We start from the raw sequence: 71,513 nt of genomic DNA on the forward strand, positions 1-71,513 counted from the left end.
CTTGGAAATATCCTAATCAACAGCTATTCGCTTCATGACCCAATAGACACCCTCTTCGCAGCAACACGTGTAGAAAATGATAATTAAAATCAACAAAGTCAACTGTGAAAAAAAAATCACTAAAATCAACAAAGTCAAGTCTAGAACGACACAAATGTCGAAGCCTATAACGACCCAATGACCCAATAGACATCCTCTTCGCAGCAACACGTGTAAAAAATGATAATTAAAATCAACAAGGTTTATAGTTACAAGATCTTCCACTCCTGAGGTTAACATGATGAAAAACAGCAATGAAAACAGTGAAAGCAAACGGGATCCCGATCCAAATCACACCACCCACCATTTGCACACCCTGCACCCACTTCATTTCTTAATTTTCCTGTAAAGCCCAAAGCCCACGAATTTAAGAAACGTAAAGCCCACAAATTTAAAAAACTTAAAGCAATCAGGGTAGAAAAGGAAGGACATAGACGATAAGTTGAAGAAACAAATTCAAGAATTAGAAAAATCAATAGAGAAATTTCCTTAACAGGCTTGATGATCATGATGTTATGCGATTCGAACTCGAGCTCACAAGAATGATAATAAATGGAAACGTAATAAAACATAAAGATTTGTAGCAAGTTCAAAAATTTACAGCTTTTGCCTCCATGAACCAACATACATCCTCATTGCTGCAACACGACTAGAAGACAATCAACATAAACAGAGTCAACAGTCGAACACGTGTCAAAGCCTCTCACTTATATAAGGCGTATTTATAACATATCTCACTCAACAAGTTTATATCAAGAACAACGACAAAGAAAATAATAAATGCAAAGATAATGAGACCTAAGGTTTCACCCACCTCCATATTTATAACATCCTCATCCTCATTGCTGCAACACGACTAGAAGACAATCAACATAAAATAAGTCAACAGTCTAACAACACACATGTCAAAGCCTTTCACTCATATAGTACATATTTATAACATATCCCACTCCACAAGTTTATATCAAGAACACCGACAAAGAAAATAATGAATGCAAAGATAATGAGACCTAAGGTTTAACCCCATCTCCATTCCGTGAAAAACCCATGAATTCAAGAAAAATAAAATCAATATGGATGGAAGATGCAGGACCTAGAGATTAAGATGGATAAACCAAATGAAGAATTAAGAAACCAATGGTAAAATGCCCATTATAACATTTCTCGAAGAAAAAGGTTTTCCAACTCAACTGAAATAAACAAATTCTCCAAAACTCCATTATTACTATTGTAAGAAACACATCATTACCAGACCAATTCAAACAAATACAGAGGTCTTGAAAAATTATTAAAAGAGTCCAAGATCTCAATTACAAGAAGTTATCCAGAGAAGGCGTCAAAATTGAGTAAAACTTTTCAAAGCAAGAAGAAAACCATACCAACAAACCAGAGAGTAAATTCCAACCGCACTTGTCCCAAATGCTCATTCTAAGTGCCTCTTTTGAACCATAAACCATCAATAGAAGCATGATGATATCATACAAAACAAGTCCACCCATTAAGAAAATAAATCAGAATACACATCCGTGAACTGGTAATAAAACATTGAGATACAAAGATCAAAGCCAGATACAAAGATCACAGAATTTCCACCCTCCATTTGCACACCCTGCACCCCCTTCAATTCTTAGTTTCCCTGCAAAGCTCGTGAATTCAAGAAGACTAAAACCAATCTGGGAAGAAGTTGAAAGACCTAGAAGATAAGATGAATAAACAAATACAATAATTGAAAAACCAATAGAGAAGTCTCATAACAGTCTGGATGATTCACCGATTAAGTATTTCCCTTCCATAGACAATCACCATCACTGAAAAATGTACCTTCTTACAAACAATAAGAGAGACTACCTTGAGCACGTAAGAAAAATAGTAAATGGAAACTCAATAAAACATAAAACATTCTTGTAAGAAAAATAATATACACCTGCCTCCACGATCTAATGGAAATTCTTGCGATAAGACAACTGATAGTCTCTCTTGGCCCATCGATTGATAGTTAAACACCATATAATTCAATCCAACACTATTCAATCCGACAAAAGCACATCGATTAATAGTTAAACACCATATAATTCAATCCAACACTATTCACTCCGACAAAAGCATAGTTAAACACCATATAATTCAATCCAACAAAAAGCACACCATATAATTCAATCCGACAAGTCCACATCGATCAATCTTTAAACACCATATAATTCAAACCAACAAAAGTACATTTATCGATCCTTAAAGACCGTATAGTTCAATCCCGCAAGCACACCATACAGTTCAAAATCATCGATCGTGTTAAAAGTTAAATTGATTCTGTACAATCACAAAGACCAAACGCACGTCAAGTCTGAAACTAAGCAATAAATATTTTACAACCCTAGAAATTTATATGGAAAAAAAACGTGAAATAGAATCAGTACTAGTATAATGCAAACATATAAAGTCAAAAATTATGCTATCATACCATGAAATGAATGCAGGGAATCAGCAGTAAAATGAGAAAAGATGTATATACACTCATCCAAAATAAACAGTTGAAAGAGCATACAAATACGGCAAAGACAAGGAAATGCAGAATACAAGACCAAGAAAAAAAGAAGCGCACCTGGACAAAAATGACAGCAAGGAAAGGGCAGGGAAGAAGATGAAAGGAGCAAAAATCTAAAGAGGATTGCAAAAAACAGAGAAGCGAAGAAGAAACATTTTAGAGAATATTTGAAAATGAGAGAGAATAATAACCAAAGTTGAATCTCAACCGTTCAGAAAGCGCAAAGCGTGGATGAAGGACGCGTGTCATGAAGCTGTACGCTGAGAAAAATTGTCACAATGAGCCTAGGAGATGTTGCAGAAGACAACGATACTTTAATAATTAATTTTGAATTTTAATAAACAAAATGATTGATCAAACAACCTAGACAATGTAAAAATGAAAAACATATTTGTGACACCCTAAGCATCTATTACAAATCACAAACGAAAAAATAATTTGAAAAAAATTGAATAAAAAATAAAGCAGAGTCCATAAGAAAAGAACTATTGCAGAACTAACTGTAAAATACATCTTTGAAAATGACTACGAAAAAAAATGCCATAGAATTATTACAATAATGAGAATCATCGACAAGGATCTTCAGTGTAATAACTATTAAAAGCAATCCATCAATCAAAATTTTATAGACGACAATTGTTATAATCAAAAAGATCATATTAACATAACACCAACGTAATTTAAAGCAAGAATAAAACTACCTATTAAAATACATTACATACATTGAAAATGTCTCACAAGCACATCACATATTTCAAACTTGTACAACAAAACATTACATACGTTGTTTCATTATATCCAACTCCAGAAACATTATTCTTCGTAAGAAAACAAGGAAATCTGATACTGCCCGGCTTACCAACCAACTAAATCAAAACTCAAGGAAGATGATCCCATAAAACCAAGGTAGCCTTAGTCACTCTAAATAACAAGCTAAGACCGGTCATCAGGTGCTGTTTTAAACCGTTCTAATAAAAAAGAAAGAGAAGTGTCAGACTCCTTGGTGTGTGCTGAAAATAAATTCAAACAAAGAATTATGTTATCTAAATTTGTTAGTCGACTTAATTTGTCATACCATTTCAAGAAACTTATCCTGAAAATAACAAATTCTTCTCCGAAACTCCAGTATTAGGTATGCATAGAAATACATCAATTCCTATCTAAAATCCAACAATAATGAAAACAATGAATGGAAAGGATTTGAGCATACCATCAAATCAAAGAGTAAAGCCTAACAGAACTTGTCAACCACGCTCATCCCACAATGCCTTTTGTAAACCCAGAACACAAAAATGTAGCAGACAAACCCACCTCAGATGTCAGTTTGTAACAGTACTCTTGTATTGAAAGTTACAACCAAGATCAGAATCAAACAGACAAAGTTTAGCCAGTTAAAAATTAATCCAGAAAACACTGTACCGGTAAATAAAAACCATTAGCCTCACAGTCCACATAATTTCCAAGCACCATTTGCACGTCTATACCATAACAGTATTGCTCCTGACACCATAACAGTATTGCTCCTGATTGATACATGTACCTTCCGACAACCAATTCGAGAGACTACAGCCATTCCAAATAGACCACATAAGAACAATAGTGAATGGAAACGTAATAAAAGGAGAGAGACTACAACCAATGAGAGACTTCTGTGTCATTCCAAACAATAATCTCCCGTCATTGCACGCAAAAAGAAAATAATGAATGAAAAGATAATAGAACCTAAAGTTTCTCTGGAACTACATCCACTGCTTCCAAAATCCGTCGCACACATATCAACTAGCAAAATAAAAAGATTTTGAGATTGAAAAAAACCAGTAAGGGACTAAGATTGATCAATATAGCCAACAAAAGATAGCAGCTGCCTCAACATCCTATCACAAATAGTGAGAACACAACCCAAAAGGGGCTGTGATGTTTAGCAAACCCCAATCGCAGCACATATTTCAAACTAGTACGTACACTAATTCAAAAAACCCATAAGACTTCTGACTCTTCTCAGAACTTCTGCCAAAACAATTGAGAATTGAGGAAACCATCAAATCAAACGAGATCTACGGGGTTCTACATATACTTGACATTGCTCCATCAAAAAAGTCTTTTGGTCAAACAATAGAGATTCATTGGATTATCAAGCGAAATCATATGTACAAATATATACCAAGAAAACAAGTAAATACTCTCTTTTTTTGCCGAATCGCTCTTTTCGATTTTGGAACAAATATCTTTATCAACATAAGCCCAACAAAACTTGTCAATAATACTCATCCCACAATTCCATTCAAAAAAACATAGCAAACAAATCCTCCTCAAATGTCAGTTTGAGGTGCCCGTGACCAACTCCCACACTGTCGACATACCACCATCAACACAACCGAGATCAGAATCAAACTAACAAGATTGGCAAGGTAAAAATTGAATCAGAAGAGCACAGCAAAGTGATGGTAAATAAAACCTTTAGCTTCACATATCACAGAACTTCGACGCATAATTTGCACATCTACACCACACTTCATTGTGCTTGATGATCATAATGTTTAGAGATCAAGTACCTTCCTACAACCAATAAGAGAGGCTACAACCATTCCAGATCAAGCGCATAAGAAAATTAGTGAATGGAAACGCAACAATACGAGACACACAATCATACACCTTCCCACTATTCAACCATTAAGAGAGATTAGTTGTTCCAAACCAAAATCTACCTCTATTGAAGTCTAGTCATCACTGAAAACGAGTTAAAGGCCAAAAAATACAAATGCCAATGCCTCTTGTACTCATATAGTGCCTGTCACCACTTCACCAAAGTAGACAGAAGAATAACTTCAGAGAAAATAATGAACACAAAGATAATTTAAAACCTAAAGTTTGCCTGGATCTTCATTCACAGCTTCCAAAACCTGTGCCCACACATGTATTAGCAAAAGTTTTCAGATTCAACATAATCAGCAAGGGACTAAGATTGAGTAAAATAGTCTGCAACAAGATAGCATCTGGTTCCCACATCCTATCACAAATTGTGAGACCCCAACCTCAAGGAAGTAAATAGAGCTGTGATCTTGGAGTACCGAAGAGTGCAAATAATATGCAAGAATAAGAATGCGAGTCGTACTAAACTCTCTTTAACAATAAAATCTGACCATATCAATTGAATGACCACACCATTTACTTCACCCAAATCAATACAAAATCACCAAACCATTTTATAGGATAGCTAATTTCTTCCACAAACGACCACACTTGAGTTCACTGTGAGAACCAAACCAAGCACAAAAAAAGGTGAAATGAGCTCATCGTAGACCAAGGAAAAGTAAAAACAGAAGATGACCAGTTCTTCAACAACAAACCCCACTTCAATTGCATAATAGAAACACCTCTGTAGAGAAACAAATGGTAGTTGAATGCCAATGTTTGTGATCAAATGCCGACATTTCAAAAGCTAAGAAATTAGGTTATTACGAGTTCATAGCCATTCCTAACACTTTGTTGTTCAATCCTCACATGCTTAAAAGTCATGCAGTTCGGTAATTCAAAAACCAAGGGAGACATAATTGCTAAATATAGGCTAACAGTACAAGAAACAAATCCAAAATACCAATGTAGAGAAATAATATAGAGAGCAAACTCAGATATTAGGTTCCATGTCGTAAACCATTCCTAACTGAAGATTTTTGATACGCAATCAGCAAAAGAAATCTTAAAGGCTAAGTAGCGTATGCTAAAAGGGGATGAATGCAATCGTTTCAACCAACTCTTGGATTTATAAGAAACAAGGTAACCCATTAAGTCCAATAATCTGCCGTCATAGTGTCAATGACCCGACATACATTCACAGTAAGTCTTCTCTACAAAACAGAATAGCAGATAATCAAATCAAAAGAGTCAAAAGTCTAAACAACACAATAGACTATAAATGGAAATATAATCAAACATAAAGCTTTGTAGCAAGTTCAAAAATTTACAGCTTTTGCCTCCAAGATCCAACAGACATCCTCATTGCTGCAACACGACTAGAAGAAGACAATCAACATAAAATAAGTGAACAGCGGAAGAACACACATGTCAAAGTCTCTCACTCATATAGTTCATATTTATAACATATCCCTCTCCCCAAGTTTATATCAAGAACAACAACAAAGAAAATAATGAATGCAAAGATAATGAGACCTAAGGTTTCACCGGATCTCCATCCACAGTTTCCAAAATCTGACAATCACCCACTCTTTGCACACCTTGCACCCATTTTATTTCTTAGTTTCTCTGAAAAACCCATGAATTCAAGAAAAATATAATCAATCTGAGTAGAAAATGAAGGAACTAGACAATAAGATGGATAAACAAAATCAAGAATTAAGAAACCATTGGAAAAATTCCGATAACAGGATAACAGGCTCGATGATCACAATATTTAAAGTCACAAATACAGACCAGCAAAACTTTTGATCAAGAAGGGAACCACGATCTTAATTTATCGTAAATTCACAAAACCTCGGTAAAACTTTGATCAAGAAGGGAACCACAATCTTGATCGATCGCAAAACCCCAGAAGGGAACCACAATCTTGATCGATCGTAAATTCGCAAAATCCCGACAAAACTTTGATCAAGAAGGGAACCACAATCTTGATCGATCATAAATTCGCAAAATCCTGACAAAACTTTGATCAAACTTTGATCAAGAAGGGAACCACAATATTGATCGATCGTAAATTCGCAGAACCCCGACTAAACTTTAATCAAGGAGGGAACCACAATCTTGATCGATCGCAAAACCCGACAAAACTTTGATCATAGGAACCACAATCTCTCGATCGTAAATTCGCAAAACTCCGACAAAACTTTGATCAAGAAGGGAACCACAATTTTGATGGATCGTAAATTCGCAAAACCCGACAAAACTTTGATCAAAAAGGAAACCACAAGTTTGATGGATCCTAAAACCCGACAAAACTTTGATCAAAAAGGAAACCACGTCAGACAGAAAACGCGAGAAAGAAATTTGGCACTGGAATAGCCACGAACGCAGTGGGATATATATATATAGATAGAAAGGGAGAGTCGAGATTGACCGCTGAATTACGCGGTGGAAGGAAAATTACACGGTTATGATAACATTTTCGTTCTTATCTTATCTTTTGGGGTTAATAAATAGCTGTTAACCGATTTATAAAAGGAGCAAAACATTTTAATTTTTTTTATCAGCGAAAAATAATATTTTACTTATTATTTTAAAAATATTTATGATATTTAAAAACTTCTTATAAATATTAACATGATTTTATTGAGATAATTCGTTATCTTTTCTAGCGAAAACAATTGAAATTTTAAGATTGCTTTAATCTTGAATTCGATTTCTAACATTTTAAATTGTACGCATTATATACAATTTTAATATATTTTTATGTAAATAAATATTTTCGTAATAATATTATCAAATTTTAAAAAATATATTTCTTTAATTATTATCTTTTTAAATATTTTTCACGATATTAGTTTTATTATCAAATTTTAAAAAATATATTTCTTTAATTATTATCTTTTTAAATATTTTTCACGATATTAGTTTTATTATCAAATTTTAAAATATATATTTCTTTAATTATTATCTTTTAAAATATTTTTCACGATATTAGTTTTATTATCAAATTTTAAAAAATATATTTCTTTAATTATTATCTTTTTAAATATTTTTCACGATATTAGTTTTATTATCAAATTTTAAAAAATATATTTCTTTAATTATTATCTTTTTAAATATTTTTCACGATATTAGTTTTATTATAATAAGACGCCCGTGTGATTCTTATTTTTAGAATATATGACTTTTTATTGCTATTTCATATTTTAGAGTAATATTTTTATGATTAATCTTATTTTGATTTCCTAAATGGTTTTCTTAGAATTTCTTACCAATTTTACTAAAAAGGTACTTTAAAATCTCTAAGGGGAAATAAGTTTTTCCTAAGTATTTATTCAAATATGAAATCGGAGTCAACAAATTCTTAATTAACTATTTCTTAAATCTCTACAATTAACTAAAAAAAACATTTGACTCATTTAATTTTATTAACTGAGCATTGATCAATATTTACTTTTATTGTGATTTTCTTAATAAAACTTTTTTCCCGTAAAATATATTTGTAATTTTTAAATTAAATAATAAATTTTTTTTTTTATACCTTTCTATATGTGTTTATTTTAATAATAGAGTTAGTAAAAATAATTGTCTGTTAGCGTAACGATTTTTATTTTTTTAGTAGAATATCACAATGTTATAAACACCACTCATGAGTGTACTACATTACCATAAAATTTAACTATTATTATATTAAAACAAGAAAAGAAAATTTAGAGAGTAAAAAAAAAAAAAGGAGAGGAGAGTGTTCCAGGGTGATAATTTGAGGGAGAGAGAGATAATTAATTTGGGTTGATTAGAAGGTGATATTTATGTTGTTCTTTTTTATGGATTTGGAGGTGATAGTGGAGTTAATTTAAGAATAATTTTTGTGAAAGTTTGTGAAGGATTTGACTAATGTGACTAAAAAAATTAAATTTAATAAATAAAAATGTAGAACAACCTAATTGTGGTGTTAAAAAGGTATAGTTAAATGATATTTAGATAAATTGCAATTAATTTTTCATATATTATTATCATAAATAAAAATATTATAAATATTTATGAATTGAAAAAAAATATATTAAAATATATTTGAATTAGAAAATTTAATATTTAATTTAGAAAAAAATAAACATTGTATACAAATGTAGTGTGGAATCGGATACAAGTAACATGTATCCGGATATTGAACCATATGTAACCGGATACAAATGTGGTAAGTGGAAAGCTGGAACCGAATACAAATGTGTGCATTAGGAATCTTGTTCGCAGACCTCGAGCCCATGCCTATGAGTGCAGTAGCGACGTGATTTTTTTCACATATAATAACATGGACAATAAGGATACTATGGTAATTTGCCATATTTATCCCTCAAATCTCTTCAAAAAAAAGAGATCGATTTATGTAGTAATCTCGCAATTATTCGCCTTTTCGTCGCTTCCTTTCCCCAAAAAACAATAATTGTTTCTCTCCCTATTCATCGCTCTCCATTCTACTACTACACTATTTCTTCGCATGAGAATATACCTTTAAGAAAGGTTTGATGTTCTTCAAATCCCAACAACTTCGTCTAAGGGACTAAACATAGTTATGATCCTATAGAGTTATTTTAAAAATATATATATTATTATATTATTTATATCCAGTATATATCATGAAAAGTAATATGAAAAATTATATTAACAAGTAAAGTAAAAATAAAATAAAGATTTCGAGACCTTGGTTATTAAGAAAATTATGGTTCCATCTCAATTCATAAAGTTATTTTATTGTAAGTCATGGTTGAATTGTTGAAAGAGTGTGAGGAGAGAAAAAAGTCAAATAGATAAATTAAAAAACTAAGAAATTAAAGTACATATATGGTCTCTTACGGATCAAGAAGTCAATATTCTATCATAATTTATATGTGTTAGATTTATGATATTTATATTACGATTTTTCTTCCAAATAAATTTTTTTCTAAATTAGTATGAATCGTAATTATAATTTTAAGAAATATTTTATGAAATTGGTATAAACTTTAATTATATTTTCCCAAATTAATATGAAATTTATAGATTTTGTGTCTTCGACTGTATGATAAATTTTATAAAGTTTTGAATTTATATAATTTTGCTTATTTAATCAAAGTGGTATGAGTTTTGTTGTAATAGTCCAATAGTTTTGGATTTAGCAGCAATCTTTTAAAAATTCAAACTGTCATTCTTAATTACACTTCTCTACGAAAAATAATCTTTTAAACCAAGTAAATATAGTAGTAATCACGCTTAATAAACCTGGAATAAGAATATAAGAATTGCAATTGTATAATTGGACTGTTGTTCCTTGTTATAAGTTTACACTTTAAGCTAACATCATATTTTATTTCTGCAGTTATGTTGTTGATGTTATATTGACCTTGATGACCTGCAGAGAGCAAAACATCATATCATTTATCTGTGTTTTTAATATTTTCAATTTGTTTGGACTTTGATGATGCTCCTCATTTTTAGGTTACATTAAATCACGGTGCATGGACTATTGTACTAATGCAGACCTTGACTATTATAGTCACTAGTGGTAGATTTATGTTCATGCTTAGTTATTGAATATGAACTTGTTTTAGGAAGATTTGCTTGGCTTCGTGAACACCCCATACCTCATCATCATTGCCTGGACTGAACCAGATATATATTGCAACGTTGTTTGTGTTGTGATCTTTTTTTTTTTTTTTTCCTGTTTAATAGATCATTGTTGTATTCTTCATTGAAGGAGAATTTTTTTTTTTTCGTAATATAACATTGGGACAATGTTCACTGAACTCAATCTGGAATGAAAAAAATTCAAATCTAATTTTGGACCTCAAATTAAACATTTGGGAAAAAACTGGCGGCCCAGCCCGTGGGTCGGATCCAAAAATCCAACCTGTTTTATCCTAGCGGGCCAGTCCGGTCCGATCTGTTTAAAACGGGTCAAAATCAAGCAAGATCAAAACGGGTCAGGCTGACCCGTTTTGACAATCCTAGCTTTATAATGTGACAATTATGATTTCTGAAGATATGTGATAATTTTATATTAAAAAAATAATAATAAAGAGTAATATAATTGATTATATTTTAAAAAGGAAAACTTGTAATAAAAATGAAAAAAATACATTTATCTCAACTATGAGAAATTTCATGACAATCCAATAATTAAAAAAATGAAAAACAACTTATAGAGTTCATGTAATTACATATGATAAATTTGAAAATTCATTAGTTTGAAAAATACATTTATCTCAACTATGAGAAATTTCATTGCAATCCAATAATTAAAAAAATGAAAAACAACTTATAGAGTTCATGTAATTACATATGATAAATTTGAAAATTCATTAGTTTGAAAAAACATCATCGAATCCAATGATACTCACAAAATCAATTAATGAAGCATGATTAATGTCTAGGGTGTCCATGTATGTCCCACTAATTAGTACAGTAGGGAAGCGTGGGAGGGATGTATCCGGACACTTGCACAACGGGAGAGATGTTGTTCAAGTTAAGGTGCAGTTATCAAAGGAAGATAGGGAGAGAAGAGGATAGACCCAGCTTGGTATGGATGGATGTGTATACCCGGCCCAGTGTTCGTGTACACCTCGACCCAGTATCCATGTACACCTCGGCCACTGTGGACAATGTGCGTTCCATGGCCTAACAAGGCAACAGGCACATCCTGGCCTAAAGGGCCGAGTACATCTCGACCTAAGGAGCTTGGTACATCTCGGCCAAAGGGGCCTGGTACATGATGGATTGGCAACACAGAGGGGCAGATCTTTCCAGTAATGGCAGAGATAACATACAGGTCCAGGAATTCAAAGGCTCAACATCAATGGGAATTTGGAAATGTTACCGTTAAGGTCTGGGGCAGTTACGACATTCAATAGATTCCTTATTGCTTAATGAAAGAAGAAAACCGCCTTATAGGTAATAAAGTCGGGGGTGATGCCAGATAATATAAGAGACGATTCAATGACTGAGAGGGGTATCTAATCTTGAACTCATATAGTACATAGAGAATATTGGGTTATTTCTGACTTAAGCATTAGAGTGCTTACAGGTACCTCACTCCCGGCGGTGGATCAGTGTCAATAATAAGAAAAGGAGACATGGAGAAAGAAGGCTGAAGGTTCTTGAGATCGCTTGGTTCCAACCATAGAAAAACAATTAACTTATCACTTATCTAAATTAGGATTTATATCAAATACATCTAAAAAGTTATTCAAAGTGTAGTATTATGATATGACGGTCAATAAATATAAAGTGTTTATATTCGTAGCAAATAAATTTAAAAAGAAAATTATAACCAATATAAAAGTTTATATGATGGGTGTAACGAGTCCATCATACGCCTAGGTAAAGCATAATTTACGAACAAACAACAACTATTACTTCAATTTCGAAAACGATTATATAGTAAAAGACACCAAACACCTGCAACACTTTTAATAATATTTGTTTTATTATTTTATTAGAATAAAAAAATTCAACATGCCTCCGTACATATTAGTCAAGTCTCAGTTGTAGCAAAGAGCGAGCATACAAACATAATATACATAGTGAAAGTATAAACCCAAGATACATGGTTTTGTTTATATGCTCTAAGAAGTTTTGATCCCATTTTCATCGAATTTTTGTTCCTTAAGATTCTTTCAGAGAGTGTAGTGTTGCTGAATGGTATCAATATCAAGACCCTTCAACTTCACCACTGATTCAACATGTCCCTTGAGTGTGTGGAGCTCCTTCAACCTGCAAATTTTGACACCTCAAATTAAGCACATCATATAACACTACACTGCGTATGTATGTTGAAATTCAGAAAAAAGAGGCTATGTTATTTTCCTAGTACATGCCCACGGAATCATTGAGATGCATGCATTAAGTTTGGGAGGAACTGAACCTGGCAGCCTCAGCACGTCTTCTAGCCTGCTCTGCTATTTCAGACTGCTCGTGGTTGACCATGGTTTCTCCTACTTGGAGACCATGAAGTGTGCGCTGAGCCATGGCCCATTGAGCTTCCCTTTCTCCCTTTCCGTAGTCCTTTTTGGTAGTGAAAGCAGTCTGCACCAACACGAGCATTGAAATGAAGAGAGAAACAACAACGAATGAAGTGACAAGTTTGTAAAATGCAAATGTTTCTGGCTAGACCTTGTTCTCAAGCATGTTGTCCCAAGCCTTGCCTGACAGTGCCAAACGAATGATGAACTTAAGGATGTCAAGAGGAATGTAAGTAAAAATGCTGAAGACCCAGATTGCTCCTGCCCATCCCCAACCAATTCCATTGATCCTCGCAAAGTCCCAGTGTGCATACACAGCAATCACAGTTGCCACCTGATTCACCAGTTCCCAGATCACAAATAACTATTTATATAACTTTTAATTAGATACACTATGATGGAACTACTTTTTTCTTATTTCTTCGTTGATGATCGGTTTCTGTTAGAAGTCTCGTATCGACTAGATATATGATCGATTTAAAGTACATAATTGAGTGCAAATTTCACCTCACAAGTCAGACGTTTTGTGAGGTTGAATTAGGTTTAAAGTTCACTTCTTAACATGATATGAAAATCGTAATTTAGAATATCCTAACGAGATTTGTTATTTATTGGACATATTGTTCCATTTATTATTGAACACCTATTAATATATAATCTCACGCACAATATGTATATATCTCGACACGAAGAAAGTATGTAGAGTTGAGAAAAGCTTAGGGTCAGAAAGCTATAACTTACCAATTGAGCAGCAAAGAAGGCTGTGATAAGAAAAATTCCAGGGAGTTCAACATAAGACCAACTCCTTGACCTGGTGACAAAGATGAGTGCTTGACTAATGATACTCACTTGAAGGTAAAGGGCTGAGTTAAGCTGCTCCTCACTGTCTGCAATTGGCTTCACACCGAAGGTTCTCTGAAGGGAAAAAAACATCATGGCATGTCATGTCAGAGCAATATGTGATAAGTTGTCTATTATTTGAATAGAGAATAGCACTTACAGTGAAGAAATCAGTGTCATGAACCAAAAAGAAGAAGACAACAGTGATGACGGCCATGTATGCTCCAAGAACAATACCAGTGGCGAAGATTTCTTTCAGCTTCCATGAGTCAGGAAGAGGAGAAGGCTTCACTCTATCCTTGGAAATGGTCATGATGGTTCCATCGTTCAAGATGGCGATAACAAGGACCATGAAAGGGGAGAAGTCGAATTTCCATATCAGAGCAACGAGCATGAATCCAAACACAATACGGATGGTGATGGAAACAGCGTAGATTGTGTAATTCTTCATCCTCTGGAAGATGGCTCGGCTTGTCAAAACAGCACTCACGATCACACTGAGTCCTGGCTCGGTCAGGACAATGTCTGAGGCACTTCTCGCTGCATCAGTGGCATCAGCAACAGCGATACCAATGTCTGCCTTCTTCAGTGCTGGGGCATCATTCACACCATCACCAGTCATTCCACAGATATGCTTTCTATCTTGCAATCTCTTCACAATCTCATACTTGTGCTCTGCATGACACAAGAAAACCAGTTTGTTGTTGTTTCCTTCTAGTATTTAATTAGAGTTTACTCATGCAACCATACAACAACAAAGGGGAGCTTGGTTACATGGATCACATGACACCATTCCACTTTGTTTCAATGATGTTCTTTATGATGATATTAATCATAGATTTTGTTATTCTGTGGTTTTTGTTAGATTAACATGAACTAGGATGTTAGAGTAACATTACCAGGAAAGACTCCGGCAAATCCATCAGCCTTCTCAATGAGTTCATCAATCGGGATTGATGCAATGGTTGGGTCCTTGCTGTCACCAAGAAGAGAGGACGAAGGGTACATGTTGGTGCCCATTCCAAGCCTGCGACCGGTTTCTTTTCCAATGGCAAGTTGATCACCGGTGATCATCTTGACATTGACTCCAAGGTCAAGAGCACGTCGAATAGTCTCAGCACTATCATGCCTTGGAGGGTCAAAGAGGGGCAAGAGACCCAAGAACTCCCAGGGTTCTCCTTCACTCTCCTTGCTCTTTTCCGAAACAGTCTAAAAACCATGTACAAGAGTTTTTAGGGAATTTCCTAGTGGTTGTTTTAAATGATCATTTTGTTTTTTAACAGTGAATTCATGGCATGTAATATTTTTATGCACTTTATTCACCTGGCGTGAAACACCCAATGAACGCAGACCACGGTTAGCATACTCATCAATGACTTTATGAGCCTTTTGCAAAATCTCTCCCTTGAGTCCACAGAGCTCAATAATCTGACATACATAAATTTGGTCAGTCAAATATCAGTAGGTTCATATATGTTATGTTCTATAAGAAAAGTTATTTCATGGTTCTGAAGCACAAGAAAAGTAATGGTGAATCCCTCACTTGCTCAGGAGCACCCTTGCTGCTTCTGTGCCAACTGCCTTGGGCATCAATGTAAGTGATTGCTGTGCGCTTGTCCACTGGATTGAAGGGCAAGAAATGCACCTCATTGATTCCTGCTCTTGCCTGAGATGCCACAAAAGAGAGCAGTGACAATAATAAGCCAATTTCCATGAATGTTCATAAAAAACATCAATTTGAAACTCAATAAGCACCTCCTTGGGATCACTCAACATTCCAACGATTGAAGCATCAATGGCATCCTGATTTTCAGTCCTAGAAGCCCTGGCAGCATACAAGACAAGGGTATCCTTGTCCATGTCAGTGGGGAACACCTACATTCACAAGCAACCTTAATTAACATAAAATTTGAAGCTTTTGGTGCAAATGCAAGGATTCATTATCACATTGGTCGTTCACCTCAATCAAGTTCTTGTCCACAGTGAGCTTGTTAAGAGTGAGAGTTCCGGTCTTGTCACTGCAGAGAACATCCATGCCAGCCATTTCTTCAATGGCTGTCATCCTCTTGGTGATGGCTCCTTGCTCAGACAAACGGTGAGAGCCGATAGCCATGGTGACAGACAAGACCGTTGGCATGGCAATTGGGATACCTCCGATGAGAAGAACCAACAAATTATCAATGCCATCTCTGTAAGCCCTTTCCTGGATGGGAAACATCACAATAATCTCAATCAACATTCCCACAGCAATTGAGCAGATACAGAAGTTTCCAATGGCAGTCAACACCTGGTAGAAGCCAATCCAATATCCATACATTAGTCCAAAGTTGTCAAACAAAGAAATCAATTAAGAAACAAGAACTTAGTAATTTGTAAAAAAAACATATACCTTCTGGAAGTGACCAACATTGTTGGTGCTGTCCACAAGATGTGCAGCCTTGCCGAAGAAGGTGTGAACACCGGTGGCAATGACAACAGCTTCTATCTCACCTTGTTTGCAGGTGGAACCAGAGAAGACCTCACTACCAGGGTTCTTGGTGACGGGCAAGGACTCACCGGTGAGGGCAGATTGGTCAATCTTAAGGGGATCTCCCTCCAAAAGACGGGCATCTGCTGGGACAATATCCCCCAACTTGATGCTGATCAAATCTCCTGGCACCAATATTGCAGCTTCCTCTTCACTCCATTTTCCATCCCTCAACACCTGTGTACAAAATGCTTCCTTCCTTTAGGTTCTGAATGTGAAATTTATATGAGAGTTGTCATAGTAACGCGATTGAATGAGATTGGTCACACCAAGAGAGAAAGAGAGAGGTTTTCAATGATTGTTCCAAAATCCTTAATTCTTTAGAATAAACTCTGTGCATGAAAATGGATGAACAAATGCTGTCACCTTTGTTTTGGGTGCAAGACCAGCCATTAAAGCTGCTGCAGCATTGCCTGCGTTGTTCTCCTCAATGAAACTAATGGTTGAATTGATGAGCAGCAACACCACAATACCAACGAAATCTTGCCAATCCGGTGGCTTGTCCTGGTGAGTTCACAAAGAAACTGCCAAAAATGAACACAAGAACAGAGACAAAAAGATACAAAAGGTTTGTGTTGTGATTACCCCTCCATTGGCCAATGCAATGGCCATGACAGCAGCAGCTTCCATGACCCATGAAAGTGGATTCCACATAAAACCCAAGAACTTAAGAAACTTGCTATCTGTTTTCTCCTCTAGCTTGTTGGGACCAAATATTTGAAGCCTTTTTTCTCCTTCAGCAGATGTGAGACCATCTTTGGTACATTTCAGTAGCTTGAAGACCTCTTCAACAGGAATGTGTTCCTGCATGCACACGCATACACAAAAGTCATCTCACAGAAAAGGATCATATCTGAGATTCAAAGCATCATGGTCACAGTTTTTGTTTCTTACAAGATCCACATTCTCGTTTTTGAGGTCTTCAAACGAAATGTCGGAGGACATGTTGTAATAAAGATGAACGTGTCCCTTTCCTACCTAATTAATGTTTTTTTTATTAATTTTTAGGTTTTAATGGTTTATTATCTCCTCTAATATAGGAGCTCCTAGAGCTCACTCCCTTTAGGCCTGGAATACCATGCCAAAAGGGTGTAAAAATGAGAAGAAAATTATTGTGGAAAGGGACAGTTAGGTTGTTCAAGGTTTTCCCAGGCTTTATAGTGATAAATTTTGCGACAAAATAGGCAATGCATGCTTGCTTTTGTTTTCCACCACAAACTTCCTATTCTTACGGAATGTTTCTCGAATGTGAACTGCATATTTGCTGCAAACTCACACCACTTCAGTTTCTTTGTTACAATATCAGTTTTTTTTTTTTTTGTTAATGTTTTATTATGAGTCTAATTCGGGAAATCAATGAAAAACCATTGAACTTGTGTTGAAGTTCAGTTCGACATTACAGTTATGATTTTCACAGGTTGTACAGTGGTTACAACAATTATGATTATTTGTGTTTTAAAAACGTGGGTCTCTTGAAATAATATTATTAGTTGATTAAAGATACCATTGATTTTGAAACTTAAAACTCTAATAATTTTATTCTTAAAAAATATTTTAAAAAGTTAGACAAGAAGATGTATCCAAAATACTCTTAACTTTGAGTTCTACTTTCCGAATGTATGATATTAACGAACGGTTCGAAATAAAATTTGACTGGTTCGTTCCTGTATATGAAAAAAAAATTACTTGATTAGGGTATAACTTCTTGTAGTGTCACTACTATATTAAAGAGTGGATATTCGTTCTAAAAATAGTTGTAAGCTGTTATACTTTCACTCATTTTTAAGTCAGTATACATATCTTAAAATATTTATTGAAATTTGGAAACTATAAATCTATTTGGATCACACTTTCATACATCTAAAAGGAATCAAAATACAGTCAACCTAAAATACTTTCGATTCGCAATTTTATTTGAATAAATAATTTAACTTTATTAAACTTTTATTTCATTATTTAAAGGAATCTATCAATTACAATTAATTATAAAAAAATTAATTTCAGATCATATTTAATAAATAAAAAATATCGGCTTAATCGAGATTGTTTATTTTTATTTAAGCTTGTCAATATATTTCTAATAATGCTGATTTATTCATTTTCTATCGTTGATATGAATATTCATTAAAGCCATAATGGGTTTGAAATCTCAAGAAAAAACATTGAAAGTTGAATGTATGATCTCAGGATACTGTTAAGGTCAAGGAAAAAACAATCATACATCCAAAGTATTATCCACTTTGGAGCGTGGCTTTGTCATGGTTTTATCTTTAGAAAACATCTTAACAAATGAAAGGAGGAAGGGGTATTTAAACTGCCTTAGGTCACAACTTCTGAACAATGTGAGACTATTGAGTGTGGTAAGAACATTAAGTCCACAATCGAGGTCCAAGAAGAATGAGCGGATCATCCTCAATTGAGGGCTTAAGGAACCAATGGTTCGCATGTAGAACCTCTTTATCGACCTCACGGTGGACGCCAATGTTTCAATTCCATGACATCATTAGGGTCAATCATCCTTCATTTGAAGTATTGTCCCCAATCAATGTCTAAGGAGAATGAGCGGATCATCCCCAATTGAGGGCTTAAGGAACCAATGGTTCACATGTAGAACTTCTTTATCGGCCTCACGATGGATGCCAATATTTCAATCCCATAACATATCATTAGGATCAATCACCCCTCATTTGATGTATTGTCCGCTTTGGAGCATCAATTTCGTCATGGTTTTGTCCTTAAAAGACATCTCAAATGACGAAAGTAAGAAAGAGTATTTAAACCGTTTTAGGAGCACAAAAGGAAAAAGGGATATTTAAATCATTTTAGGTCTCAACTTCTAAAAAATGTGAGACTATTGAGGGGTGGGATAGGAACACAGGAGTTTCACAAAGCATGTGTAAGTTTCATTTTTAAGACTCATTTAATTTGTTAATCATGTGAACTCTTCCAAAGGAATGATAAGCATCAAGTAACAAGGAATGATAAGCATCAAGTAACGTACTTAGAAGGGATTAAAATATTGAAACGTTAAATATTAAATGTTAAAGTTAACATTTTTGTACATAGACTTCTTATATTATTAATTTTGCTTTATGTTACTTTTTCTAATATTTTACCACAATTATTTCAATTCACACTAATCAATATACTTTTTTATATAATTGATAAAAAAAATTTACTTAATATAAAAAAAAATCCTTATATATTTTAATCATTAAAAGTGCAATAAACATTGCCAAAAACCCAATTTTATATTGGTAAAAAAATTAACTTCGATCAACATAAAAAAACATTACAAATGAAGTATTAGTCTGTAAATACAATTAGTTGAAAGGAATACATTTCTCAATTTTTAATATGAACTATAAAACGCTCAAGAAATTTGAGTTAGGTAAATTAGTGTCAATATTCTACATAATTTTGTTTTACAATAATTTTTTAGTAAGTAATGCAATATTTTTCTTTTTCTTTTTAAAGTTATTGTCACCACGGTAAAGAAAATCATTGACTCTTATCAATCTTAATGTTAGAATATGATTAGTAATACTAGTAAGATACCTGTGTTTTTCCCCCTAATGTTTTATTGATATTCTATTATAGATATTCCAGAAAAATGTTGATTTGAGATCTTTGCCGCAATATTTGCTCCCAGATGGATCTACAAGACTAAGTAAAATTAAGATTTTGAAAATCGTATTTGTTGTCTCCTTTAATTAGCTCCGTGATGAATCTATGTATTTTGATTTCATTGAAAAATACTCAAACATAGGAAAACTACGAGAGAGAAATGCTAACAAATTGATTGAAAGTCCAAAAGTGTTTGCACTGATAAAAATGGATTTTTTTTTACAAATTGACAAACAAAGAGAGGCGCAGAAACTGAGCAAAATAGCTTGGTCGGTAAAATAGTAGTTTGATTTTTATTTTTTTTTACATTACGATTCAATTCTTTTAATGTAAAACTAGTCCACTAAACTTATAAATAGGTTGGTTTACGCTTTAAAGCAAATACTTCGGACTTGAAGATCCCATTGAAACATGTTACAACTGTTGTGTTTTCTATGAAATTATGCATAGAAACACTGGCTTGGCAAAGGCGCAATCATGTGGTAGTTTCTTCCTCTAAGAGATTAGACGTCAATTCTAACGATTTCGTGATCCCCCCAAACACATCGTTAGTTCTAGCATTACAACGTAAAGAACAAGATTTGACGTTGTCACTTCTACATTCTCAACCAGTTCACCCTCTAATGCACCCTAAGAAACATGATCCATTGGAGTAGATTTTGTATGTAGAACTTTTTTAACATGAATGTACTAAGTAGAAGTGTTCAAATACCAATACCAGTAGTATCCTGACATTAAAACATAACATTCTACACTAATGTTCAGATATTTATACTAATCTAAAATTTGAAACAGAAAATCTTTAAAAACTGGATTATTCCAATTCCTGATAATCAGACTTGGTTCCCATGTTCTGATGGAAAACCCACGTCCACCTGATGGAAGCAACTTCAGCTTCCATCCCTTTCCTCTTGGAAAAAATGTTACTTTATTTTCAAGTGCATTCCAACAAATTATCAGTGTCCCTAAAGAAAAAAAAAACACTTTATTCCTGTCATCATCAACTATACTCGAATGACTGCATTCCTTAAACAATCAAACACAACGGTTTCTATAAGGTAAGCCGTTTGACCACTCCCCGAATGAATTATTCCAAACCATCTCACCAGTGCTTTCAATACAATCACGCAGTTAACTTTTACAAAAATAATATCCATGGATATCTATTGCTCCATATTCTCCTAAGAAAGAATATATATATATATATATAGAGAGAGAGAGAGTTAACATAACGTAACAAGAAGGGAGAAAGGGAGAGGAATTTAAGAATGCTAATGAGGTGTTTACATTTGTAACAGAGGTGTCATGAATCATTACTTTCACAATAACTCCAACAGACCCTTCAGACAAAATGAACAGCCTCCTAGATTCTGTCATTGTGGCATACAATGAACGATCAATAATCCAACCAATTTTTCATGTTTTTCCTTGAAAAAACAGCGGTAATTGAGGTTTTAACCCTTCACTAGACAACTAAGCAGACCCCTGGCATCAAGCATATTTCAAGATTTTCATGAAACAGGTAACAAGGTTTTCATCACTCGTTTGAATGGCAAGAAATAGAGATGAAGAGAAAAGACGGCAACACATTAAAATCTAAAATATCCATCATAGTTTCACATTAATAGCAAAAATCATAAGTAATTGTAAGATGAGAAATAACCGAGGACAAAACACTCAAAAGCTACAATGTTTCGATATAAAGGATTGCACTAAAAAACCTAGAACGCAAGGTTCATCCATCCACCTTAAAATCCGAGCTTGGTCCGGCGCCAGTGCCTGCGCTTAGCATTATACCTGAAAACACACACAAAAAGGAGAAAAGAATGGCAGGGTGTGAATCCACGGAATCAAGAAACATAATCCTTAAAACCCTAGGATGTTGTTGGAAACTGACCTGATAGTGTTGTCGGTCCTCATTCGGATCCAGTAAGGGATGGGCCTGTTCTGCCTCATCTTCTTGGCAAGCTTCTTCTTGATCCTGAACGTCTTGTGGGAAGGCTACACATCAAATCAATAGCTTCATATCAAAAACGACAAACTTAGAACAATTCACAAACGCAAACGACCATGGATTCAACTCTTACCATTTTCGCTGTGGACGATCCAACGCAAGAACAAGCCGCTGCACTTCTATGAAAACTAAAGAAAACCCTAGCCAGTTCCAGTCTTTTACAGAGTCACCACACGGTCCTGTGGATTGGGCCGGTTCTGCCCTTGTAATACTTATGGGCTATGGCCCATCTGTCAAACTCTTAGGCCCATAAACCTCGTTAGTTTACCTTATTTTTTCCTGTGAGTGAGCTTTTTTTCTCTCAAAAATATATTTCAATTACTCTAAAATACTTTTTTAAAGTTCTTCTATGATAGTAAAACTTATTTAAATTTAATTATAAATTATTATCTATGATATCCTCGTTAATTTCTACTAGCGTACACACGGGTGCGATGTGTGTACGCATTTTTTAAATATATGTTATATTATATTAATATGTGATAATAATATAATGTTTTTAAGTTAATATATAAAATAAAATTATATTAATTAAAAATTAAAAATAAAGTGAAATATATCAAAAAAGATGAGAAAATAACTTTTGGTAAATAGAGAAAAAGATAATAAGTAAAGATAGACAATTTTTTTAAAAAACCTGGTAAAAGTAACCGTCTATTTTTAAAAAATTAATAAATAATTATATTTTAAAGGATAAAATTGGTATTTAGAAATGTGGACACAAAAAAGAAAATCTCTTTATACATTGTTATAAATAATGATTGTTATATAAATTATACTAATTGACATTATGAGGATAAATAATACATGTATTTTCATTTCTTTTAAATGAAAATAATCTTGTAAGGTTTTTTCTTTTATAGTAAAGTTCAACTATTTGTGGGAATGGCATTAGAGATCGGTTCACTTTGTATTTGGCTTGCAAGAAGTTAATTGGGTGAGTTGGCAGGTTACTTTTATTGACTTTCTTAGTACAATGTATGAATTGCAAACTTATTGGCTAATTTGCATAAGCAAAATTTTAAAGAAAAAGTAAATATAAACATCAAAGCAATAGTGTTTTTTTTATGTTTTAAATTTTTTTTACGTCCAATCAGTATATAATTAACCATGCCATGTAAATTAAATAAGTTATATAAACATAATATTAACAACTTCATTAAATAAATATATAACTAATTAGAAAGATATTATTGTCTGATTTACTGAAAAAAATATAGTAATGAGTCTTGACTTCGAAAACGTCACTGTTGTTTTCCTATTTTAATAACATTGAATTCAACTATGGAGTAATTTTTATCCTCCACTTTTTCAGAATTATAATGTTTTCTATTATTATTATTATTATTATATACATTTGAAAAGTAAGAATGACAAAATTTAAAATAAAAACAATGCAATAAAAATATGATAACTTAAAAGGGTTTTATTATTCTCAAAATAATCATATTTTTAAATAAAAAAGTCTAAAAGTACTTTGCACATTTTCAAGCAATAAACAATTATTATATAAACAATTATTATATGATGATTAATGTAAAATGCGCGCAACACAATTAACTTTGAAATACAAGCACAGAGTGAAATAATAACAAATATCAAATTGGAAAGAAAAAAAAGGACAATTGTAGATTAAAATATACTAAATTAATTTGTTACGAGTATGCACACCAACTTTACCTATCCCGATCTCTACAAATTGTGGGTTATACAAGAAAAACTTATATTGTGTTTGTATATATGAGTGAGTACTTTTCAGGCAAATGGATTTGAAGGAAGGTGAGTTGTTTATATTTATTTATTTGATTATAATGACTCTAGAAATGCAAAGAATGGATGAATGGATGCTTTTTTTTCTCTAGTAAGTATAAAGAGATATAATTAACCATGAATGAAAGACAAAATTGTTCTTCTAAACTGATTTTGTTTATGGTGTGTAGAGTTAAACCGAGATGATAATCAATTATATGAAAACAAAATTGATTATGAGTATGAGAATCAATTATGTGTACAAAAGAAACTATTATACACACAAGGAAATCAATTCTTTATTTTTAGATGCATTAGAAGTGAGAATTTATTATATACATGAGATAATCATTGATATTGATTAAAATATATTATATTTTATCAAATATTTCAATTTTTTAAGAATAATACTTTACATGTTTTACACCTGGACAGGTGAAATGATTAAAGAGAATAAAAATGAAAATGACACTAATACAAAATATAATAGATAATTTGAAGATATAAAATAGTTTTAATGAACTTGCATAATCATCAAACTTTTATTATATTTCAAAGCCAACATCTCTTGAAATTTTCACTAACACAGTTGTATATTATTTTTGAAACATGTTACAATTTTGAGTTTTTCTCGTACTTTATAGGGTTTCATACACTATATTACCTTGTCCCTCTTTATGTGCTTGCTATTATTATGACTATAGTCTCGTATTTCACTTCAATTTAGTGATCATATTTTGGTAAAGGTTTTTTTGACCCATACAACATTATCTACTTATATATACTTTATTTTAGAACTTCAATAATGTAATCTAATAACACACATATATATATATATATATATATATATATAATATTAAATATGATTCAACTTATAATTCATATCAATTTTGATCACACTCTTCACCTTTTGTGTTTTTCATAAGATACGAAAAGAAAAAGGGGAATACGAAATCACTATAGTAGATGCATTACATGAGCATGAAGTGATTGATATTATACCTCCAGGACCAAAACTTCTTGTTTCAGAAGACGAATCTATTAAACTTGATCAGCCATTAACAAGTAATCCTAATGTCGGTGGATTTGGTCAGGGGATGCGGAAATAGTACTTCAAGATCCATTACGTGTTCAAGGTCTCTTGTTCTTCTTGGCATCTATTATTTTAGCACAAATCTTTTTAGTTCTTAGGAAGAAACAATTTGAGAAGGTTCAATTGTTCAAAATGAATTTTTAGTTCCGCGTATTTATCAACATATCAAACTTATAAAAATAACTCAATTTTATTCAAATCATTGTTTTTCAACCTATTGATCACATTAACCTATGGACCATATTTACCTATTAGTCACATTTACTAGAAGTTCATTGTCTTTTATAGAATGACAAATTATTATAAATATCTAATGACACTTATTATCTTTTGGAAAAGACATTTCTACTTGAAAATTGACATTTTTAATTTTGAGAGAGTGGATCAATCTTCAAATAGACGGAATGTCTTAAAAAAACAAAAGTACATAGGAAATTATGTTTTATATAAATAAGATTGTTTTAAAAAAGATTTAATTAACTTTTAATTACTTATAGAATATTTTTAATTGAGTTGGTATTAAAATTTTATTTATTATTATTTTTTATCTAAGTAACAATTGAATTTTTTTTTTAAACGTAATTGTGTTATTTTCATCTCCACTTTTCTCACTCATGTATCAACTCGTTCATCTCCCCTTTTAATTTCTCTCAACTCTGGTATCAAGTTTTCATAACCACAACAACAAATTGAAATTAATTAAATAAAATCCAGACCAAAAGACCTTTTTTCCGGTAAGATACTTGGCATACAAATTAAATTCAAGATATAAAGCATTTTTTTATTTATTTCATATATATGTACATTTGTTAACTTTTATAACAATCACTAGAAGAAAAGTTACGACAAAGTGATTTCTAATTAACTCACAATCTAATAATTAAGTTCATACAATTAATTACCAAAGGAAAAAAAAAAAGATTGATGGAAGGAGCACTAATTCCAAAGCTATAAAACCTCGGTTAAACCTTGAATCTGTGCTGGTTTCTCTTGTTCGTCATCATCCTCCGTGAATAGGGTTTACTTTCTCTATTTTTTTTTTCGAATCGATTCCATTGCGTCTCTCAAAGATTTGACAGTGTTTGATTGCACAATTTGTGAAGATGCCTCGTCCCAAAAGAAAAGCGGCCCCACCAATCACTTCTTCTGATGTTGATTCTTCTCTTCGTACCGGTACTTCTATTTCTCGTTTCCGATTGGTTCTACCCCGCGAAAATCGAATCACAATATTCACTAAAAGAACAATGAATATTGAAAATTTTAATTGTTTTTTTTTGGTTGTTTTTTTGTGGGGCAATGAGTTTTTCTGTGGCGAAGTGCCAAAGTTGGCAAATTTAATCGATCTCTGTGCTGATCGAGGTCAAGTATTTGTAATTGGACCATGTTTTCCTGTTGTAAAGTTGTGGGTACGATATTCGATTTAAACGCTTCAAAATTCAAAGCATGAATACACAAGATTTTAAGATTTCAAGATTTTGGTGTTGTGGTTTAATAATTCGGACAGATTTGATCAGATTCAGTGCGGCATATTGGATTATTTGCTTTCATTTTTTTTACGGGTTAATTTGGAGAGAGAGGGTGGTGGTGGTGCTAGGTGTCTATCTTGTTTTTGCAATGCTACCTATCAATTACTCGTTAAGCCTGATTTTTTCGGCTGTTTATGAATCATTTACATGTAATGTTATTTGTGAAATACTCAGGAAATTTGTTATTAGAATGCCCCCTGTGCCCAATTATGATCTATATTATTTGCAATGTGCAGTATACCTTGTTTACTTTTAGTGTGTATCCGGTTACCTTCTGTTATGCAAGCACATAATTTGAATGGTACTTGTCCAGCACATAACTTGAACGGCATCTGTATCTTACATGGTGGTATCTATAAATTCAAAAAAAACACACCTGTGCTGATAAGAGGTTGTATGTTTCGTTATTAAATAGTTAATCATGTCATAGCGGTTTAAAATCCAGAGTACATATCTTCTAGGAGGCTGCTTTTCTGTTATCTGTTGCAGCTTACTACAATAGTATGATGCCAGTTATCAAGACAGCCGGCATGTTTATAGCCAATACAATCTGAGAGCAATTTTAGCTTAATACTTCTACAGTTTATGAGGATTGATTGATCTATTTATGAGGGACATTATTAAAATGCTGAGGTAAAAGCACTACCATTGTGGTGAGACCGAAGATGTTATTAAGAAAGCAACTGCATTCCAGTAGACAAAATAATTAGTGTCCTTTTGGTTAGATTTGTGTAAAAAAAATATAACTATTTGCATTTCAAAATAAATCATTTGGTTTTTGCTGAGCTATTCTTTCGAATAGTATCAGCATGAGAGAGTACTCTGGAAGTATATCACGATGTGTATTGTCCTGAACCGTAAGCCTTAATTATGCATGATTGTTTCTAGTTTTTTCAAATTAATGTCGAAATATTTCCTTTCATCTTTACCTTTTCCATCTAATGCTGACTCTAATTTGCTGAGTTGTTGATAACAATGATTTCATTTCATGTTATTATTTCAGAACCAAAGAAATCAACCACAAAGCAATTTGATCGAATAGATAACCTATTCGAATCGTATGCAAACAAGTCACTGGGTTTGATTGAGTAAGTACGTGCATGTTGAAATTATTGTGGCATGCTTTAATTGTTATTTGATCTGGTTTAGGATTAGAATATATGATGCTTTAGTTAAATTGGAACTTAGCTTATATTTACATAGCATGCGGTTTATTTATTTTTCAATGCACTTTTTAAGTAAGGAATTAGACAGGGCTTAGGTCTCATTTTTTTTATATAAATTTAGTTAACAAACACGTGTTCAACATATTATGCATGTTTAAGTTCAATGCTTCTCTTTTATGTTTTAAGATTGTTTCCCCTCTTCGTTAAAGATTATGTGACTCGTCTTGATGCAATCTCTATACTTTTTGTTTGGTTGGTCAGCCCAGACGGGATTGTGGCATTTTGTAAAGATGTGCATGTGGATCATACAGATGTTAGAATGCTGATACTTGCTTGGTAAGTAATGGACTAGATTAATCTTTCCTTTTCCTGTATATAACTGTTTTTTTGACTTATATGAAAATATGTTTTTATCTTGTCAGGAAAATGAAAGCTGAAAAACAAGGTTATTTTTCCAAGGTTGGTAGAGAGTATTGCTTTACAATCTTAGTTTAGTTACACACTGCTGAAATTAGTGAACGACATTTCGATACTCATGTATTGACCATGGATTTGTTCTCTTGATGTAACCCTTCATTTAATACTTATGTATTGATGTATTTCTACATTTCAATGTTTGATGTATATACTTGCATTTATCCTTTCTCTCTCTCTATATATAGATATGTGTGTGTGTGTGAACTCGCAATGATGAAGAAAGGAACCTCACATTGGGAGAAAAAAGGAACTTCTCACTTAAAGAAAACTCTTATTTGTTTATTTAGTTTGTGTGTAGCTAATAATGGAATCAATACTAGTGAAATAGATAGGTTGGCACTGTCAATTCCAAGTATGCTCTGATGCTGGTCTTTTCTTCGTCTCTTCTCCGCCCTTCAGTCTGGAGTAGGCTTTTTAATTCAATAAGAGCTAAAGGGAGTTAATAGTATGGTATGGCTCTGTAGCTCAACTTTTTTGTATTGAGGTCATGATATAAGAAATATTATTGACAACAGTGGTGTGGGAATTTTGTTCGGGGGTGGGCAGAGGGCGGGATTACTGCAGGATTGATAGATTTTGGTGTATGTGGTGGCAATTGGCTTCTTGATGTCCCATGAAAGATATATTACCCGACGAAACCTGTCTCTAAGGAAATTGCTCAATTTGCGAGGATGTATATATGTGAACTACACAAATGGTCTTGTAGGCCCATGTTTGATTGGAAGTTGGATGATTTTGCTTGTAGAGTTTCTTTTGGTCTTTCTTTTACCTTATCTGTATTTTATCTTCTTTTTCTATTTTTGGTACAATGGAGGTGTGAACACCTGGGTTGAGGAATGAAGCTGGGCTTTTTTGTTTGAGGTTGATGTTTCTTGTGGTGCATTTTTTCATTGGCCTGGTGAAGGACTGAACCTCTGACAACATCATTACATTCAAATCTTCTAGACTTGGGCCCATGCCATTTGGGCTTATCAGCTCGTAGTCAAGGACTTCTCTGGTCTATCTGTTATATTCATGTTGATTACTGAAATACTAAATTCTCCCCAGTAAATGGAATTTTCTTTTATACAAATACTTGGCCGAATCATGGTCTGAGATATGATCCTTTTTGAGTGTCATTCTCAATATAGTTAATAATTTTTCATTTGTTAAATGTTGAAAACCCTGTCACATTTGGGTATATTGCGCCTGAGTGTGTGTGTGTGTGAGAGAGAGAGAGAGAGAGATTGATGGCATCTAAGGTCTTCAAACCAAAATCTTCGTATACTGGTGCTATACACTCTTGTCATCATAAGTATAGGCGGCTTGAATTTCTTCACCATAATGTTAGTTTTTGGACATGTTATCGTCATCATTTTTTTCCTATTCTTGATAGGATGAGTGGCGAAAAGGGCTCAAATGTTTAGGGGCCGACACACTCCCAAAGTTACGAAAGGTCGTTGGTGGACTGAAGAAAGAGGTATTTTATTTTTCTGCTTTAAGTTTCTTAGTGAAGTTTTCTTGTATTCTTATTAAGGTTGTCATTCAAAAAGTATTTTGGTGTATTTATTTCTTGTGTCTTGTTTAGGTGATGGTACCAGAGTGCTTTGAGGATTTTTATTCCTATGCATTTCAATACTGTCTGACAGGTAAAAGGATTTCACTTATTTTAGACTACTTGTTCTACCTTTCGAGTTCTTGTATGTAACTAATGTAAATAATAATACTTTCAGAAGATAAGCAAAGGAGTGTAGATATTGAGACCATCTGTGAGCTGTTGAATGTCGTTCTGAGATCTGAATTCCCTACTCAAGTTAATTTATTAACTGAGTATCTAAAGGTAGTGTAGGTTTTTATATAATAATATGTTGTGATGTTATGCTTATCTGCCCGTTGTGCTTAAACCTTTTCAGTTGCATGTAATAATGACTCTTGATAACAACTTTCAGTGATGTCCAGCAAATATGCTAGATTGTGAAGGATGTTAATACATTATTTTCTTGTACTTAATTAATGTTCCACATTATAACTGTAGCTATTTGATTATATAAAGTTTTGTTTTCTTGTGTTTTCATGATCTAGAAGTAGTGTACATTCTTGAAATATTTCCCATGGAGTGTGTATAATAAAACTATGGTAATTTCCCTTGGTTACTCCTTGTGTATGATACACAATAAAGTTGTGTTGTTTAGGTGGAAGATGTTGAAATGACTTTTAATGCCCGTACACATTAAATTATTTTCTGATAGTTGAAATACTTATTTGACAGGTCCAAAACGACTACAGGGCACTAAACATAGATCACTGGAGAAATTTTTATCGGTTTTTTAAGGAGGTAATGCTGTTTTTATTTTTTTTCTTAGTTTGCCTTTAGGATTTTATATCATACTCATTTTTCACTTCTGGTTAAGTTTACTGTCTGTTTGTGAGGTTAATTTGACTATTGATAAATATTATGAAGCTCTTAGTAAGTTGTAAAAAATAAAAATAGTCAGTTAGCGCTCCGGAGGAAAATTTCTCTTGGAATATTAGTTTACATTTTATGATGATAACAAGGATTTTATCGATCAGTTACTTCCTTCTATCAGTAAACATAACATACACCATTGGAAATCCATTCGCAAAATTCACAAGTCTTTTGATTTTTGAATTGGGTGCACTTCATGCTAGTCATCCTTTTCCCCTTTTAATTGTTAAACAAATTCAAGTTCGTCTTGTTTATACTGGTGTAAACGAGTCAGAGTTAAACCAAATTCTTGAAACTAAAGCTTGTTTTTTGGGTAAAAAGACTGCAGAATCTGGACTTGATTTAAACAATTCATAGTTAAAGCTTAGGGTTGACTAGTTTAAAATATGACATTTGCTTAATTATTTTACACCTTGATTATCTTCTTATCTATTGATCAAATTCAAAGATCTTATTTTTAATTTTTAATTTGGTATTTAATAGACATTTAATAGGAAGAGAAAGAGTGCAAAATATTTGAACATAGAAATCAGGTATTATAACTGGTCTTGCTAGCTAAACCAGTGAACTAAGGAATACTGCACATTGATTAAAAAACTTTATTAAATCAAATAGAAGATAAAAAGCTTTTATTAGAAATGACATTGGTTCAGACGAGGTGTGCCAATTGCTTCACGAGTTTAACTCATCATTCTAGAAAAAGTCAACCCATCTATGCGCATGAGGTCAACTGCTGTAGGGATAATGTCTAATTATCCATGTGTATGAATTGTACACTAGTACATTTGATGGGTGAAATTTGGTGTGCTTCATATTTAAAAGTCGCAAGCAGAAAAATATATCTGATGTTTTTTTGGTGGCAGGTAAGCTTTAGTGATCTTCGAAGTTATGATTCCAGTCAAGCATGGCCCGTGATCCTCGACAATTTTGTTGAATGGTTAAAAGAAAAACCAGAGAAAATATAGTTCTCACCTTTCTCAAGTTTCTGTTCATTTTTAATCTGCCAACTCCGAACGAGAATACTGTTTGAAGCGGATATACAATTGTATATGGCTGATCTGAGTAATCAGTTCGCAGTTTTTCTGCAGAATTAATCCCATGTAACAACAACTTCATACATTGTCAACTGTCAAAGTTATATTCACTTTTCTTCATCTGGATATACTGTTTTCTAACATTCATACGTGGCTTAACCATTTCAGTTACCAAAGTTCCAATTTTGGAAAACAATTGGAAGATTTAAAAGGGTTAATTCAAAGCCTTTCGTGAGAGGAAATGATTCTTTTACACGGGGATTTAAATTGGAACGTTAACAGTGTAGTAAAACAATTTACAAAAGCTCATGAATATTACAGTGGTTTTTGATTATGAAAAAACAATCGAGGAAGGATGATTCATTCTTGATTTTAAGATTCTTAACATTTGCTTTAGGTGGGATAAATATGTAATCTTTTCTAAATGAGAAAGACTAAATGTAGTATTGGTTTTAGGATTGTGATCAATTTTTTAAGAAATTGGATGGATATCCAATCACTTATAAGAGTGGAAACCCAAGTTTTGAATTTTGATTTTTTTTATAGCAAGAAGCCTTGATGAAAGAGTTTGTGATAGTTGAAATATTATAACTGAACAATTTTACTATATAACATGGGGTTATTGATTCCATTGTTTGTTTTAGGGTCCAAAACACTGAGTTGTCAAGTTATACATTCAAAAATCAAGTAGGAGGGCAAATATTTTATTTTTTTAGCACTAATTTATATTTAATATAATAAAATTAACATATTTTTCAAAATACTTTATGTTATGCTGTCTTTTTAAGCAATAAAAAAAGGAATTAATGTTATACAACAAAATCAAAATGTTGAACAAAGATAATCACAAGGCATTTAAGGAATGAAGTGAAAGATCAAAAGTTTCGACTCGAGTAGAGATGACAAATAAATTCATCTTCGTGGGCCTTATCCGAATCTGTCTCTGTTTTGATAGAGAATTCTCACATCGACTGAGTATGAGTATGAAAAATTCCTGACTATTTCAATTGGGTATGAGGATGTACATATCCCGTCATAATACCCGTCCCCGTCATATTTCTAACCTCATTTAAATTATTAAAATATTCACAATTAATTAAGTAACCCTATATATATATATATATATATATATATATATATATATACTTTTTATTTTTTATTTCTTCTAATTATTTGATTTGTCATGAAACTAATTCACATTTCCAATATATTTTTTTCATCTTATCATAACCTTTATGTAATTATGTTAAAATGATATATGTCAATTATTTTTTTTATGTCTCACATTTAAATATTTCTATTATTTTTTAATATTTTTATTTATTATATATTTTCCTTTTACGTGAGAATGTTTAATACTCTCAATTTAAGTGTTTAATAACATAAACCTTTTATTTACTAGGTAATATAAAAAAAATATTATTTACTTATTATTATTCATTTTTATTTCATTTGAAGAACTCTTTTATTTCGCTAAAACAATTTTCGTTATTTCTAAACCATTGAGAATATATGTTGATATTTGAAAAGTTTGCTTAGATCTCTAAGGTATTTTTCATCTTATCATATCCTTAATTATACATTTATTTTTCTTTGTGCGATTTCTTTCGCTAGTCTCTCAAATTGTTTCTAAGACACACATTTATTAATTTTTTAATATTTTTATTTGTTGTTTATTTTCATCATGTATAATACAATTTCAATATATTTTATCTAATTATTTTTTATTTTCTAACTCATTATCAATCATACTGTAATTTTTTTCACTATAATTGTATAAATAACTTTTATTTACTACAATATAAAAAATCAATGTAATTGCCATGAATATTTTTTATCACCATCCAACATGTATTGGAGTTCAAAAGATACAAGATTTATGTCAAAAATTTTATTATTATATTTATTATTTGTTCTTTACGTCATTTCGATCAAGTGATGTATTATAACTTTTATTAATTTATAAAAAAAGAGACTCATTAGATTTAAAAATTGAAGTAAACAAACATTTAAAATATATTTCAATTTTAATATTTGTTTTTCTTTTATATTTTTTTAAAAATATTTTAAAATTTTATCAACTAGGTTTCATTAATGTTTACAAATTTAATAAATGTTTTGGTTCTCATGAAATTTTATTTGCTATTCTAATCTAAAACGTAAACAATTATAATTTATTTCAAAGTATTTTATATCGAAGAAACAATTATCCTTCTAATATTGAATATTTGATAATATTATGTTTCTTTTACCGTAATTTTTTATTATTTTATAAAAATTAATTAAAATTAAAATTAAAGTAAGAAGATGGGTACATGTATGGATACGAGATTATACCCATTACCTAGTGGGGATGAGGATAAGACAAAAATTTGATACTCGTTAGATTTCGGTAGGAGGATGATAATGAAATTTTTTCTACGGGATGAGTATGTAATAGCAAAACTCGTCTTCGTCCCGTTGTCATCCCTAGACTTCGGTTTCTCTAATGAGTTTTTTGGTGATGTCCTCTGAGCATTAAAAACGTACTACTTTGGTACTTTAAAAATATTTTTAATATATTTTAAAAATTTAAAATAAATGGTCATTCGTATATTTTGAAGACACAGTAAATATACGTGTTTGTGTATAACTTCAACACTCCAAGTGTCTAAATTAATCGTTTGATATATTTCAATACAGTGGAAGAAAGAACTTAATAAGGATTTTACACATAGGATATAAGTTAGGTGGTTAAAAACAAATGATCATTTCTCCTCCCAAATACTTAAGGAGCTTAATAGGATTTGTATGTACTAATATATGTCCAAATATTTATTTTATGGAAGTCAATAATGAAATTCAAATGGTTAGTATGTACATAATCCATATAGTTAATATGGACTAAACTAATTAGGTAAAATTTTGTTATAGTATTTATAGGTTTATGAAGTCTTTTATTTTTCTTCTTCTTTATGCCTTTTTTTGCTTAATCCGGTATATATGCTAATTTTTACTAATTTCTGAATTTATATGTTATTTTGAGGTATTTGGTTTTGCATGGAGCAGATCAACAAAACCTTAATTTAGCCAAATTTTATGAGTGTAAAAATATAAGATAAAGATATGCAATTACTGTGTTATAGAGTCTGACCAATTCGCACTATTAATTACTTAGAAATCAACTGAGACATCTCTTACTGTTTTACATAAATAGAAAATGTTTTACATAAAAGCAGGGAAATTTTTCCCTTTCATTTTATGTTGTACATGGAATATAGGTGAAAAATAATTCATTTGCTGAATGAAGGCATTGTGACCTACCTGTGATTCAATGAATTCAATTACTCGATGTTGAAAGACCAATAAAATCGTCCCTGTAAGATACAAAATGATAGCAGAAACACGAAGTGACAGGCTCAAGTTTCAGTTCACACTTCCCCTCTCATTTATGCACAGCATCCATGAATTTAGAGCTGCATTAATGGCAATAGTTTCAGTTCACTCTTCCCCTTTCATTTTATCATTAACGCTGTTACAGAGGAAGAAGAGAAAAAGAATGCTACAAAGAAAACAAATGCAAAATAAAATGATGATTTTGAAAATTTGGAAGTTGCGAGATGAAATTGTGAAGGTGCAGAAAGTAAAAACCTATGAATGCATGTAATTTTGAAGCAATTTCCTTTACCTTGTGTTGAGATTTTCCAATCGTTGGTATCGAGGCCTGCAGCCCAAAAGAAATATCCACCAAGATAAAGAGATTGAGCAAACCCAACCTTAGCCGCAACCGTTACCGGGTCATCGTACCCGACCCAATTACTACCACTGTAAGAATAAACCGACGCCGTTTTCTTGTCATACACCACATTCGCACCCGTTTCGTTATTAAATTCCAACACCTGAAACAACGCCATCGCACCATCAATCCCGGTACCCGCCCCAACAGCCGGAGCTCCGATTCCATGAACACTCGGGTCAAGTAACTGCCATGTCCTCCCATAAAGCGGCAAACCCATCACCACCTTCTTCGGAACAACCCCGCTCCGGATCCAGGACCGTAACCCGTAGGACACACTGGCATTACTTTTCGGGTCAAAGAGCCCAGCAGGAGGCCCAGTGCGGTTACTCCACGGCCCATTAAGATCGTAACTCATGACATTGATCCAATCTAAATTATCGTTAATGGAACGCACCGGGTATCGCAACGACGTCGTGGTGGAAAGAAAGAAATCGACGGAGAAGTACACGGCGGCGGTGAGGAGGAGCGGTTTCCGGGCAGAGGCGGAGGCCTCGGAGGCGATGGCGGCGCGCCACTCTTTGAAGAGCTGGCCGAGGTCCTTCATTTCGTTCGCGGTGCGGGGAAACTCCCAATCAAGGTCAACCCCGTGGAAGCCGAATGCGCGCGCAACGGCGATGGTGGAGTTGATGAAGGCGGCGCGCGCGGCGGCGTTGGATGCAATGGCGGCAAAGAGGTCGGGGTTGGAGTTGGCGCCGCCGATGGATATGAGAGTGGCGACGGAGGGGCGGAGAGCGGCGGTGAAGGTGGCGAGGGTTGCGGCGGTGGAGTCTGGAACGTCGAGTTGGTAAGTGGCGTTGTTGGGTGCAAGGAAAGCATAGTAAACGTGAGTGAAGAGTGATGTGTTTATGGCTGAAGGAGGGAAAAGCGGTTGTTGAAGCCAGTATATAGCTTTGATGTCAGACGTGGAACTCGTAACGGTTATGACAAAGAAAATTGATAAAAACAGAAATCGTAACATGTTGGGAAATGCCATGAAGAAACTTTGGTTATTGAAATTTTTGAAGAATAGAGACTATGCAATTTGGTTATTGATTCCTTAGGTTTTATGCATATTTATAATTGGTAATGCAAGTTGGTCTAAGAAAGTGTGAGGATCTTAAAGAAAAGATTGTGAGCATAGCCGTCCATGGTTGGAGAGAATGTTAATGGATTCTCTTGCCGTCGAAACAAGTATAAGAACGTGTTTCTGCACTCAGTGTTTCAACAATGTCAACTCAATTTTATTTTCTAACTCACATGATTAAAACTCAGCAATGTCATAAACCTTTGTCAACACTTACTCAAATTAATGTACGGCAAAAAGTACTAATAAAATATGTAATAATGCTCATTCCCATATAAATTGTTTCAACTGCCCAGCGTCCTTTGTAATAGCAGAGAAGGTGAATATAAATATTTTAGAATTGTTATATTTGACTTTTAGGGGAGCCCTAAATAAAATTAATCATACAATACATGATATGGTACATACATGTAACCTAGAGTATAAAATTAAAAGATTTTCCTTCAAGAAAAAAAACATTTCTTCCTTAGCTGGCTTACATGTGAAATAAGGTAAACCACTTGTACAAAATATCTATTTTTAATTTATGAAAAATTTAAATAAATAAGGCACTATATGAGAAATATCAAAACAAAGGGTAACTACAAATCTTCACCACAAATTTTGGAGTGCCACATAATATGTTCAAAATTTATATATTTTATTATTGACAATACAACAAAAATAAATATATATTTTAATATAATTATAATTCCAAAAAATTGTATATAACGATTCTTTTTCTCTTAAATTATTTGAATCCATCAATAATTAAATCAAAACTAAAGTTTAAAATTATTTCTTTTTTAATATAAATAATCATATTGTCTGCATGAAATTATCTCCCATTTCATTTTGAAATCATATTTTGATAAATTTACAAAAAATATAATTCAGATTAAGTAAAATGTATTTCTTATTATTGTAAAAAAATTGACGTAATTCAAATATGATCGATGAACTCTTCAAATTTAAATAACTAAGAACACCAACGATAAATAATAAAATTGAACTTTAAATCTAGTTTTCTCTTGAATAGAATATTAGTAACTTTAAGTAAAAAAATCATTATAAATATTTTCATATTTGGTTATATTTTAAATTTAATAGTTATTTGAGTTTTGTTATTGAAAAAATAATTTTTTATTAACAATTTTATAACAATAAAAATATCTTATTATATTGTAATAAGCATTGTATATTAAAATAATAAAACTATTATTACATATTATGTATTAAAAAAATATTTAATTATATATTATATATAAAAGAAAAATAAAAGTATATAATGAATATTGTGAAAACAATTAGGGGCAAAGGTCCCCTTGGACCATAACTAAGGTCCGCCACTGTGGGCTGGATTTAAAAATTAAAATTTTTGTTTATTATAAACGAAAACGAGTTGAGCTCACTTAACCCACAAGTTATATGGGTTCGAGCAATTTTGAACTCAGTTAAACTGAAATCAACTTATTTTTTATCTTTGAACTAGACAAAGAATCTCTGATTTCATTATATTTATTTCTATTTTATGATATCTATGACATCCTAGAAATTTTAATATCCGACAAATGTCATAGTTGTTTCATCCTACAAATAATATTTGAAAATGATTGATTTTTTATTTTTATTTTTTTATGGATTAGTGAGTCAACCCACTTAATTCACCAACCTATGGTTGGTTGAATCGGTTAGTAAAATTTCTAGGTTAAAATGAGTTGAGTTGGTCTCACTCAATTTTAACCCAACTCGTGGTGAGCCAACCCTTCTGAATCAGGTTGATTCACTTTGAGACCCACTAGACGACATTATGTGACACCTGTATGCATACATACATGCATGCATTGATTAATCATAAAGACCTACACGTAACCTTCTACTACTAGAAATTTTCATATTACATGGGATTTTTCTTGCAAATTTGTTAAAAATTTTTGCAAGAAAAGACTTTTTTCTACCATTTTTTCTAAGAATTTTAATTGGCAGGTAATTCCTTTGTGGATAATAATTTCTTACAAAATTATAAAATTTGCAAGTATTTCCTACAAAATTTGTTGCGAAAAGTGTTTTACACAAAATATTTTGCAAGAAAATTGGTAGCAATTTCTTGTAAATTTTTTTTCTCAACAAAATTTGTAAGTATTTTCTACGAACAAATTTTCAAAACAAAATTGACAAGAAATATGAGTTTTTTTAGTAGTGTTCATTCTCCATTATAAATGGAGATACTACATAGGAGCGTTGATTAATCTTTGTTGGACCCAAAAACCAACACAATTACTTTTTGTTTCTTTTGTACATTCTTTTATTATTATTTTTTGGGAAAAACAAACATTTTGAAAAACCACATCTTTTTTAGAATTTAATTAAAGGGATTGTCTTAGGACGAACGTTGTGAGGATGTTAATACCTTCCCCACATGTAACCAACTCCCTACCTAAAATATGGTTTTTTGCAGACCTTGTCTTATCTTGTTGATTTTTCCGTAGTGTTCTAGAATAAACTATGATGGTGACTCCAAACTCAATTTTTCAAATTTTATTTTTGATTATTCACCGTGTCGCGATTTTGGTTGCGACAATATCTTTTATCTGTTATATGTTGTCTTTTATCTTTTATCTCTTATGTCTTATCTCTCTTATATCTTGTTAGTTACCATTTATCACTTATCACATATAACTTATCATTTATCACTTATCACTTATAACTTATCTCTCTTCTCTCTTGTTAGTTACCATTTATCACTTATCACATATAAATTATCATTTATCACTTATCACTTACTACTTATCACATATCAATTATCACTTATTACTTATCACTTATTACCTATAACTTATCACTCATCGCTTATCACTTATCACTTATCACTTATAGTTTATCGCTTATCGTTTATTGTTTATCGCTTATCGCTTATCGCTTATTACTTATCACTTATCCCTTATCACTTATAACTTATAACTTATCACTTATCACTTACCACTTATCACTTATCGTTTATCACTTACCACTTATCATTTGTCACTTATCACTTATCACTTATCACTCAACACTTAGCACTTATCACTTATCACATAACACTTATCACATATCCCTTATCCCATAGCACTTATTGCTTATCGCTTATCACTTATCACTTGTCACTTGCTTCTTATCTGTTATCTCTTACACTTATCACTTAACCTTGTGGGGTCCCTTAAAACCAAAAAAATATTTTTGTTCTTTCTTATCTCTTATCTTTTATCTCGTATGTTTTATCTCTTATCTCTTATATCGTATATCTTATCTCTTACATCTTATATGTCATCTCTTGTCTCTTGTCTCTTGTCTCTTATCTCTTATCTTTTATCTCTTATTTATTGTTTCTTAACTCTTATCTATTATTTCTTATCTCTTAATCTTTTATATCTTTTATCTCTTTTTTCGTATCTCTTATCTCTTATCTCATATCTATCAACACCCAATTTCGTCCAGGTGAAAAAAAAGAAATAAAAAATAAAGAATGTTTTTTAGTTAATGATGAATAGCAAACCGTGAAATAAAATTTTCTCCAAAGATTTTCAAATTTTAATTTTAGTAGAAAAAAGACAAAAATGAGAGAGACGAAAAAAGAAAAAAAAAAGGAAAAAAAATATATCTTATCTTCTTACCTCTTATATCTCATTTCTGATCTTTTATCTTTTATCTTTTATCTCATATTTGTCAACACCAACATCCAATTTTGTCTAGGTGAATAATAAAGAAATAAAAATTAAAAAAATGTTTTTTAGTTAATGCTAAATAAAAAACGATGAAAAAAAAATTTCTTCAAAGATTTTCAATTTTTAATTTTAGCACAAAAAAGACAAAAAAGAGAGAAGAAAAAAAAAGGAAAAAAAAAAAGGAAGAGCTCAATTTGTTTTTAATTATCACACCCCTTCTCATGAGTCTAACAACCCAAGATATTTTCACTCTTATTTTTTTATTTTCAACATTTTGTTCATGAAATAGTGATATGATTCTAATACTTAGAAGCAACATCTCTTATAATGATTAGAATCAATATTACTGATGATGATAATTATTGTGTCTTGATTTGCTATGATTTGATTCTCGTAATATGTTGCTATCATGACCAATTCATTCTTTTTATTGTTCATTATAAATAAGAATAAGATTACATTATTACAATGCAATGTATGAATATAAATACTCAGCATGTCATATGAGAAGGGATAAAAAGAATAATTCCTACACACATACGTAATTCTTCCACATTCCCACTCACACATATACATGTCATTTTTATCTCTCTTATGAAAAAATAAAACCATGTTGAAGGAGGTAGTAAAAAAGAAAAAAAGAGAGGAGAAAAGGTAGTTGTAATGTAAAGAAAAGGAAAGTGAGATTGATAGAGAAAAAGAGGAATTCAAGAGTTTTCAAGGTACTCCTATTTTTGTTTTTCTTTTGATTTGTGAATTCTCAATTTTTATTATATTTTTTTAATAGTTTACATGTGTTTTTTTTTCACATAAATTTGGCATTTACTGTTAAGGACATTATTTTTTAATATTTACAAATATTTTGCTCTAAAAATCATAAAAAAAATATTTTTTCTTATTTCTTTTAGTGTGGGTCTAAACGTCACGTGACACCCATTATCATGTTTTTCATACATATATATATATATATATATATATATATATATATATATATATATATATATATATAATATAAAATAATTTTTTTGTTTATTTTTTGTGTCTTTTCGACCATTCGTTTCATATGACACTTATTTTTAAATAATTTAAAATACTAAAAAAATAAAAAGGTTTTCAATATAATAAAAAAATAAAAATCAAATATTTTCTCAAATATGTTTTTCATAAAGAACTACAAGTAACATTCATTCTCCATTATAAATGGAGATACTACATAGTAACGAAGATTAATTTTTATCGGCTCCAAAAAATCAAAAAATTCTTTTTGTTTTTTTTGTATACTCTTTTATTTCTTATCTTTTATCTTTTGTCCTCTTTTGCGTCTTATATATTCTCTCATGTTAATTACCATTTCTCACTTATCTCATACCAATTTTCAGTTATCACAAGTTATGAATCTGACTAACAAGTACATATGAACAGTGCCATTTTTTTTTTTTTAATTTGACACTTTAATGAAGTGTCTGAGCAGAGGGAATTATCTTACACCTATTCTGTTCTTAGTTTATAAACACTAAACTTTATAAGTAATTCTAAATCTTCTTTCCCTGTGTCAAAATAAGAAAGTTAATGGAATTTGATTCTACATACACGTGACCACGAGCTCCATGGAAGACAAGTGCCAAGTTCTTTTTATGAAAAATATATTAATGGAAATCGTTTTCTAGAGGATATGAACTACTGGTATGAGTTAATTATGTTTTAAAATATAATTTATAATGAAAAACATTGTTTTTAAATACCACTGCTTGTATTATTACTTCCTAATAGTGACCTTTGTTCAACACTTCCTAATACTCAAATTTGTTCACTAGGGGCAATCCATTACCAGAGAAATGGGATGATGATTTTCCAATTATAAAACCACTAACACTTTGATTGTTAGTGAAGGAGCTATATTTTGCTTTTGGGTTCATATATCTCACTAAAATCACTTACAAGTCGTATATAGGTAATTCTAAAAAATGTCATCACTATAAATTTTTGACTTTAGAATTAGTGATGAAACCTGGTTGGGTTATAAACCATAGATAAGTTCCATGCTTTGAGGAACAAAGTCGAATAAACATGACTTGTTTCGTAAGAAGTAGAATGTCCTGCTCCATCATCTTGGTGCCAGTTGAGAAATTGTAACATCATTGATTGAATAAAAGTTGATTCCGCTGTGAGATCTTTCTTCCTCATCTCCACGTTTCTGAACTGAAAAAGCAGGAACTTTGGGAGTACCAATAACTGCACTTTCATTCTTCAACAGTGAATCAACTTCCAACATGGAAGGTCTATCCACAGAGTTTTCCTGAACACACAGTAGAGCTACCTGCATGCATCTCATGATTTTACAAGGAGATGATGTATCATCCAATGAAGGGTCAACAAACTCTACACCTCTTCCTTCCCTCCACAGTTCATATGCCTGAATTAATAGTTATTTCAACCTCAACCAAACCATAAAGTAAATAGAATAGTCAGAAAAAAAAAAAGAGATAACTTACATATTCCAAGAGGGTTATATTTTCATGCAGGCCATAATAACATGAAGTCCTCTTTCCACTTATGATTTGTAAGAGAAGAACTCCAAAACTGTAAACATCGTACTTCGTTGAGTATATGCCTTTTCTCACGTACTCAGGAGGTACGTATCCACTGCAAAGACAACATGAAGTGATTAGAGAGATAAAAGGAACAACCATAACACATGACCATTGCTAATTCACTTACTATGTTCCAACTATCCTTTCTGTGTTTGCTTCGAGGTCATATTTTCTGAAAATTCTAGCCATGCCAAAATCCGATATCTTCGGATTCATATTGTCATCTAGTAAAACGTTACTAGCTTTAAGATCTCGGTGAATTATAGTAAAATTTGAGTACTCTTGGAGATAAAGAAGGCCTTGAGTAACGCCTTCAATGATATTGACACGTTTATTCCAGTCTAAGAGAATTGATTTCGTTGGATCTGCATCAAGTTCAACCCTGAATTATTAGTCACATAAATGTGTAGCTGAACAAAACAGGACATTCCGGAATTATTGCTAATTTGAAGTTTAATTGAACTTAGCAATAGTAGGTTAAGAAGAAGCTTAGAAGAAATGTAACAACTTAAATGAGGGACAAGTGATGTAGCAACTGACCAAAGAGGAAATTATCTAAGCTTTTGTTTTGCAAGTATTCATAGATCAGAATCTTCTCGTTCTTTTTTGTGCAGTATCCCAGAAGTCTAACTAAATTCACATGTTGTAGTCTTGCTGTAAGTGTGATTTCGTTCTTGAATTCTTCAGGGCCTTGATTTGAGGTTTCTGAGAGTCTTTTCACAGCTATTTCCTGACCCTTCCGTAATTTGCCCTGACAGAATCAAGTCGTAATTACCAATTTTATGTGAACGAAAAACACTGTTATCTATCCCTAAATTTACTGTATCAGATTTGTCATTACAGCTAAAAGTAGTGTTGCCTAACCAGAGACCGAATTGTATGAATAAATTAATACCTACAAAAAGCATGTAAAGAATACATCATCACTATCTTACCACAGAAATAATGGCGCTAGCTTTCAGTTCAGATATTTTAATTGCACGAAGCATATTTCATTAACAGATTAGTTTCCAAATCATACCTTGTACACTGTGCCAAATCCACCCTCTCCAAGCCTATTGTCTTTTGAGAAGTTACTCGTTGCCGCTTTAATAGTGAGATAACTGAATACTGTCAAATCAGAACCGTTTGCATCGATATCCTTTTCTGCTTCTGGTAAATATCTCAGTTTATACAATAGATTGGTAACACTGGCTACAGCCCCTGCCAAAAAGGTAGTACATAAATTATAGGAAAGATGTATATGTTCCAGTCTCTATATAGATAACTCAATTTTTTCCTCCTCATTACATCCTTACCTCTGTTGTAGTAGCAAAATACTATTCCCAACAGGAGGACCAAAGTTAGAACAGCAAGCAGAACAATTATCAGCACTCTCCTCTTGTGATGATCTTTAATTTCTTCATCTACAACTTGAGCTGAAGGATTATTTTGTAAAGTGATGCATATGATGCATAACAATATACTTACATAAACATAGTCCACATCAACCAATTGTGCTGTAACTCACCTGCACCTATTGAAAGTTCCCAATTTTCGTCATTGCCTACTTGGAACACGTTGTAACCAAGTAACCCATTTTCCCTTGCATAAAAAACTTTGGCCCTGATGACCTCCACATCATCAAAATTAACCCAAGTGGTGGACGCAACAGTGAACTGGTTCACCACAAAACTTGCATTGTAGCGTGAAACAACTCCATTTCCAAAGCTTTTGATGTAACTCTTTATGAACTTGTAGCCCATGGAACCATCCATTGTAATGGCAGGTCCCGAAGCTGGTGTTCCCACGCCACCGTTTGCTGCAGGAGTCACAAGTTTCCACGCATATCCATGATAAGGCAACCCAATTAACAGCTTCTTAGAAGAAAACCCCCTCCTCCTCCACTCTCTGATGCCGGAATCAGTGTTATCCCAATCAGATGAACCATACAAAGCCGCATGAAAAGCCGTGGCACTGGCCATCTTAGGGAGATAGTAATCATAAGCCACAAAGTGCACCCAGTCCAAATTCTCCTGCATCGAATCAAAGGGGTAACTCAAGGAATCCGAAGCTTTAAGGTAGTAACCTGCCATCACCAACAACAGCTCTGGCTTGGTAGAGTTTCTTGCCTCAGAAGTTATTGCAGCACGCCATTCCTTCAAAAGGGTTCCGAAATTGGCAACCTCGGAACTTGGCCTCGCCCCAGTAAGGTCTATGCCATGAAAGCCATAGAACCTCGCTGTTCTGATGGAAGAATCAATGAAGAGCTTCCTGTGAGAAGATTCATTTAGCATTGAGGTGAACACCGAAGAGTCCTCCCTGCCACCCCAGATGGATAAAAGCGTTGAAACAGATGGGTTTTGCAGCTTCACCGTTTTGGTGAAGGTGGAGAACTTCTGCTCCTCCGAAGAGTTGATGAAGATGTTGTAATTGGTGGGGTTTATGAAGGCAAAAGCACATAAAAGGTGAGTGAAAAGCGTGGCTTTGATGTCCGAAGCAGAAATTTCATTGCCGGAATAGTAATACCCGGCTTTCACCCAGGAAGGGTTATCTGCAAAGGAATGAGATTTGAAAGAGAATAAGGTGAGAAAGAAAGTGCAGAAAACGATGAGATTAGAAGGCATCTTAATGATGATGAGAATTGAGAAGTGTTGAAGAAAATATTGATTTATTAGGTTGCCATGTGCTGACACTAGCACCGCTCTCTTTTCTTCATTTTTTGTTGAAAATTAGGAATAAATACTGATCTCACCATCATCATCATCACCATTTCCAACAACAGTACTGTTAATAACCAACTTTTTTACATTGGAGAAAACCAGAGGACTCCATTGTTGCGTAAAAAGAACAAAAATTGATGGTTCTAGAATGCACTATAATCAGTTACAATACAAGTGCAGAGTCGATGCGTGTGGAAGAGGTGCAGCTACTTATTTTGTAACCCTTTAAATTCAAAGAAGACCAGAAAACAATGTCATTTTCTCTTATTCTTTTTATTTTTTCTCTGCTTCCACCACTGTTCACAAAATTCTCCGTTGAATCCATCTCCATCACATCAATGTGGGTATCTAATCACTACTACACTGTGTTTGCTAGTTTCATCCACATAGCAAAATTTAGTACATAAAATTAGATAATTTTTTCATATATATATATATATATATATATATATATATATATTTGATAAGGTAGTTTTTTAATAATTTTTAGTACATCCAGATATCAATATTATGTTATATCCAAATCTTGTTTATAGCTATTGTTCTTTTGCTGTTATATTTTTTAATTATTCATCATTGTTTTAATTATTCGATTATTTTTAATAAATTGTTTTTTTTTACTGCTAAATCATAACTATTTTACATTATATGGAAAACAAGTTTTTTACGCTAATAAGATTTTAACTTTAATATATATACAATTTTTAAGTCATATAAAATTAAAATAATTTATAATGAAAAATTTAAATTATTTAATATGAAGATTCGAGTTCTGATTTATATTTTCTAACCTTAAACTAGTGATTAATTAGCTCAACTAAATATTTTAATTTATTTTTTAAAGTTCTTACTAAATTTCATTAATTTTATCAATGCATACTTCAAAACCTATTTTGTTTTACCATCATGTTCATACGGATAATTTTATAATTTTTAAAATATTAAAATATATTAAATTTGAATTAATCTTATTTAAATTATTTTATTTTAAAATATTTTATTTAAATACAATTTTTTTTTTATAAATTATAACCAACTATTATAAATTTTAAATGATTTTAAATGATTTAAAAACATTAATATTGATTATATTTTTAATTAATAAATATTAATATTTTTTTCGGTAAAAGTTTGTAATTTTTTATTAGGCTGTGTTCGTTTAAACATATTGTTAGAATTTGTTGATTTGGAAACGATTTTAGCACAAAAGTAAAGACAGATCTGTGGGATAATTCCCAAACCCCATCTTTTTATTCTTGCAAAGATTTTAAATAATAGATGGTAATTTTACTTTCATAACCCTGTTTGTTAAACATATTATACACACATATATATATATATATATATATATATATATATATAATTTCATATTATTTTTACCATAAAAAATAATTTAGTAATTTTTATATTCTATATATTATAACTTTTTATTTTATTTACCACATTAATCAAATCACTCACAAACTCTCACAAAATTAATTTTCAAATTTGTTTACTTTAAGCAATTTTTTTGTATAGATAGTACTATAGAAACATATTGGAAGTAAAAGATTTGTGCAGACGGATTTAGAAAAAGTTATCACAATTTCGAGTTCAGATTCTCTACTAGTTTTTTAGGTATTGTTCTCCGCTGAACATTAAAAATATACTGTGTTAGTATTTTAAATATTTTTTTAATATATTTTAAAACATCAAAATTAATGATAATCAGTGTATTATGAAGATACAGTAGAGGAACAACACAAAAAAAAAACCAACAGAAAATCCAAATTCCACAATTTCATCTCACCATACCAGCAAAAATTTGTATGAATATATCATTTTTGACCTTTTTCTCCTCACATTTTAATATTCTATTATATGTAATAAATAATAAATAATGATTATTATATTAATTATTAAATATATATTATTTCTTATATTTATATATATATATACAATAATTTATAATAATAAATAATATAATAATATAAATTTAATAATTATTTTTAATAATATATAATAATTATTAATAATTGTAATATTTATAATTGTAACTATATATAATAATTAAAATATTATTAAAAATATAATTTATAAATTCTTTCAAAAGAACTGACAAATTCATTTATATATATTCACTTGAATCCATGTTCACATTCTTCCTCGAATCCATTCATTCAAAGGAATACGACCTTATGTTATGTCTACTTACACTCATTTACTGGGTAAAGGGAATAAAGAGGCATGATTTGAAAGCGAAACATGCGTTCATTTTCTGATATTTGAGAGCAAGAGAAAAAAGAAGAATAACATGATTATCTTATTTTTCCATCTCTTATCCACTGTGCTAATTTGGATGTGATTGCTAGTATGTAAAAGGCTCTCGTACCCTTATAACTATGATAATAATGTTTTTAAATTCACGCTTACAACAAAAATTAATATATCAAATTTCTAAATTGTTTATCAAAAAAAATATAGAATATCTAAATATACTGTATTTTTAATATTTTTATTAAAATAATTATCTTTTTTTTTTAATTTATTCATTTAAATTTTTTTATATAATAAATTTAACTTATCTAAATATAATTTTAGATTACTTTCAACATAAAAAATAATTTGGTAATATTGTTTTTCTTTTAATTAAATTTAATTTTTAATATATCATATCAATCAAATCACTCACAAACTTTCACAAATTTTACTTTTAAATCTACTCCTTATCCTTTTTACACTAAGATCCTTTAAAAATAACGACACAAATATCTCTTTCAAATCCAGTCAAATTTATTATCACCCTCTCTTACAAATTAATATTTCCAAGTGAACAAGTTAATGCCAACTACTATTTAAAAATAAGTTGAGAGTTGAGGATTTGTGGTTGACTTTTCTTATCAATATTAACCGGAAATTTCTTCAATGGGTTAATGTTGTGAAAGTTGTTCCACTTAACATTAGAAAAAAAACATATTAAAGAATAATACTTGTATCAGAAATGAATAAAGTTATTATAACTATAAAAAAAGAAAATAATTACAATAAACGTATGTAAATAACGTTTAATTCACATCTTCAAAAAAATAATTTCTTTGACGATAACTAAAAAAATGCAAATTATTATCAAATAAGTGATAAGAGTGATATATACTAACAAACTAAGATTATAACAATTTATATATGTTTTCATTCTTTAAACTAATTTAAAATTGAAATTCAAAATTTGTAATATATTTTAGTTCTCAAACTTTATAAAAGAATAAATATAATCTTTTAAATAAAATGACATTCATGTATTGTTTTAACATAATGAGATTCTAAATTGACATTTGTGATGAAACATATCAATTGATGTAAACCAATTAATGTTTACACGATAAAAAAATTTCACATAAGATTAGAAATATTATAATTGTTTATTTGTAAAATTTAAAGAGTAGGTTATATCAAAATTTGGAAAAAAACAAATTCTATTTTTATCTTTAAAAACTAAAAATATATTTAGCTCATTGAAAAATAATCAATCTAATAGCTTCTTTAGTCAAGTGGATTACAACCAACCGAAATTAAACTAAGAAAAATATACAAATAAAAAATACATGTAAATTTGAGAAAATAAAAAATTAAAGTTCAAACTCTTTTTTTAGGTGAAATTTAAAATTGTTTCTTTTTTAACTTAATTATCCTAATCAAATTCTAGGATGTAAATTTCTTTCAAAAACATTTACCTGAACAACATATTTACTATAATGAATTTTAAATTATTTAAAAAATAAATCATCTCATTAACAAAAAAATGTTAATTACTATAATGATAAATTTAGGTGTAATTTACAAAATAAAAAATTATTGATTCTAAAATAGTTACTATTATAAATAATAAATATAATTGGTCTCTAAAATTTAGTTACCAAGGTTTTAACTACAAAAAAAAATTATTTATAGATTTGTCACTAAAATATTAGATACCAAGGTTTTGATTACTAAAAAAATTGATTTATAAATTGGTAACTAAAATATTAGCTTTCAAGATTTTGACTACCAAAATAATTAATTTATAAATTAGTCTCTAATTAATTATGATCAATTTAACGATCAATTATATTTTTTATTTATAATAATTATTTTAATAGCCAATAATTTTTTATTTTATAAATTGATAACTAAATTGATCATGTGATTAATAAATTTTTTTATCACTAAATTAATTATTATTTAAGAGTTTTATCGTGGTCTTAAAATTTTCTATCTTTTTTATAAACTAAAATATGTATACAATACAAGTGAAAATATAGAAATTTCAATGTATATCCGCTATTTATTCGGTTTACAAAAGTTATAAATATATATTATTATTTTTATTTTATGTAAATTTTTATTACATAAGAATAAGGTAATTAGATATATTATTTATTATATATCTTATATTAAAATTATGCTATAACAAAAGTAATAGTTTTATGGAATTTAACAATATTAGTAATTTATTGAGTATAGAATACGAGGAGTTATATTTTTAGAATTTAGGTGGAATCATTTTCACGTTATGTCATTTTTTCTTTTTTTTTCACTATGTTTTAATTTTTTTTATATTAATATATTTATTGTAAAATTTATATTATAATTTAAAATATAATTATAAATAAAATTTTAATTTTTATATCATAACTTTAAAATATAATTATGAATAAAATAGAAAAAATTTGTATATACTAAATGAAGATGGTATTATATATTGTTATAGATAATATCTTAAATATCTTCGATATATTGTAAATATCTGAATTTTTTTAAAAGAGATTTTGAAGGTATGAAACAAACAAAACTATATTTAGTAGAAAACTATTCAACCATGTTGAATCGAAAGGTCTAACTTGTGTTTATATACTACTTTTCAAAAAAGAAGTATTATATCACTGTGTAACAGGTTTAGAAAAATTGACTGGTACAAGTAATTAGTTGTTAAAGGAAAAATTGGCTATGTTCAGAAATGGGTAATTATTGTCTTTCGTATAACTTTTAGGAAAATGTCTTAATCCCGTTTGCCATTTTCTTTTGAAGTACAATGATGACAGGTTTAGAAAATGGTTGTGTTTATATATATGTATTATGTATCGATTATAGATAAGATAAATAATATATATATATATATATATATTATTTACTTGTAAATCTTATTTTATAAACTATTTTATAAAATTGAATTTTTTTTAAAGTGTTACTGTTCTTATAAGACAAAAAAATGTTTATTATTTATGAATTTTTTTTCTTAAATAATTTTGTTTTATCTATCAAAAAGTTTTGTAGATAACATTAACATACGTGGTTAATCAAATTTGGAATTGTTATGAGGAGGAGGTTCACTTGTAAAATTTTTTTTACCTTCAAGTCATTACGAGAAAAAGAATGGATACGAGAGTAAAATAAATATTAGATGATCATACTTTTTATGATAGTATGTATTTAATAAATTATTATTTTAATATTTTAGAGATATATAATAAATTATTATATCATAATGTATTAACATCAATAAATGATTTAATTTTGTGTCCAATATGTATATATCTTGACATTTGAATATGTCTCCACTAAAAACAAAATAAATTTATTAAAAAATCATAGTAATATTTTCTGTAAGTATGACGTGAAATTTTTAATATGGGATCAATGCCTTAATGGTAGTGCTAGAATGTTGCTTCTACCATTTATTTAAAAATAAATAAACATAAAATGTAAATCATTCATATAACAGAGTTTAACTATTGTGAAAGCAACATCTTTTTACTAGAAAAGAGTGTGGTTGTTATGAGTTCAGAACACATCTGAATTTTATGTTATGAAGAATGATGCTATCTGCCAACAATTTGAGTGATGGTTCCATCGTCGACTGAAACATTTTGCAACGTTTGACACTCATTCACATCGTCCTTGTCTTCCACTCTTGAAAATGCTGGTTTTTTGGGGATGGCATGAGATTTATCTTGGTTTCTCAACATTGCACAAACTTGTAGCATTGAAGGCCTATCACTTGCATGTTCTTGGACACATAACAAAGCGATTTCCATGCATCTCACTAGTTTACACTCTGAATTTCTATCATCCAATGAATCATCCATCACCTCCATACCCTTTCCTTCTTTCCATAATTCATATGCCTGATGGCACCCATTCGTTTCATAGTCAAACATCATAATATATAAATGCACAATAATATTTTGACAATTTTTCCTTACAAACTGAGGTGACATCTTCTAAGTGATTTTAGAATAGGACAATGTTACTATAATTTTCATTTTTTGACTTTCATCCTTTATTCCTTGAGGTGACTTAGTGTGAGTTATTGATTAATGTACCATTGTCGTTTCTTTTGAAAGAATCAATGATCCTAATTAAGTCACATCAAGGAGGTAAAGTATAAGAATCAAAAAATGGAAGTCATAGGATAATTTTTCTTTGGAATATAAAGAAATGAGAAAATGATAAAATGAAAAGCAACTTAAAAGATGTAACCTCATATTATAAGAGAAAGTTGTTAAATTTAGTTGTTAAAAAATTATTTTCTTGTATAAATATATAAATCTTCAAAATTTGACCAATTAATTAATTGCTACTTACATACTCCAAGAGCTTTAAATCTTCCTTCTCTCCGTAAAAACCATGTGTCTTCTTGCCACTTATAATTTGTAGAAGTAGCACCCCAAAACTATACACATCAGATTTGGTTGAGTACACACCTTCTCTTACGTATTCGGGAGGAACATAACCACTGCATAATTAATGGGAAGAACTTAGTAAAGCTTTGCTGTAAAATATGTAATTATGAAAAGCTCAAATGGAGGAACCAGTTTTATGTGCTCACTATGTTCCCACAATCTTGTTTGTGTTGGCCTCCTGTTCATTTTTTATGAATATTCTTGCCATCCCAAAGTCTGAAATCTTTGGCTTCATCTCTGCGTCTAACAAAACATTGCTAGCTTTTATGTCTCTGTGAATTATGGTGAATCTCGAATATTCTTGAAGATAAAGAAGACCTTGCGTAACTCCCTCGATGATATCAACGCGCTTATTCCAATCCAACAAATGTCGTCTCATAGCATCTGTGAGGAATTTCATGACAGAAGGTTAAAAAAAATCATACCAAGAGGTTCAAATTTGATTCTTAGTTAACAAAAATGTTTAATTGTTGAATCATATTAAGAGTGATAGGAAATGAACTTTAAATCTAACTCAATCTCACAAATCCAACTTATAATTTACACTAGTTTATATACGTTGGAAGTCTCACGTCGACTAGAGATAAAGTCAATTCACAATATATAAGTGAGGTGCAAACCTCACCTTACAAGTTGGTTTTGTGGGATTGAGTTAGGCTTAAAGTCCACTTCTAACATAGTATCAGATCCAAGTTAGAGTCTATCTAACGAGCTTTTGTGGACATTCTGTTTCACCCGATATCGGATCGCTAACGAACTACCAACTAATTTCTAGTCCCACACACGAGATGAATATATCTCAACGGTGCAAACCTCACCTTACAAACCGATTTTGTGAAATTGAGTTAAGCTTAAAATCCACTTCTAACACTATATTATAAAATTATCTCCAGTTAATTTGTGACTTTAAAACAATAATATAAAAGATAAAAAGAGAATCAAACCAAAAAGGTAGAAGTCCAAGCTCTTATTAGGCATGTACTCATACACCAGCATCTGCTCCCCTCGTTCAACGCAGAAACCTAACAACCGAACAAGATTCACATGTTGTAGCTTTGCCGTTAGTGTTACCTCATTTTTGAATTCCTGGAATCCTTGTGTGGAAGCTTTTGATAATTTTTTCACAGCTATTTCTTCATCATCAGGTAGGATGCCCTGAAGGAACAACACACAGACACATTATTAGGATCTTCATCATCTGACAAGACACTCCACAGGAACATTATTTCACCAACCTTGTAAACAGGACCATAACCACCTTGTCCTATCTTATTTTGAGGTGAAAAGTCACATGTAGCCGCTTTAATGTCAGAAAATCTATAGCCATGTAAATCTGGAGTATTCCCATGAAAAGGTTCTGCAGCTTCTTTGTTATTCAAGGTTTTAGTCCAACAACCTTTTGCAGCATTCAGCATTGTCCCTGCATATTAAAGTAATAATATATAGTGATTTAATTCATACTAATTCTAAAATCGCAAATAAATATAGATAGCTGAAAATTTTACCAGTTCTTCTGAATATTCTCTTCTTTTGAAAGTAGAATGAGATACCTAACATGAGAATAACGGTAGCAGTTACGCTCAAAATTATCACTAACAATTTCCATTGCTCCTCTTTGCCGTCTTTAACCTGTTCAGCTGAGAACGTAACAGTTAAGTTATATATATTTCAAACAGTACATATATTACAAGTTATTAGGTCAATTATAGTAATTATATATACTATAATTATATTTCAAACAGTTAATTATTTATTTTTACACTTAAAATCATATTTAAAAGTAATCATTCATGTTATAAATATTTTTTATTTTTATTAAAATAACAATTTTGTAAATATGGTTTTTTTATTCTTTTTTATGAGAGAATTTATAATTAAGTGAAAATATAATTGCTTTTTAGATATTTTTAATATTTATGTTTTAAAACTCGAAGTTTTAATTCTAGTACTTGTTATTTAATATATTACTTTTAAATAAAATTAAAAAAAAAAGACATTAAGTGTCTTGTAATAACTAAAATAAATGTAATTGTTGTTTTATTAAACCTTAAAAAGATATAAATGTGTATTTTAAAATCAGAAAGTGTAAATCGTGATCTTGGAAAAAACAAAGGTAACAGAAGGTATTTTATGCATGGCAGTTCATTTAGGAGAAACCTTTGGAGAAAATTGATTAGTTAATTTTTCAACAATGATATTTTGACAATTTTTTTTATAAATAACATTTTACAAGTGATTTTGAAATATAAAGAAGAGAAATAGAAAAATGAAAAAATAAAGAAATGAAAAATTATTTTTAAAAATGTTATCTTAAATTATAAAAAGAAAGTTTTCAAAATTTAATTGTTAAAAATTTATTTTTCTTAATTTTTATATCCCATCTATCACAAATATACCGTAATTAACACATAATGGAAATTCAAAATCTGTCTACCTAAGGATTAGGCCGAAAGACCGACCTATTAACTCATCAAATTTGAAACACTTCATTTTTCTAATATAATAGTAAAGACGCAATTAATTATGTAAATATTTACTAGATTTAATATTATTAATTAAATAAATAAATTAGTTTTTATATTAAATACACAATTTAAATTATTAGTTAATATATAATTTAGTAACTAAAACTATAATTGTCAAAACGGGTAACTCGGCTCGACTCGACTCGACCCACCACAGAGGTTGATCATACAACTGTCAAAATGGGCCGTCTGGCCCGGCCCAACCCACCACGGGTTAGTCACTTAGTAGCTCAACCCAACCCGACTCACTTATTAACGAGTCAAAAAAATTCGAATCCGGTCCGGCCCACCACGGTTGGTGGGTTAAACGAGTTGGCTCACTAGTCCACTTAATTAAAAAATATATAATTTTTTTCTTAACTCAGAAATTATATTTCGGATTAAAATTTAAATAAACTTGAATACAATCTCAATATAATCCAAAATGATGTTAAACTCCAATACAAACCAAAATAAATAAATAAAAATACAAATTACTATCTAAGATCAAAGCATTATTGTGACTTATCCAATCTTTTATTGAATGCAATACTTTTTTCAACAAACTAATTATACTTTTATTAGTTGAAGTTAGGTTTCCATTTGTCAATCCACCAATGTGTTTGGTTAAAAAAACAGTAAAGTCCAACATAATGTGTGTCACCATGCAGGTTGGTGGGCCAACCCGGGTGAGTCGGGTTCTTGGTAGGCCGGGTCAAAAATTGACCCGTACTGAAATTTGTAAAAAGATTTCAATCTAACCCGACCCAAACCCGTGGTGGGTTGGATTGGCCCACGGGTTCTGACCCACTTTGACGGCTCTAATTGATCAATTAATGAGCCAATCCAACCCGACTCACTTATATATTAACGAGCCAAAAAAATCCAATCTGACCCGGCCCATGGTGGATTAAACAGGTTGGCTCACGAGCTTACTTAATTAAAAAAATACAATTTATTTATTTATTTTTTGAGTCAAAAGTAGATTCTAATTCTAATTAAAATCTAAATAAACTTTAATACAATCCAAATATAAACCAAAATCATAAAAATACAAATTATTTATATGTTAGCTAAAAAAACCTATAATTATATTTCTTGCTTCTCTGAAATTAAGTATAAATGAATTAGTGTCATATTTTTTTATATGGACAATTCATGTGTAGAATATGCTAAAATAAATGATGAGACAAATATATCATTATAGAAATTTTGTGAAATTCAACTCACACTTATAAAATATAAAGATGAATTGAAAGTCTCGTATTATTAAATAGAAATGAAAAGTTATATATATATATATATATATATATATATATATATATTAACGAACCCATAAATATTAAAACTTAAAGTATTTTAAAAGTGATATCAAATTTTTATAAAAAATAATTTTTTAACTATTAAATTTTGGCAACTTTCTCTTATAATCTTAGATAACATCTTTTAATTGATTCACTAGTTTTCCATTTTTTTATTCTAAATATTCCAAAATCATTAAAAGATATCACCTCATATTATAAGAGAAAATTATTAAAATTTAATAATTAAAATAACACTCTTGAATTCCTATATAACAACTCATACATCCACAAGGATTAATCTTTTTATTTAATAAAAACGGGGAAAAAATGTGTCTGACACTCTCCCAAAAATACATTCTTTTGACACTTTTTTAATAATGTAATAACGTGTAATACACTTCTAAACTAAAAATTAATATAAATATAATTAAAATAATATCATTATTGAGCGTCAAATTAATGTAATATTTTAGTGTGAATGTATCACCACCCGTAGAAAAAATCCAAGAGAGCTTTATACCTCTAGTGGCAAAAGAAATAAAATAATAATAATATTAAGAGTGTTGTTTGTGTTGTGTACCTGCTGCGCGAGCGAGTGTGGAATTGTGGTCATCTTGGGAAATTTGCCAAACATAGTAACCAAGCAACCCCATATCTCGGGCATACAACACCTTCCTCTCAACAGCCTCAACATCGTCATAGCCAATCCATGTCGATCCAAACATGCAGTAATTTGTAACATAACTCTCATTGTAATGTACTGCAACCCCATTTTCCCGAACCTTATCTTTAATGTCCCTGTAGCTTATGAACCCTTGGTCGGTATCATCTGCCGGACCAGTTGCAACTGCTCCTATTGTGTTGCTATCATGATTTTGGAGTTTCCATGCACACCCGAAGAAAGCCAAACCCAAAATCAACTTCTTCGCATCTAAACCCTTCCCAATCCAAGCCCTGATATAGTAGTCCGTGTTGATGTGAGTAACATCATGAGGGTCATACAGAGCTGAAGGTGCAGCAGTGAAGTTCTGCGACATGGGTGTACGGTAGGAGTAGGTATTAACATGTACCCAGTTGAGGTTACTTCTGATCGAGTCCACTGGGTAGGACCCTTTATTCAAATCTGGTGAAGCTTGAACTGCAGCAGTTAGGATCAGTTCTGGGAGTGAAGAGTTATTAGCTTGGGCTTCAGATTTTGCCGCAAGCCGCCATTCTTGGAAAAAGTGTCCGAGGTTGTCTGCGTCAGAGGATGTTTGGATGGTGGACCAGGAAAGGTCGAGGCCCTGAAAGGCGTAGAGTCTGGCCATTGTGATGGAAGATTGGATGAAGGGTTTCCTGGAAGAGGCGTTGGAGAGCATGGATCGGATGGCGGCGGTGTTTTGGTCGCCGCCGGTGGAGAGGAGAGTGGTGATGGAAGGGTTTTTGAGTTTGACGGTGTGTGTGAAAGTGGAGAAGGGTTGGTGGTTGGTTGAGGGGAGGGAGATTTGGAAGGTGGAAGTGTTGACTTGTGCGAAGGCGCATATGAGATGAGTGTAGAGCGCAGAGTTTATATCGGATACTGCAGAGTTGCTGCCGCTGTACCAGTAACCGATTTTGAACCATGATTCAGAAGCTTCTTCTGATGAGGATTGGAACATCAGAAAAGTGATGAGGAGAACAACTTTTCTGGGCGACATTGTTTTGTGCAGCTTCTTAGGTTGTTACCTTGGAGAAATTCATAGAAATACATCACATTACATGTAGGCCCAACATGCAGAGAAATTAACGTGTGAACCCAGATGAGTAGGACCCGAGGAGATAACACAGAACAGCCAATTCTATGTATATACCTAACTAACGATATTTTAACACACTTTGACGTAGTCTTCGTGACTTTTTTAAATGCAATTTTTAACAGTCTTTGAGACTTGTTTTAAATACAATTTTTAACAGTCTTTGTGACCTGTTTTAAATACAATTTTTAATTTTTTTTAGTCGCTAACCAAGAACGAATTGTCTAGATGATTACAAATCTAAATTTGAAATGTTTCGAATACATTTGAACAATACAAATGAATTCTAGCTTGGCACTCTTTTTGTTTTAGTGTGCTTTTTTTGTATTTTAGGGTTGGTTTGAATTTAAATTTGTAAATATGGATAACCAAGGTGAAGTGTGAAGAGTGAGTACAACATCAAAATTGAAGTCCTTCTGATACAAGTTGGTTTTCTTTTTTTTTTTTACGACTTCACTTCTCTGGTATACTGAAATAACTGTCATGACTTATGATGACTTTTTTTTTTTTTTTAAAGACCAATATGTATCATGACGACTTCACCGATAAAATTGTTTTAAAAAAAAACAAAAATAAACCAATCCATATTTACAATTTCCACTTCAAACCAACTCCAAATACAAAAAAGTCGTGCCTATCATTCTTGGATTTCCTTGCTCGGGTTGTGGCTCCATTCTTTTCTTGTGGGTTGTTTTCTTTCGTTGCATTTTGTGGTCGTTGTTGTCAGTTTGGGTCTGGCTTTTTTTGCTAGCTTCCATTGGGGCGCACCTCATATGTGTTTGGTCTTCGTGTGAGTGAAGCCCATTTGAGCAATTTCGAGTACAATACATATAATCCTATTTCGTTGATGATAAATAGTTATATTAAAGACAGACTATTTGAGTGGTTCATCGTCTTGAACAATTTAGTGAAGATAAGTAAAAATCTTTTATTTGAACTATGTAGAAGGTGGGTTGAAAGGAGGGATGGTTTGCAAATTATCAGACCTACCATGTCTGATAACCGGTGCACATAAAAAAAAATAACTAGGATAAGGATTTTGAAAATTCTTTTTTAGTCAATTTTGCGCATTGTATTTGTTTGATATTTAAAAATTTGACTTTATGGTTTCAATTGTTATAATTTATAGATATAAAAACGAATTTAAAAACTTTTCTTTCAGTTTTCTTATTACAAAACTCTACTATGAAAAAGTAATATCTAAAAAAGAAACTTAATTTCTCATAATACTTCTACATAAAATATGATTTGAAAAAAACTTTTTGAAGCATGAAATACGTTTTGGAAATAAGTTTTCGAAATGAATTTTTTTTCGTATTTGTTTTTTCTTATTTTTCCTTTGCAAAGGCAATGGTGACGGATATAACGACAATTGCGACAACAACAATAACGGTGCAATGGTGAAATTTTTTCAAGTCTTCTCCTATTATTGAGAAGATAAATATTATTAGCAACCTTGGAAAGTGACAGAGTAATTATATTGAAGATATTACAAACATATCTATCTGCAATATTATTTGACAACTGAAGAACACAAATACATATATTTATTTTATCTTTGTAATAACAGAACATGGCACCTGAGTTTTAATTATGAAGTCAAACCATGACTTTTTACATTTGAACTCTTCATATTATACCTACATCTTCCACGTACGGTAAGCTGCAATGCAATACAACAATAACCCACATATATATATATATATATATATATATATATATATATATATATATATATATATATATATATATAAATAATATTTTGACAAAAAAAAAATTGACAACTTTCTTTTATAACTTAAATAATATTTTTAAGTGATTTTGAAATATAAAAAAATTAAAAAGAAATAAAAAATCACTTAAAAATGTTATCTCAAATAATAAGATAACGTTGTCAAAATTTACTTGTTATAGTATCATTTTTCAACAAAATAAGACATTATTATGTTTAATTAGTCAAATGGTATCCATTTTCGTTTAGGTGTCAGTTTGGTACCCGCTTTTAAAAAGATGTTAAGTTTCAACTTTTGAAAAAAATGTCTCAATTAGGTCTCTTTTAAAAACAATATCAAACTTACACATCTAAACAAAATTTGATATTATCCGACTAATTAAACCATATTATTATTACGTATCAACAAATGGAATGAGGAATTTTTGACAGTCACCTGTTTGAGAAAGAGCCCAGTTGTTGTCTGAAGCAACCTGCCAAACAAAATGGCCAAGCAAACCATTGTTCTTGCAATAATTAACCTTGGCAGCTACACTCTGGACATCATCATAGCCAATCCATGTTGTTCCAGCATAGCAATAATCAGTGACCAGAGTTGAGTTGTAGACACACCGTGCTCCATTCTGGCTCACAAATGCCCTAATCTGGTTGTACCCCATGGACCCATCTCCACCAAAGGCAGAACCATTAGCAGGAGCATACAATCCATTGTTACTCCCATTCCTCAAACGCCACGCATAGCCATAATAGGGTATACCCATTGCTAGTTTTCGTCGAGAAACACCGGCGGCAATCCAAGATCTGATTCCTTGATCTCCACCCACTTGGTATGCTCCGGAATTTGTCTGATAATTCAACGAAGCCGGTGCTGCTGTTCTGTTGGGGAACCAATTTGGACCGTGGAAATCATAAGACATTACATTTATAATGTCAAAACTATCATTCATTGCCTTAGAAGGCATTTCCAATGAGTAGTAGTCGGAAGAGCGAAATACTGCACAACTAAGGAGCAAAATCGGCTTCCCTGAGTTTCTAGCTTCGCTGATCAGAGAAGTTCTGAATTCTCTGGAGAATATGCCAAAGTTTTGCATGTCTGAGGGAGTTGATGGATACTCCCAATCGATGTCAACGCCGTGGAAGTTGTTTGATCGGGCTAGTTGTATTGCCGAGTCGATGAACGATTTTCGCGAAGTGGGTTGACTCGCCATTGCTGAAAAGGTTGATGGATTGGAAGCTCCACCTCCTATGGATAATAGGGTTTTAACAGAAGGGTTCTTCTGCTGAACGGTTTGGGTGAATGATGAAAACTTAGCAGAGTTTGAAGAGGAAATTGTGACTGTGAAATTGGTAGGGTTCGTGTCGGCAAAGGCACAAAAGAGATGCGTGAAAAGTGTGGAATTGATGTCTGCTGCTGGGGAACCACTATCTGCGAACCAATACCCTCCTATGATGTTTTGTGCAGTGGATGCGTGGAGATGCAGCATGAAGAGGAAAAAGGAAACCACAAATTGAAACTTGTTAGAGTAAACCATTGCCATTGTAAAGAAGATTATGTTTCTGTTCTCTGGTTGTGAAGTACTTGGTTGTTCTTGTTAGCCATATTTATAGTTTAATTTTGAAAAAATTATTTTTTATTTTTTTACTCTCATTTTTTATTTTTTCATATGACCTAGTGTGAGTTATTTTTATTTTTTTTAAAATAGTGATATATTAATTAATAGTCAATACTAAATCACTATATAAAAAATAAAAAAAAAATTAAAAAATGAGAATGATAGTATTATTCTGTTAATTTTACACGTTGTTGATCAATACATTGAACTTGCACCACTTACGTACGTTGCATGCAATTGCATTTATAGAGAGGTCCAAAGCTTAAGTAGTTGACAAGAAAATATAGTTTGACATATTCAAGAACACTATTACTCGGACACATCAAATTTTTACATCCACTTGATATACACTCATTTATCTCTATTTTATTTATTTCTTTACAAATAAAAAAATATTTTTTTAATTATTATTTTACCTCTAAAAGTGGATTCTCAAGTAGTTGTTTTGGTGTCAAATAATCATTTTTCATATTTTAATTAAGGACACATAATTTTATAACTCAACAAATTTTCACACACATTTTACGTCTATTATTTCATTCTTCAATTTTATTTTTTTTACAAATATAAAAATTAACTTTTTTAATAATTAAAATATTTCTTGAAATGGATTTTCAAGTTGTTAAAGAAAATATTTTCCCCTTATTGAAATGAAAAATATGATATACTTACAACTCCATCTCGTGCATTCTCATTTTAGACCTCTACATTATTTATTTTACCACAATACGTTATTTAAGCCCATACAATATTTTGTTTAAATTTACTTTAGAATTAAAATATCAATTGACATATTCAAAGACTATATAATTATTTGAAAGAACTTTTCAAATTTTCATAATCACCACTAATTGTGATAACATGGATAATTAATTATATAGCTGACCTAAATTTAATTGGTTAAAGAAGTTAAAATAATTTATTAAATAAATTATTATTATTTTTTGTAAATTATTAGGTATGCAACTTTAAAAGAGTGAGTCAACATGACGTGAAAGATTTATGATATATCCAATTTTTTTTTTCAATACCATTAATATTATAATTACATTTAGGATGATAACAGGTTATGTTACTCATTACCCGTCTCGTTACTTGTGTGAGTACTAGTTTAAGAAATATTTGTGGGTATTTTAAAACTTATGGGTACCCGTGAATACTCGAAAATATTTAAAAAATATATTTTGTAAATTTTTAAAATTAAATTTAAATAAAATTAAAAAAAATGAAAAATTAAATATAAATTAAATTTCATATAAATTAAAATTAAATTTAATCTAATAAAATATAATTTCAATTTTAATTAAATTTAACTTAATAAAAGATAATTTTAATTTTAATTTTTTTGCATGTAACAGGTACCGAGTGACGGAACATAAGTGTGATTCCCCCAATGATTTTTTTATATATTTAAAAAAATATTTATATATTATTACTTTATTTATATATTAATTTAGTTTGAAAAGACTTTTTTAAATTTATAAATCACGTTTTCCCTCTCTACTATAATTTCTTATACTTCTTTGTCTTTCTCTCTTCTTATTTTCATCTCAATTTTCACATCAATTCCTTATTATTTTCAAAATCAAATTGCACTACGGCAAAATTGAGGAGTTAAAGAACATTTTGACCGAACAATTTATTCTTTTGAGTAAGTTTATTTTTTATCCTTTTTTTTCGAAGCAATATGTTTTCCTCTTGTACGTAGTTTTTCTACGCTCTAGGCATATTTCTATCTGTTAGAGATAATCAAATCATGCTCTAATTGTTGATCAAATTTATTTAGATACAACTATTTTAGGCTTTGAAGTTGTTTAAAAGAAGAGAAGATTAAGAATCTACTCTAAGGTAAGGGAAGCTAATCATTTAGAAGTTATTAGCTTTTTTAAAATATTGAGTCTTGTTTTTAAGATTTAATTTGGGGTATTCATAATTTTATCTTTTCTTTTTGTAAATATGTGAGAGGTGACAAATTTATATTAGAAAAATTATGGTAAAGGGTAAAAAAAATTATTTTTTTTAAGAGGAAGGTTGTGATAAAGATGAAAAACTTTTTTAATTTCTTTCTTAAATTATGTGTGTTTTATTTTTTTTAAATATGTATAATTTTTTAATTTTTTTCAAATTATATTTATCTTTTTAAATCAGATAGTAATATATTGAAAAATAAATGAAAATTAAATTAGGTATTTTTTTATTTCTTTTATTTAATGTTAATAAATAGTAAAACATAAAATAAAATATAATAAAGAAAAAAAATTATCAAGGTAATTTTCATTTTCTCTTTCCATTTTTGAGTTTTTCATATGTTGTACTCATCTTTCACCTTAACCTAATTTCTTTTGTTACCGAGAAGAAAATTAGTTAAACAGAAACTCATTATTTTTTCCTCATGTTTTATATCTTTTCTTCCATTCTTAAAGGAAAAAAAATAGTAATTTTATTTTGTCTCACCTAGTAGTGAAATACTTGTTTAATATTTAGCACTATTTTTTTATCTCATGACATTTTATATATTATTTTTTATGAATGTAGAAGAGTAAGTAATGTATTATATGATTTTTTATAGACAATTTTTATGTGGACTTGATTATCATAATTCTTTTAGTAATTATGTCTCTCATTTTTTTATTAGATCATGATAAATTATTTTTTAGTCTTAAACTTATTTTTTAAATAGATATATTGATGAAAAGCAAAAGAATAAATTTATTTTTTAAAATTGATAAAAGAAAAGTAAAGATCAAAATAAGACAATATTGTTGTTCATCACATAAAAATGAAATGAAATACATGACTATTGAATCGATACGTGCACATTAGTAAAATAGAAAATGAATATTTTGCAGGTAATATAGTTATTTATATTAAAAAAATAGCTGAAAAATTTAGCTATGATATGTGCAAATTAGTAAAATGAAAATTAAATATTTTGTAGATAATATGATTATTTATATTGAAAAAAAAATAGTTGAAAAATTTAGTTATGATTGAATTATTTTATATGGTCAAAAATATGAAAAAAACAATGGACAATCCTTTAGATATATGTATAGTTTCTTTTATAGTTATATCTATACTAAATTATGTATTCAATTTTATTGAATTAGTGGTAGTAATGTTAAATATATAAATTTTAAGTGTATTATTTTAGCTCCCTCATAAATTTTAGTCAAGATCCCCCACTGGTCGTGCTATCTTTTTAGTAAAAAACTAAGCAGACGATTTGACTTAGATGTTTTTATTGTTATAGGTAATTGAGTTGATTTTCATGGAAAGTGATATTGCAACTAGCTTTAGTTCTGATTCAATTATTGAAGATTTTAAGTCATTGAAAGAATGTAGAGGAACACTCTGACTAAATATAATTTTTTTAATATATTATTGTTGATGATAAACTTTATGTTACTCTTTCATATATATATATATATATATATATATATATATATATATATATATTATTGTCATATTGTGATTCTAATGCCATGAGTGCTTCTTTTGAATAGAGAAAATGATGTAAAGAAATGAAAAAAAAATGTAATTAAAAAAATATTTATATATAACAAATATAGTTTGGTCCCCTAAAATTTTCATTAAAGTTCTGCTACTACGGGTACTCACGGCGCATAATATGATACTCACATTCAACCCATTTATAAACGGTATTTAAATACTTGTTACTCGTGAGTAATAATTACTCACAAGTACCAACTATCCATTGTGAATTTTATTGGCGGATATCTCCAAACACAAATATTTTTGTCATCCCTAAAATAGACGGGTACAATGTTTTTATTGAACTAACACAATTATTAGTTAAATTTCTCTCTAAACCATTATATCAATTATAACACGTATAAGCAAATCTAAGAAAGTAATGTCAATGTGTATACAATCATGTAAGTCTATTTGAAATACAGCTATCACATACCATAACATATATAATGAATTTGCAGCATGTTTTTCTTGACTATTGAAGTTGCTAATTAAGAAGTATAATGGACTGTACTACTGGTAAGAGAATTTTGGTGGACGTGTCTATAAGCCTTTGATGATTATTTTTCTCACCACTTATTAAAAAATCATTGACCAAATCTTATAAATAAAGAAATATTGAATAATTTTGATTTAGATGGTACTTTCACCAGAAGTAGTTACAATTATAAAATTTACTACTTTTGTAGTTTCTTTTTTAATTATTCTTTCAGAATTAATATAATATTTTTCAATATTTATAACCAATGTTTTCAATTTTTAGGATTCAAATGAAAAATTCAAAACATCATTTAATGTTTTGGTTGAATTATAGTTTTGATCTTCTTTAATATTTTTACTCGTTATTTTTATCTTTATTTTTGTTCTACTGTTTTAATCTTTATATTTTAGAAAACTCACAATTTTAATTTAATCTTTAATTATTTTCACATGTTTTATTGTATTTTATTTTTAACTAATTTAAAATCAAGACTTAATATATTGATTCAAGGCGTCTTTGAACAATAGTTTCACTATTAAAAATATAAAAAATAAATGAATACTGTATGCAAAATCGAATATTTGATCAAATTTATAATTAAAAATAAATAAAACTAGGATCATACAAATAAAATGAAAGTATTGAAATGCATATGAAACATTAAAAAAATAAAAATTACAATTTAACCCAAAGAATTAACTTGATGATAATGGGTGAGTTTGTTTAAAATTTCCCTTTACAGAATAATATTTTTACAAATAAAAAAGCTTATCATATTATTGTAAACATTTTATTAAACTTTTTTTTTAATAAGAATCTAGAAATGAACGGAGACAATATCATGTGGTTAAAAGGTGTCAGGAAATGAAACTCATTTAAGACAATAAAATCCTTAATTTAATTTTTTTTCCAGTTATCCTTATAGCTTAGGTTTGTGGACGGGGTGTTTACTTAAGTTCATAGCTATATAAATTTTAATTATAAATAAATTGTTAATTAGTATAGTCTGAAATTAAAACAAATTTTACCAAAAACCTTAAACTCACAGCCACATATAGGTTAGGCAGGTAAAATATCCAACTTTAGTTAATTATGTCTTCATTCAATTCCCTCACAATTTTGCATCACCATGCACCATACCTTATTCTACTAATTGGAAATTGTGGCTACCAACATCAATTATTCATCTTCATCCCCTTTTCACTTATAAATGGTAGGAATGCTAAAACAAAGTCTAATTTATGTAAAAAATAGGATGTAGATGTTTGGATACACATCAAAGATAAAAAATTTCGAATGTTAATTTTTTTTTTTGTGATAGTGTCAATTTTGTAATAGAGATGACAAAAAAAACTATTATTGTAGTTATTATTTAAATTTCTCTTAATTTTGACAAATTTTTTTTGAATTATATATATATAATATCTAACTTTTTAAATTGATTATTGAGACGAAACAAAATATATATATATATATATATATATATATATATATATATATTTGTATATTAATACTTTATTACTAAAATGATTTTAATTTATTAGGCAATCTAAGGAACATAGGTTGACTTTTTTATTTAGTGTAGAAACTTATTTTTAAGATATAATTTATTATTTATATTATTTTTATAAATTATTTTATTTTTATCTAATTATTATTTGATATTTTTATTTAGTATTTTTAAAATTATAATTTTTTGAATATTTAATGTTGAAGAAAAATAAATTACATATCTTTTTATATTGAATACTTCATGTTTTTTTGTTGTTGTGATTTTCTATTTTTTTGTAAAATAAGTATTTAAGTAATATTTGAAACGGTAAAAAGATGTGTATAATGATATTGACATATTCAAATCTTAATTTTTTTACAATTTATTTTGAATAACATCTAAGTCTTACAAGTACTTTAAATTTGTATTTATATTTTAATTGTATATTTGATGTAACTATTGAAATAAAAATTAATCATAAAAAGTCATTAAGTTGTTAAATTGAACAAGGACTATTATTTGTTCAACTAGACCAGATCTTGATGAAAAAGAAGTCAACTTTAAATTATTCATGTCAAAGCAGGTCAAACCCGCTAACCCGTCAAATAAATGGCAGGTTGGATTGATGTTTTCAATCCGTTTAACCCGCTTTGGTTTGGTCCGTCTAGTCCGTCAAACTCACGAGTCAAAGGCGGATCAGTCCACCATAACTTACTAACCCTTTTTTTTTTAAATTATGTTTAAAAATTTAAAAAAATTAAAAAAAATTCTATATTATATAAACAATTATATATAAAAAATTATAAACTATAATTTTAAAACATTTAAAAAAATTAAAAAAAAGTTGCGGACTAGCCCGCAGACCCGCCCTTAGACGGGATGGATTGCAGTGTCCAACCTGTTGACCTAATCCGCTTTTGATGGTCCAAAGGCAAGACAAATAAAAATGGGCCGGACTAGCCCGTTTTACCACCCCTACTTTAAATAAGTTTATTTGTATATATTTTTCTAAATTACAATCAAACTAAATCAATCATAAAGAAGAGATCGATTCGATTCAAATGAATTGAATTAAATTTTGTAAAAATATACACAAACCTTTCTAGAGGAAAAGGAAAGACAATATACATAGTTGAATTCATAAATTCACACATAATTTTCTCATTAAGAAACGAATAAGCATTTCTATTACAACAGAATTACCTAAACCAAGTAATAAAAAATATTAATAATTTATTCCATTGTATCGTAAAATTTTATATATTATAAAATTTCAAATTTATTAAATCTACGGATTTCAAATCCGATGTCTAAACCAATCAATTTATTTAGTTTACTTCAAACTGAATTAGATTAAATTAAAAAATTGAACTTATTAATTTATTTAGTTTTGAATTCGTTAACTTCTACTGATAGTTTACCTCGACAAGTCTAAATCTATATATTATTTCATAAGTCAGTTTCACTTTACATACAGATAGAAGGACAGAGTTAAAAAAATAAATATTAAATTGTAAATAAAAAAACAAGGATATACTTAAAATTTTTCAAATAATTAACGAAATAGTTTTTTTTATCAGCTAACGAAGTAGTTGAGGGGACATCTACTTAGCTTTCTATTTAGTGCTTTCATTCTATATTTTTATTTTAATGATTTCAAAATTTTGTATGAAAAAGGGTTATTAGTAAATAGAAGGTATTTAATTTAATTTTTTCTTTTGAATAGTCAAAAAATCATTTTTTTTTTCACTTCCTTAAATAGGAAAATGTTATTTTGGTAACATACATTCATTTAAAAAATTATTTTAAGTGAAATCTAATTATTAAAATAAATATATTTATGTAATTATGAAAAAAAAGAGAGAAGAAAAAAAAATGGTAAATATCAAGTGTAATTTTCTTTCGTTGTAAAAGTATCATTGATCCTCAAAATAATATTAAATAAAGAGTATGATTTCTCTTCAATAAATAAACAAAGAGGTAATTGGTCACTTTATTAAATATATAAAAAAAATTAGAGTAAGTACGAACGAGTGTCACGAGAAAATAAATGATTTTCTAAAATGTAAATTTGCTTTTAATACATTGAATTTAAGTTTACCTTTTATTCTATACATTTAAAATTTAGTATTTCTAATTTATGCAATTAAAAGTTGTTTTTTAACCCCAAATTTCTTATACTTAAAATTTGTCAAGATAAATATTTTGAAACGGAAATGAATATTATTAGATATTTAATGATAAAAATGAAAAAACACTGTGATATAAACCTCCCGTAATTGTAAAAAATTTAAATAAATGTTTAATCATATTTAGGACAAAAATGCTAAAATGTATTTTTTTTAAATTAAAAAGCGAAAAAATTAATTTGAAGTTTGGAGAAATCAAATGTATTCACAAATTTGATACACTAAAAACATGTAAAGGAAAAGTTCTCTTTAGACGAGGTAGTCCATCATGCCCATGTTGAGCGCGTGCATTCACGCGTCTACCGTATTTTCCTCCTTTATGAGTCACTGTGTGAGCCCGAAGCTCAACCTCTCTTGCTCTTCAATGGCCGCGTCGTCCTCGATTCGAATCGCCGTCGTCGGTGATGTGGTAAAGTAGCTTCTTCCCACTTTCCAAACCCAACTTTTGCTTCTCATGTTTGCTAATTTTGGGACAATGCCCATGACCTAATTTGGGGTTTTCTGAAGCATGATTGCTGGAACTTTGAACAAGATTCCAAAGCGCTTGAGTTCTTGCAGGTACTTTTCTCCATTCTCCTGTTTCCATTTTTGTTCCCTGTTAATGAAAAAGCTTATGCATATTCTGCTGCCAACCCACGTGCCATTTGATTCAATCCTCGGTGCGGTGGGGTTCTGTGCTCTATGTTCTCTTTCCTATTCCCATTTCCATGCTATATAAGCTTACAAAAAATATTATAATTATGATAAAAGATTATAGACCAGAGTAATAATTTTGGTTATCCCAGTAAAAGGGAAAAAGGCTGAGGCTGTTAGTTTTCGTAGAGTGTTAAAAAATCTTACCTTGTCGTGAAATGCACCTTTCGTTTCTAGTATTACAAAGGAAAATTATTGTCTTGACTCTTGTCACTTGTTTGTTATTATTATTTTGGTCTTGGTTATTAATAAACCTTATTTGGAAATTTTATTATGCTGAAGTCTGAAGTAACCCGGTGCAGAGACTCCTACCTCCGAACCCCATCAACACAAATACTTAAGAGAGGTTGCTACAAATGGATGGATGTCTCTGTAATCTGGTGGAGATTGCTAAATTGGCTGTGTAGATAGACATTGAGCGTGTTTGTATAGAAAACTAGTAGTGTTTTTCTCACTGAAAAACAAAACTATATTTCCATTAGAGAAGCTCTAAAAACTCCTTCTTACTTGTATCCAAACAAGCCCATTTTTCCAGGTTAACTTTATGGATCAAAGTACAAATTTTTTAAACTCCTGTTTTCGGCCACTTGGTCATAGAACAAGTAATAACAATGGAATGTGATCAGGTTGGGATAGATTCCATTCCCATCTAGACCAAAATAATTAATAAACAAAACCCCTATTTCTGGAGTCCAAGAGTCACTTGGAATCGTAAAACATGGTACCTGCTAAAATTATTTGGCTAGTTGCTCTTTGATGTAGAAAGGTCGTGTAAGATCAAATCTTGGTTAGAGATTTAGGAACAAAATGATAAATGAAAAATTATAAGGAATTAAAACTAGAGAAATCAAAATAAGAAGTAAGAAAAAAAAAATCTTGTCCTTTTTGCACGTCATGAAGGGGAAAGAAAATGAAGAGAAAGTTGTGATATTGCATATTCATCTATTATTAATTTCTGTTGAGTTGTTGCAACTACGTAATGTACAATACTATAGTCTTGTTTTCCTATATCTGATTTATCAATCTAATCTAGTCCTATGTTGAAGTGCAGCCAGATTTGGTGCTGTTTACAGGCAAGCTTTGCTTTACTGCTGATCAGCCTATCACACTACAGTGATTTTTCTTAAATGCATTTAAGTGTCTTTGCTTCCTCTATGCCTATTTTAATTGTTATGGAAATAGCTGGTGTACACCTATGAAAAATCAGTATCCATCTTTAAAATTGAATGCTATGGCATTGATCTGTTTAACTTCTAAATAACCTAGGAGTATGGTTTGCATCAATAGCCAGAGACCTGTACAAATCAGCATGTGCCAGGTTTATGGCCTGTTAATTTATCTTGGTTGTATATTGTTATGATTAATTTGTTATATGATTCATCTGTCTATTACCGTTTCAATCCTTTATCAACTGTCACATTCAATCTTGTTAGGTGATTTTGGTGATGAAAATCTTGAAGTCGTTCAGAGTGTTGCAAATGTTGAATTTGCTAAAGCAGTTATATTGGGGAACCACGATGCTTGGTTTACTAGACAGTTTTCTAGAAGGTGAAGTTTACAAGTTTGTTCCTGGAATCATTCTTTGTGTGTGTGTGTGTACTCTGTGAAAAAGGTTAATGTTGTTTGATTATTCCACAAGGCTTAATGAAAATTTCATTTTAGAAATAGATAGAAAACTAGGAAAATAAACTTTCAATTTATGTGTACAGTATATCTTTTTTGTCCCACCACCCTGATAACAAAATGCAAACACACACCAAGATAATCCCATCCGTCCAATCTTTTTGACAATACAAGTTTTTTATTATGTCAAAAGGGTAATTTGTTTGTTTTGTACCCAGTGGGTGCTAGTTGCAAATGCTGATTTCTGTTCAAATTGTAAATTAACACTTTGATTCAAATATTAGCCAGGAGAAGGATAAAGTCCAGCTTCAGCTAGAATGGTAAGCTTATCTATAAGTATTTGATTTATTCTGAGAAAATTTTCTCTGATTTATTAATTTGAATTATGCATT

General features: G+C 30.5%; 8 protein-coding genes and 1 long non-coding RNA gene across 16 annotated transcripts in view; 2 read left to right on the forward strand and 7 right to left on the reverse strand.

Annotated features, from left to right (window-relative positions):
• The window catches only part of LOC114175798, an 8,265-nt gene extending 654 nt beyond the window's left edge, over positions 1-7,611 (reverse strand). The window contains exons 1-3 of one of the 4 annotated variants that reach the window (XR_003602916.1): positions 6,544-7,611; positions 1,419-6,426; positions 1-895 (exon numbers count right to left, since the gene is read on the reverse strand). The exon at positions 1-895 is cut by the window's left edge and continues 654 nt beyond it. This is a non-coding gene — a long non-coding RNA (uncharacterized LOC114175798). Of the gene's footprint in view, positions 6,427-6,543 lie in introns of all 4 variants that reach the window. The other 3 variants (XR_003602917.1, XR_003602915.1, XR_003602914.1) reach the window with 3 other exon arrangements.
• A 5,104-nt stretch (positions 7,612-12,715) lies between these two features.
• On the reverse strand, positions 12,716-17,687 carry LOC114177226 (ATPase 8, plasma membrane-type). The gene is made up of 14 exons (XM_028062492.1): positions 17,474-17,687; positions 17,165-17,383; positions 16,946-17,083; positions 16,442-16,756; positions 16,013-16,339; positions 15,808-15,927; positions 15,596-15,718; positions 15,376-15,480; positions 14,952-15,261; positions 14,213-14,727; positions 13,954-14,127; positions 13,364-13,546; positions 13,116-13,276; positions 12,716-12,964 (listed from the first exon to the last, which is right to left on the reverse strand). Exons 1-14 carry the CDS (start codon positions 17,522-17,524, stop codon positions 12,868-12,870), a joined length of 2,838 nt encoding a protein of 945 aa, XP_027918293.1. The 5' UTR covers positions 17,525-17,687; the 3' UTR covers positions 12,716-12,867.
• Positions 17,688-21,772: 4,085 nt separating this feature from the next.
• On the reverse strand, positions 21,773-22,420 carry LOC114176885 (60S ribosomal protein L39). The gene is made up of 3 exons (XM_028062071.1): positions 22,294-22,420; positions 22,104-22,207; positions 21,773-22,003 (listed from the first exon to the last, which is right to left on the reverse strand). The coding sequence occupies exons 1-3, from the start codon at positions 22,294-22,296 to the stop codon at positions 21,955-21,957; spliced, it is 156 nt and encodes a 51-aa protein (XP_027917872.1). The 5' UTR covers positions 22,297-22,420; the 3' UTR covers positions 21,773-21,954.
• A 3,552-nt stretch (positions 22,421-25,972) lies between these two features.
• LOC114175996 (DCN1-like protein 5) lies at positions 25,973-31,837 on the forward strand. 3 transcript variants are annotated; one of them, XM_028060872.1, is made up of 9 exons: positions 25,973-26,235; positions 27,592-27,676; positions 28,016-28,090; positions 28,177-28,213; positions 29,607-29,690; positions 29,799-29,859; positions 29,944-30,050; positions 30,480-30,545; positions 31,541-31,837. In XM_028060872.1, exons 1-9 carry the CDS (start codon positions 26,166-26,168, stop codon positions 31,640-31,642), a joined length of 687 nt encoding a protein of 228 aa, XP_027916673.1. In that variant the 5' UTR covers positions 25,973-26,165; the 3' UTR covers positions 31,643-31,837. The 3 variants fall into 3 exon arrangements, with proteins under 3 accessions (XP_027916673.1, XP_027916674.1, XP_027916675.1); XM_028060873.1 differs by having other exon boundaries at positions 29,947-30,050; XM_028060874.1 differs by lacking the exon at positions 25,973-26,235 and adding an exon at positions 26,321-26,468.
• Positions 31,838-34,876: 3,039 nt separating this feature from the next.
• On the reverse strand, positions 34,877-36,645 carry LOC114179195 (nod factor hydrolase protein 1-like). The gene is made up of 2 exons (XM_028065439.1): positions 35,379-36,645; positions 34,877-35,166 (listed from the first exon to the last, which is right to left on the reverse strand). Exons 1-2 carry the CDS (start codon positions 36,460-36,462, stop codon positions 35,117-35,119), a joined length of 1,134 nt encoding a protein of 377 aa, XP_027921240.1. The 5' UTR covers positions 36,463-36,645; the 3' UTR covers positions 34,877-35,116.
• Positions 36,646-42,056: 5,411 nt separating this feature from the next.
• Positions 42,057-45,547, reverse strand: LOC114175227 (cysteine-rich receptor-like protein kinase 10). 3 transcript variants are annotated; one of them, XM_028059994.1, is made up of 7 exons: positions 44,334-45,547; positions 44,122-44,241; positions 43,845-44,026; positions 43,364-43,574; positions 42,951-43,188; positions 42,725-42,875; positions 42,057-42,549 (listed from the first exon to the last, which is right to left on the reverse strand). In XM_028059994.1, exons 1-7 carry the CDS (start codon positions 45,427-45,429, stop codon positions 42,337-42,339), a joined length of 2,211 nt encoding a protein of 736 aa, XP_027915795.1. In that variant the 5' UTR covers positions 45,430-45,547; the 3' UTR covers positions 42,057-42,336. The 3 variants fall into 3 exon arrangements, with proteins under 3 accessions (XP_027915795.1, XP_027915794.1, XP_027915793.1); XM_028059993.1 differs by having other exon boundaries at positions 42,057-42,645; positions 44,122-44,229; positions 44,334-45,545; XM_028059992.1 differs by having other exon boundaries at positions 42,057-42,645; positions 44,334-45,545.
• A 5,637-nt stretch (positions 45,548-51,184) lies between these two features.
• LOC114175226 (cysteine-rich receptor-like protein kinase 10) lies at positions 51,185-57,804 on the reverse strand. Its single transcript, XM_028059991.1, has 7 exons — positions 56,612-57,804; positions 53,729-53,860; positions 53,459-53,643; positions 53,168-53,378; positions 52,370-52,607; positions 52,126-52,276; positions 51,185-51,665 (listed from the first exon to the last, which is right to left on the reverse strand). Exons 1-7 carry the CDS (start codon positions 57,705-57,707, stop codon positions 51,360-51,362), a joined length of 2,319 nt encoding a protein of 772 aa, XP_027915792.1. The 5' UTR covers positions 57,708-57,804; the 3' UTR covers positions 51,185-51,359.
• Positions 57,805-59,901: 2,097 nt separating this feature from the next.
• On the reverse strand, positions 59,902-61,097 carry LOC114174919 (class V chitinase-like). Its single transcript, XM_028059651.1, has one exon. It carries the CDS (start codon positions 61,071-61,073, stop codon positions 59,931-59,933), a length of 1,143 nt encoding a protein of 380 aa, XP_027915452.1. The 5' UTR covers positions 61,074-61,097; the 3' UTR covers positions 59,902-59,930.
• Positions 61,098-69,011: 7,914 nt separating this feature from the next.
• LOC114178265 overlaps positions 69,012-71,513 on the forward strand; it is a 4,728-nt gene continuing 2,226 nt past the window's right edge. The window contains exons 1-5 of the mRNA XM_028064076.1: positions 69,012-69,214; positions 69,313-69,363; positions 70,550-70,571; positions 70,932-71,046; positions 71,406-71,441. Of these exons, the coding sequence (XP_027919877.1) occupies positions 69,074-69,214; positions 69,313-69,363; positions 70,550-70,571; positions 70,932-71,046; positions 71,406-71,441 (365 nt within the window). The 5' untranslated portion in view covers positions 69,012-69,073. The remainder of the gene's footprint in view (positions 69,215-69,312; positions 69,364-70,549; positions 70,572-70,931; positions 71,047-71,405; positions 71,442-71,513) is intronic.

The sequence above is a fragment of the Vigna unguiculata genome, chromosome 3 (assembly GCF_004118075.2).
Source record: "Vigna unguiculata cultivar IT97K-499-35 chromosome 3, ASM411807v1, whole genome shotgun sequence".
NCBI classification, from domain to species: Eukaryota; Viridiplantae; Streptophyta; class Magnoliopsida; order Fabales; family Fabaceae; genus Vigna; species Vigna unguiculata.

Bases quoted from the DNA above. Each gene is read 5' to 3' on its own strand.
- LOC114177226 (XM_028062492.1), bottom strand. From the start codon at position 17,524: ATGTCCTCCGACATTTCGTTTGAAGACCTCAAAAACGAGAATGTGGAT. The intron at 17,084-17,164 runs GTAATCACAACA...TGAACTCACCAG, and splicing joins TTGCATTGGCCAATGGAGGG to GACAAGCCACCGGATTGGCA. The intron at 15,928-16,012 runs GTGAACGACCAA...TTGTGAATGTAG, and splicing joins TGGACAAGAACTTGATTGAG to GTGTTCCCCACTGACATGGA.
- LOC114176885 (XM_028062071.1), bottom strand. The intron at 22,004-22,103 runs GTCAGTTTCCAA...GTGTGTTTTCAG, and splicing joins AGGACCGACAACACTATCAG to GTATAATGCTAAGCGCAGGC.
- LOC114175996 (XM_028060872.1), top strand. From the start codon at position 26,166: ATGCCTCGTCCCAAAAGAAAAGCGGCCCCACCAATCACTTCTTCTGAT. The intron at 29,691-29,798 runs GTATTTTATTTT...TGTCTTGTTTAG, and splicing joins TTGGTGGACTGAAGAAAGAG to GTGATGGTACCAGAGTGCTT. The intron at 30,546-31,540 runs GTAATGCTGTTT...TTTTGGTGGCAG, and splicing joins TTTATCGGTTTTTTAAGGAG to GTAAGCTTTAGTGATCTTCG.
- LOC114179195 (XM_028065439.1), bottom strand. From the start codon at position 36,462: ATGGCATTTCCCAACATGTTACGATTTCTGTTTTTATCAATTTTCTTT. The intron at 35,167-35,378 runs GTAAAGGAAATT...CCATTAATGCAG, and splicing joins TTGGAAAATCTCAACACAAG to CTCTAAATTCATGGATGCTG.
- LOC114175227 (XM_028059992.1), bottom strand. From the start codon at position 45,429: ATGCCTTCTAATCTCATCGTTTTCTGCACTTTCTTTCTCACCTTATTC. The intron at 43,575-43,844 runs GTATGATTTGGA...TGATTCTGTCAG, and splicing joins GATTTGGCACAGTGTACAAG to GGCAAATTACGGAAGGGTCA. The intron at 43,189-43,363 runs GTCAGTTGCTAC...AACTTGATGCAG, and splicing joins CTTAGATAATTTCCTCTTTG to ATCCAACGAAATCAATTCTC.
- LOC114175226 (XM_028059991.1), bottom strand. From the start codon at position 57,707: ATGTCGCCCAGAAAAGTTGTTCTCCTCATCACTTTTCTGATGTTCCAA. The intron at 53,379-53,458 runs GTTGGTGAAATA...TTGTTCCTTCAG, and splicing joins GTTATGGTCCTGTTTACAAG to GGCATCCTACCTGATGATGA. The intron at 52,608-53,167 runs GTTTGATTCTCT...AATTCCTCACAG, and splicing joins CTTGGACTTCTACCTTTTTG to ATGCTATGAGACGACATTTG.
- LOC114174919 (XM_028059651.1), bottom strand. From the start codon at position 61,073: ATGGCAATGGTTTACTCTAACAAGTTTCAATTTGTGGTTTCCTTTTTC.